Source organism: Hyla sarda, chromosome 2, assembly GCF_029499605.1.
Source record: "Hyla sarda isolate aHylSar1 chromosome 2, aHylSar1.hap1, whole genome shotgun sequence".
In the NCBI taxonomy this organism is placed as follows: Eukaryota; Metazoa; Chordata; class Amphibia; order Anura; family Hylidae; genus Hyla; species Hyla sarda.
The window spans coordinates 345,814,799-345,886,887 of NC_079190.1; the positions used below are offsets into that span (position 1 = coordinate 345,814,799).

Below are 72,089 nucleotides of genomic sequence, written 5' to 3' on the forward strand. Positions count from 1 at the left end.
GGTTATAAAATCCAGATTGTTCTGATTGGTAACCTAGCAGGACAGTAAATGCGTGCACATGATCCGGCGGGCGCAGGGATACGCACAACGCTTCTTCTCCAGAAGGCTTTTTGTTATTTTATTGAGAATACAATCCCAATGTTACGTTCTTTGCTGATGTGCTAGCCAATTCCCAAAGCGTAGACTGTGCTTACACATTTACTCTTGGAAGATGTAGGGAAGCAGCTAGTTCTAGAAGAGGAAGGAGGAGACGTGATGGATCAGCACTTGTCCGGACACAGTAGTGTCTTATGGCTCTCACCTCCTAGAGGCGAGCAGAGACCGGTCTCAGTCACACTAACAATAAATGGAAGGCTTTTTTTGTATGTGCTTCCCCTAAGATCAGTGTTTCCCAAGCAGCATGCCTCCAGCTGTTGCAAAACTACAACGCCCAGCATGCCCGGACAGCCGAAGGCTGTCCGGGCATGCTGGGTGTTGTAGTTTTGCAACAGCTGGAGGCATGCTGCTTGGAAAACACTACGTTAGATCCTAGAACCAATGACCAGCTGTCTCAAAAAATCAGGTTGTCAGCATAAATCGTGCTTATATGAGGGTGGAAGCTGCAGCTGCATGCAGTGATTGAATCTCCAATTTATATGGATACACCATAATAAAATGGGAATGGTTGGGGATATTAACTTCCTGTTTGTGGCACATTAGTATATGTGAGGGGGGAAACTTTTCAAGATGGGTGGTGACCATGGCGGCCATTTTGAAGTCGGCCATTTTGAATCCAACTTTTGTTTTTTCAATAGGAAGAAGGTCATGTGACCCGGATACTGGAAGCCTGTGCTAGCATTTCTCCCGCGGTGTTGCTACCAGTGTGTGAAGAGTGGGAGAAGAGGGTTGCATTGACAATCCAACACAATGGGCAGCACATTGAACACATTTTATAAGTGGTCAGAAACTTGTAAATAACTCATGAAAGAATAAAGTTTTGTTAAAAACAAGCAGATCATTGTTTTTCTTGCGAAATTCCCAATAAGTTTGATGTGTCACATGACCCTCTTCCTATTGAAAAAACTAAAGTTGGATTCAAAATGGCCGACTTCAAAATGGCCGCCATGGTCGCCACCCATCTCGAAAAGTTTCGCCCCTCACATATACTAATGTGCCACAAACAGGAAGTTAATATCACCAACCATTCCCATTTTATTAAGGTGTATCCATATTAATGGCCCACCCTGTACAGTGGCTTTACATTTAAAGGGGTACTCCAGTGCTTAGACAGCTTATCCCCTATCCAAAGGATGGGGGATACGATGCCTGATCGCGGGAGTCCCGCCGCTGGGGACCCCCGGGATCTTGCACGCGGCACCCCGTTTTTAATCAGTGCCCGGAGAGTGTTCGCTCCGTGTCTGATTACCACCGACCACGCGGCCGGCGGCGTGTGACGTCACGCCTCCGCCCCCGTGTGAAGTCAACCTCCGCCCCTCAATGCAAGCCTACGGGAGGGGGCGTGACAGCTATCAAGCCCCCTCCCGTAGGCTTGCATTGAGGGGCGGAGCGTAACGTCACACGCCGCCGGCCGTGTGGTCACCGGTAATCAGACCCGGAGCGAACACGCTCCGGGGGCAGATTACAAACGGGGTGCTGCGTGCAAGATCCCGGGGGTCCCCAGCGGCGGGACTCCCGCGATCAGGCATCTTATCCCCTATCCTTTGGATAGGGGATAAGATGTCTAAGCACTGGAGTACCCCTTTAAACTGGTTGCCACTGATAAGAAAAACATGACTGACTTCTTTCTGCGCAAAACAGCACCACACCCATTGACAGGCGGTGTGTGGTATTGCAGCTCAGTTCCATAATTTTTTTTTCTTGTTCAGAACCCGAGAGCCCAAATATATGAAATGCACTTCGTATATAGATAAGAGGTGTGATGCATCACGAATACGGTGCAATCTCAAACACATCAATTTAGGCTTAAGAATTCACCCTATGAAAGATCATAAAGGCCACTAATTTGTAGCTATTATAAGGCGGTAGGATATTTAGCTTAAAGGAGAAGTGTCATGGAAGAAAAAGTTTTAGATGGCGGGGGGTCCGAGCGCTGGGGCCCCCGCGATCACAGCAGCGTGTCACGACTTCCGCCCGAATCGAGCGCCGCCACGCCCCCTCTATATAGCTCTGCGGGAGAGCCATTCAGCAATCTTTGGCTCTCCCATGTGATGTCCCGGTACCGTATTGCATACCGTACAATGTATGGTGGTCCCCAAAGTCAGAGTTACTATGTTTAGGTAGGGTCCCATAGGTGGGACAGCCCCTAGTCGCCTTTTCTTTCTAGTCTTGTAATGTCTAAATGTATATATTTAACATAATGTATATAAGGATGCTTACCTTGGTATTGGTAGCGTCGTAGGACCTTTGGTCATGTGACTATGTTAATTCCTCTCTGGTATGTTGGAGTACCTTTGGAGGTCCTTGGGTCACATGTTTACCCATAACTCTTTGTACAGGAGACTGACAGTTGTTATGGACCAGTGAGCTTTAGTCCAGCCCCTGCCCATATAAGGGAGCTGTAGCCAATGATCTCTCTTGGGTTGCTGCTCTCGTGGATGCAGAACTATTAGGACGGATCTGCGCTACTTTAAAAGACAAGCTAGGCCTGAAGCCTGAAACTAAACCATGAGTTAAAATCTCAGTCCCCGCTAAAGCTAGCGTGATTACTGGACCGAATCTAAACCCCTAAATCCAGTGGATCAGCGCAACAATTACCTCCTTAAAGGAGTACTCTGGAGCAAAATATTTATTGCACATTGTAAAGCTCGCCCAAAGTTATATAATATCCTAAATTACCTCCGTTGCGCTAACTGCACGCATATACGACTTTTCGGAAAACCGGAAGTACAGCCAGTATCTCACAATTATGAATTTCGTTCCCCAGTATTCGGCCTGCCGCGGCCATCTTCGTAACGAAACGTCATCACTGTAAAGGTCCTTCCCCGCTCCCATATTTTACATATTCATATATTCCTCGTTTGCGCAGCCGTCATTGGCTGGACTGCGCAAACAACTCTGAATGCCTCCCGCCTATCACATGAAGCTGAGCGCGCCGACGCACTCAGCATTTCCCCGGGACCGAACATGTGACCACTCCTGGCCAATTATATCCCGGTTAGTTACGCTGCCGTAACTAACAGGGATATTCTTCAAACAAGTTACACATGATTTCAATGTGTAACGTTTCAAAGGGGCGGGTTTAATATAATTACTAGGGAGGGGAAAGGATGAGGTAGAGGAGGGGGTGAGAAGGACTGAAGCACGGAGGGACTGGAAGCTGGAGCAAGGCAGCATGGGGGATGACGATTTTTACGTCATCCTCCACACCACCATAACCCGGAAGAACCGGGAAATTCGCGGTGCTGCCACGGGAAAACGGCCAGACCGACTTCTGAAAGGAAGACATTGATAGAAAGGTACAGCCGCGGGGAACATTTTGGGCTAAAAGAATTGTGCACCATAGTACTCCTTTAAGCTCAATAGACTCACTAGGTCCCAACCACTTGTCAAGCTCTAATAGACTTTGTTACATGGACTGTTCCTGTTCATTATTGCATAAAATCTTCAGTAAAAGCTCGGACAAGTTTCTGCAAATCTCCGGTTGTGGACGATCAATTATTTCCTATCTCCCTATCGCTCTTGGGAAGGGTGGCGATAGGACAAGCATACAGAGAATAGCCCTCACCCTGGCGTCACGAATAGAAAGGGTTAAGCAAGCACCCTTTAGTACCCGCACAGCTAAACCCCATATACCCTACACCCCCAGGCTATCACACCCATAAAGCTATATAGAGGGGTCGGGACACGTCGCTTTGAAGGAGAGCCGGGGCCCATAGCACTCGGAACCCCGCGATCGAAAACTTATCCACTGATGACTGATCCCATTAAGGCCAAAAAATTGTGTCTGTGTGAAGCCTTACATTAGTAATGAGGGCACAGCGGTATCATTAAATTACTTAAGGGGGCACAAAGGTTTTATAAAATGAGTTAAGGGGCACGGTGGCACTCCATACTCTCCTGTTTTATCCCTGCTGTGCCCAGTGCTACCCTTCCACCCTACCTGCCACCTTTGTTTATGTCCCATTTAACCTAGCGTCAGCAGTAATACGGCACAAGTCCCCTAGATCAACTGCAGGCTATATGAGAACGTCACCTCTGCAGTAAGCAAAAAAAACAGTGTGAAGGACTAGTGTGGTGGCCCTGGACATGGTGCAGATAAAACAGGTAAGCATAGTATATCTTCTATTTTATGCCAATAACAGGCTGTAATTTATGTTTAGGATCAGCCCTATAGTCATATATGATGTCTGGTACCTTTTTTCCTTAAGAACAGCTTCCAGCATTACCATCTTTCTTCAGGTCATGCTGGGAGCTATAGTTTCCCCCACTTCCCTAGCACCCTGACTTGGCAATAGATATATTTGATTATTAGAATAGTGATGATTTTCTGTTACATGCTATACCGCTTCCATCCAGCACACCATATAGAGAATCATGCTATGTGCTGCTTTGGATGCTTTCTAAGTTATTAGGATGCTGTACATTAATATTTATGTGATGCTTTTCTGTATTGCCTGACTTAGAGGGAACAGTGGCCAGGTCCTTAGCTGCCCCGATCACTGGCTTAGAGACATTATTAACATCAACGTAGCTGAAAGTCAGAGGCAGGGTATGCCCACAGCTTTACACAGAAGATGCCTTGAGGAGTCCAAGCGGAACTTTTCCACCATGGCCTATAAGCCTGTAGTCATGTCCCTGCCCCCTAATAGATAATAATGCTCATATTCCCCCATGAGAGCACAACTTTAACTCTATAGCTACAAAAACCTGTGTGCTTGAGTCCTTGGTCTGATAATATAATAAATCCAGTAAATAAATAAATAAATAAATATATATATATATATATATATATATATATATATATATATATATATAGTCATGGCCGTACAAGAAAATGAATTATTTCTCACAGAAAAGGATTGCAGTAACACATGTTTTGCTATACACATGTTTATTCCCTTTGGGTGTATTGGAACTAAACCAGAAAAGGGAGGAAAAAAAGCAAATTGGACATAATGTCAAAAATGGGCTGGACAAAATTATTGGCACCCTTATATTTGGTTGCACACCCTTTGGAAAAAATTACTGAAATCAATCGCTTGCTATAACCATCAATAAGCTTCTTACACCTCTCAGCCGGAATGTTGGACCACTCTTCCTTTGCAAAACTGCTCCAGGTCTCTCTTATTGGAAGGCGCCTTTTCCCAACAGCAATTTTAAGATCTCTCCACAGGTGTTCAATGGGATTTAGATCTGGACTCATTGCTGGCCACTTAAGAACTCTCCAGCGCTTTGTTGTCATGCATTTCTGGGTGCTTTTTGACGTATGTTTGGGGTCATTGTCCTGCTGGAAGACCCAAGATCTCGGGCACAAACCCAGCTTTCTGACACTGGTAATGCTCAGATTTTATTATGCCTTGCACGCATTCAAGGCACCCAGGGCCAGAGGCAGCAATACAACCCTAAAGCATCATTGAACCTCCACCATATTACCTCACTGTAGGTACTGTGTTCTTTTCTCATTTAAATGACGACGGATAGTTTGTGCTGACACTGATGCTTCCTGAGCCTGCAGGACAGCTTGAATATCTTTGGAACTTGTTTGGGGCTGCTTATCCACCATCCGGACTATCCTGCGTTGACACCTTTCAACAATTTTTCTCTTCCATCCATGCCCAGGGAGATTAGCTACAGTGCCATGTGTTGCCAACTTCTTGATAATGTTGCGCACTGTGGACAAAGGCAAATCTAGATCTTTGGAGATGGACTTGTAACCTTGAGATTGTTGATATTTTTCCACAATTTTGGTTCTCATGTCCTCAGACAGTTATCTTCTCCTCTTTCTGTTGTCCATGCTTAGTGTGGCACACACAGACACACAATGCAAAGACTAAGTGAACTTCTCTCCTTTTTATCCGCTTTCAGGTGTGATTTTTATATTGCCCACACCTGTTACTTGCCCCAGGTGAGTTTAAAGGGGCATCACATGCTTGAAACAATCTTATTTTTCCACAATTTTGAAAGGGTGCCAATAATTTTGTCCAGACCATTTTTGGAGTTTGGGGCGACATTATGTCCAATTTGCTTTTTTTCCTACCTTTTTTGGTTTAGTTTCAATACACACAAAGGAAAAAAAAACAGTGTATAGCAAAACATGTGTTACTGCAATCCTTTTCTGTGAGAAATACTTCATTTTCTAGAAAAATTTCAGGGGTGCCAACACTTACAGCCATGACTGTATATATATACTCATTTGAGATGACTCAATCTTCTGTTCTGTAAATGTGCATCACATGAAAGGCCTTTGACCATTGAAGTAATTTCCAGCTAGACTATTTTAGTTTTATATGTCAGATAACTATTGATTTTCACTTCACTTACTGAATAGTCCAGTGCACTCACTGAACCGAGGCTGGATACATAAAGCAAGTGGGTTGTTCATGGTACAGTTCTGCCAATATATAGTTTATTATTTTGAACCCAGATATACAATGCATATTAGTGCTACAAATATAGAAAATACATATCTTAGTTAGACTTTAAACACCATTTTTTATTAAGTAAAATAGCCAGATTTCTCCCTGACAGCGTGATGATATCACACTTTAAATAAGTCTAGTTTATGGAAGCTTAGGTACAATGGAAGTGAGTATACAAGATCCCACGCCAGCAATTCAGAAATATCTTGATGCATCTAATCTAGTTGTATGACAAGAACATTCAATTGCACTGCGGTTGAGAAAAGACACAAGTCCATCTGGTTTCATCTACTAGCACACAATATTGATCGGTACACATTACATTAACTATATATACTGATTTACAGTAACAATGTATATTGATTTAAAAAAAAAAGAAAAAGCAAATGACAAACTGCTGGGGTGTAAAATAATAAAATACACTATATTCATCCTCCGCCACACCCTAATGCCTAATGCAGATGATGGCGCTCTCTTATTCTCTCAACCCACAGTGGGGTCAGAACATCACAAGGTGAGCTAATGTGCATGAGGGAGAAACCATTTGAGGGGAAATCTAATTTGCCAAAAATGATCTTAATGTTTTTTTTTTAGTCTTTTTTTTTTTTTTGCTTCTAGGCCTCAGTTGAGTAATTCTAAGTGTGTGGCAGCTACTCAGTAATAATACCTGAAATAGTTCTCCCCAGTCTACTGGGGAATTAGTAAGGAATTAACAAAACTTCCATATAACGGCTGTTGTATTTGTATTACCATTACAATAATTTGGGAATAGAGATCTCTCACTTTATTTGAATAGACAGTAACCCCCAAGTTATCCTTACTGATGGTCATAAACTGGCATATGAAGATAGGAGAAGCACTGACTAACTCATGTGGGCTCTGGTCTAGTGCCCACATCTAGTTGGTGAATTTACTGCTTTTAGCATGGACATGTGCAATAGTACTTTAGCCTTAAGAAAGAGTGTGGTTGGCGCTTGAAACGTGTAGGTTACTTCATAGCGTTGGTACAGCAAGTTGTCAATAAAGTAAGATTTTCCTTCTACAAGTGGTGCTGGGCATACTCTCTTAAAACTAACTTATCTGGGCATTGACTGTACCTAGTCTGTGGACACTGGATGATAAGTTACAGAAGCTGGGGAGCCAAACTTTTTTTCTTAGAGGGAAAATATTCCCTATCGTTTCCTTAGGCTTTGGGTTTCCTCTCTCTTGTATCAAGGTCAGATCCTTCTTTTGATTAAAATGACATACAGGAGAATGGATTATTATGTGCCACTGGCCTTATGAAGGGGTAGCTGACTTACCCGCCATCTTATTTGTATAAGGGTATGTTCACACTACAGAATTCCCGCGGAATTCCGCGATGTGAATTTAACATTAGTGTGAATAGTTCTCCACGAGACCCGTTCACACTGCGGAATTTCAGCGGCAGACAATTCCGCTGCTGAAATTGTTCAGCACAAAGAAAGAACATGTTCATTCTTTGCGCGGAAGTCCGCGAGTACTCCATAGCCATCAATGATGACGGCGCAGTGCCGCATGGTCCTACCGCCGCCATCGGCTGCCAGGCTGAATCTCCGCTCACGGAATTCTGCAAGCTGAGATTCCGTTCACACTCTGTAGTGTGAACAGTGGACTACTACTCTGTGCATTTAATTTGAAAAGTTGAAATAGCTGAATTACATATATCTTCTAAGAAATTTCTCAGTTATGTAAATAGGTAGTCCTAGGGGTCCATGCCTCATCCATGTGCTCTGTATTGCTGTCAACTGTGCACTGAGAGATGACTATCTCTCAATAATATGGGGAGGGAACATGCCATGAGTATGGGTTTCAGATTCTCTTATACCGAGGCCTGTGTCAGGCTGTGGGTAGTGTATTTAGAACTGATACAATATGAATACTGTATAGCATCTATGTATATAAAGTCTAAGGGTGTCTGTATATGTGGTGGTTTTACCACGAATGGGCAGGGTTTCGCCATTCAGTTTACAGTCACGGGGCTTGGACGAGTGCAGCATCTAGGGGAAAATACACTAAGACATGTATGGCACATGTCATTTTTTCCATAAAAAATATTAACATTTTGTACTTTGTAACAGTAAGAACTAAATTAGTCAAGGTTTAGCTTATAGCAGGTGCGGAGTTGCATTTCTGGTGCCCAGAAGGCCAAATGATGCACCTCTTAACAAATTTAGTAAGTTTGAACTCATCAGGCACTGAATTAGGACTGGTGTATGAATACTGGTCTTGGTAGGTTCCGCCCCAGTCTTGACAGGAATAAGATGGTTGTATATTCTACGGGAAACTAGTAAATAGCAGTTAGGAGTATACATCAGCTAATTGTTTACTTGGATGTAAATGAGCCAGCCCAACAGGAGATCAATAATAGTCTTGTAGACACAGACAAATGAGGGCATTACCTCTATTATACATCCCATTATATTTATTGTATGCATTTCCACTGCTGGTTTGTTTAGAAGGTTTTAAGTATCACCAGTCAATTGTATGTATTCTTATTAGGACTTTGCATTGTTTACTGGTGCATTTCAAGGGGATGAAGGTAAAACACAAGAGTGGTTTTTATGTGGTTACCTTTTACATTTTACAAATTGTATGTGTTTTGCTTCAAAGGTGATTTGAAAGTCAAACACATCTAGTGCATGATGTAATACACAACTTAGCCACGCCTGATAGTTATTGTAAGAAAGTAGAATGGCTCACATTACCTTCAGACTAGATGCACACAGTGCAACATAGAAGCAGAAACATAAATGTGTATTGTAAAAATGGAGCTTAGGCATGTATTTTAAATGTTTTTTTCTTTATTTGCAAGCATTTTTTTTTTTTTTAAAGCTTATTAGAAGTTTATTTTCTTGTGTCTTTTCAGCATGGTTTTGATGCCTATTTTTCATGTGTATTGGGCACCTGTTTAGTGCTCTCTTTTCAGTTGAAGCAGTAAATATGTAAAATGTCTGAAATCCTTTCAAGGAATGGACACGTTGCCTCTTTTTTACATGGCGAAAATGCACTGAATGAAATGTGTCATGTAAACAAGGGAGCACATTTCCCATTGAAATCAACAGAGCGCTTTTGGGGGCACTTTAGAGGCAAGGCTGCTGGGGCTAAATCTGTGTAATGGTCTGGGCCGAAAGCAGGTGACTCTGTTTATGGCATAGTTGCTGTACCTGGATACTGCAGTGTTCACATACCTAATGGGACATTTCTGTGATATCAGACATGATGGCCTACATTCTGGTGACAGGTTGGCAGTGCTTGCTTAATGCATTTTAACATCCCCATAGCAATAATGCATCCTGTAGGGCCCACAACCAACAAATTGGAGATGGGAAGAGGCATGGATGGACTCCATTTTTGTCAAATGCTGCCCCCTAGATCTCCACCAGAGGCAAAGTTCTCAACATCACCATAACAATCATTTGGTTCCATAGATGTATTCCATAACTGTTCTGTGAGGTAAGGTGCCATGTCTGTCAGTTGCCCCTGCCAGCTACATGAATTCAATACACTTTGGATACATACTGCTTGCAGTTTTTCATCCCCCATGGTGTGTCTCCACTCCTCTTATATAACATTTCCTTTAACTTAATCTTATCAAACACTTTGACAGGTAGGCCTCATGCTGTGCTTTTTCAGCCCTTTCTCAGTATTTGTTTCCTTATTGTACTCTACAAGTTCAGGACCTGACATCTCAGTGCATATAGTCACGGTGTACCAAGCTATGTCACTCCGAACGACATCCGAATATTTGACCCTTATAATTAATATGTTATACATATTTATATAGAAATCTTCTATGGCTTGATGTTATTACATATAGCAAATTGCGAAATTGCAAAGCTGTCACCTCTTAGATAGTTGGCTTAGGCAATGGTCTTTACATGTTGTGTGAACCCATGTTTGATATATGCACTTGGAAAGGTCCTGGTTTTATATAATAATCATTTCCATAGGCCCTCATTTATGCTGAATATGCCAAAAGAGTGCCCTTCTGGTGCATCTGGGCCAATATTCGTTGGGGGAGATTTATCAAAGGATTTAGACTGTTGTTTCCCATCTAAATTTGTGGCACAGAAAGTCGCAGTCTAAATATGTGCGACTTTTTTGCAACTTTTGCTTTAGAGGATTTTAAGAGCATGATGTATTCTAGTCTATTTTAGATGGAAAAATGCATTGGTGCTGAATTTATCAAAAGCGACTTTTCTTCAAAAAGTCTCATTGGCCGAAAGTACGCTGAAATGTCAGACCATGCTGGAGCAGGTTTATATACAGTCTAAAGCATAGATCCTGAAGTCTGTGCACAGAATTTATCAAGAGCCGTGCACCTTTTGATAAATTAGGTGCACAATAGACCAGCCTAACCCTCTGTAGGTGGGTCTATAATGATGCGAGAAATAGACAACTTTGATAAATCTCCCCCATTGTCTATTTTGTTGAAAGCAATAGTGTAGTAGACTTTGCAAAATTGCTGCAAAACTGTGGCATTTTGTTACTGTAGTGCAGTAGTTGCAGTTAAAAATAAAAGAAATTTGACCAATGAATAGATCATAATAGATAGAGTCCTTTAACTTGAGTTGTAACAATAATCTGGGCTTCTTCTCCGGGGCTTCTTCCGACGCCCCAGAAGAAGCCTTATTGGTGAAACATTGGGTGAGGGTGGTCTGGTGCACGTGTGTCACTCTGTTATTGGTAACTATTCGATTGTATTATTTGTGCATAATACTGTTCTGCTACGACTTATCTAGTCATTATACATACACCTACCTGTGATGTTTACTTGACCACTAGGTCTATTGGGGGTTAGTTATATCTACCCCTGTATATTTCTTCTGTCTTTACTAATGTCTCTCCTTGGGCTTTTGTGTAGGTGTCTGTAATCTGCTTGTTTAGTCTTACCCACGCCAACAACACAGTACCTCCAGACCACCCTTCATTTCCTGTGCCTTTGTTTCTTGGAGATGCAGTTACATCTGCAATTTATATTTGCTTTTTACTTGATTTTAAATGTATGTAATTGAAATGATATTTATATGTCAATAACATTTTGCTATTTTCACTATGGATCTGTATACGCTTTTTTCTATGTATTTTGATATAATTTTGGCGTAGGATCTACGCACTTTCTAAGGGTTTATAGTGTTTATCTATTTTGTTGAAAGCAATAGTGTAGTAGACTTTGCAAAATTGCTGCAAAACTGTGGCATTTTGTTACTGTAGTGCAGTAGTTGCAGTTAAAAATAAAATAAATCTGACCAATGAATAGACCATAATAGATAGAGTCCTTTAACTTGAGTTGTAACAATAATCTGGGCTCCTATTATAGAAGTGATTAAACTTCAAACAAAACTGATTTGTTTTCTATTGTCTTCCCAGTAGGATCACAGTCCTAAAAAGTTTGTAAGTGATTTTATCACGGATAGAAACAACCTGTAGGAACAGTTATTCAAAGAAGACCTCCCTCCGTCCAAATACATAATGCCTAAAGAAAGGAGCTTAGTTATTATCATCTAATCTAAACCTATAAATGGTAACATAGTTTCTCATATGTTGGAATCTAAAGCTCATTTTGCCGCATATTTTTAACTATTTGTTTATGGGATCATTTTTTCATTCACGACATTGTTCCCCTCTCTAACTCTGGACGGAACCAATCCACAGCACTACCTATGGACCAATCCAATAAACTGTCCCAACTATCTGGAGGATATCTTTGGACCAAACAAATGTACAGTCACTACCTATAGTTGGTGATTGATCCAACACAGCAACACATAAGCTTACTTGTACTATCTAAAGCAGTGTTTCCCAACCTTTTTCGGGTTGGGGAACATCTCGGGAATTTTTTTTCCCGCAGGGCACCCCTCAGAATTTTTTTTTACCGCGGGGTACCCCTACTGAGGTTGAAGAGCAAAACAAAAAACGTTAAAAATGCAATGCACTATATCTATTTATCAGTGGGCGTTTTATCAATGTAGTTTTAAGTGCTGCTTTATACAGCAACTCACAAATTACGTCTTCTTTAATTTGCTTTGTTGCCTTCTCTTCTCCATCTGGTCCAGGCCATCATCACGATTTATTCCACACACACTTCTTCACCATTAAACCTGCAAAACAAACCTATTAGGCTCCGCACTTTTTTTTTTGACATAGGTGACAGGGGTGTAGAAGAGTGTACAAGGGTGACAGAGGGGTGTACAGAGGGGTGTACACGGATGAAAGAGGGGTGTAGAGGAGTGCACATGGGTGACAAAGGGGTGTAGTGGAGTGTACAGAGGGGTGTAGAGGAGTGTACATGGGTGACAGAGGGGTGTAGAGGAGTGTACATGGGTGACAGAGGGGTGTAGAGGAGTGTACATGGGTGACAGAGGGGTGTAGAGGAGTGTACATGGGTGACAGAGGGGTGTAGAAAAGTGTACATGGGTGACAGATGGGTGTAGAGGAATGTACATGGGTGACAGATGGATGTACATGGGTGACAGAGGGGTATAGAGGAGTGTACATGGGTGACAGAGGGGTGTAGAGGAGTGTACATGGGTGATAGATGGGTGTACAAGGGTGACAGAGATGGGTGTAGAGGAGTGTTCATGGGTGGCAGATGGATGTACATGGGTGACAGAGGGGTATAGAGGAATGTACATGGGTGACATGGGTATAGAGAAGTGTACATGGGTGACAGAAGGGTGTAGAGGAGTGTACATGGGTGACAGAGGGGTGTAGAGGAGTGTACATGGGTGATAGATGGGTGTACATGGGTGACAGAGGGGTGTAGAGGAGTGTACAGAGGGGTGTAGGGAGGTGTACAAGGGTGACAGATGGGTGACGGGGGCATAGGGGGTGACTGAGGGATGGACAGGGGTGACAGAGAGGTGAATAGGGGGTGGACAAGGGTGACAAGGATGTGGTCAGATGGGTGGACAATGGAGGGCAAACATGAGTGACAGGGATGGACAGGGGTGACAGATGGTTGGATGGGGGGTGGACATGGATGACAGGAGGGTGGGCATGGGAGACAGGGGGTCAGAAGGGTGACAAGGAGTAACAGAGAGGGGTGGACTGGGGTGACAAAGGGACACATGGGTGAACAGGAGGGTGGACATGGGTGACAGGGTAGACTACGGGGGTAGATGGGGGGGTAAACATGAGTGACAGGGATGGACAGGGGAATGGAAAAGGCGGACATGGATGACAGGAGGGTGGGCATGGGTGAGAGGGGGGTGGACGTGGGTGACGGGGATGATAGGAGGGTGGACATGTGTGAGAGGGGGGGTGGACATGAGTGACGGGGGGTGGACATGGGTGACGGGGGAGTGGACATGGGTGACGGGGGGGGTGGACATGTGTGACAGGGGTGGACAGGGGTGACAGGAATGGACAGGGAGGGGGACAAGGCAGACATGAATGACAGGGGGGGTGGACATGAGTGATGGGGGGGTTGAGGGTGGACCTGGGTGGCGGTGGGGGGGGGGGTTTGCACATGGTTGAGAAGGGGCAACAGAGGAGTGGAGAGGGTACAGTACCTTAAGCAAGCCGGCCCGCAGAGCTTGCAGTTCCACGGCAGGCACGGGAGTCTGGCGCAGATGCAGCTCGTTCTGCCCTAGGGCACCATTTTCGTCTCACTGCGCCGCAAGGGAGAGGGGGACGCAGGGGGATGTTGTGTACGCAGTGCGCACGCAGGCTTCCCTTCCCCCATGGGCCATCAGTCATAAGCACGCAGGCCGGGAGGGGGGGGACATTTAAAAAAAAATAAATCACAGCAAAATCACGCGGCACCACAGTTGGGAATCACTAATCTAGAGTGTATAACGTAGGTAGTCATCCCCTTCTGCTTGACTGATGACCAAGAGTTATTGACCTATTACAAATATGCTCCTTGGCAGTTTCTACCTCTACAGAAAACACTGTATAGGAATCCAGTTTTGCTTATAGTAGGTTGTACACAAATTGGGCCGTATTCACACGGGCAAAAGCGCATAGATGTTGACACAGTAACTGCTATGAATTTTGTATTCAAAGCTATGCCGTTTTACCTATGAAAACCCATCTCCCTTTGATAACCGTGCAGATAAAGAAGTGACATGTCACTTTAAAATCTAAGGATAGAAACAGGGATGCTGGAATGCTTGGGGTGCTCTAAAAGAGGTTATCTTCTCTCTGGAAGGGGCTTTCAACTTATACTAAAGCAATTTGCCTACCTATACCCACTGCTCTCTTAAATTAATAAGTGATAGGGAATAAGATGTCTGTGTTCCAGAGATAATGACAGGGTCCCTGGTGTTCTTCAGTAGTAAAGGTGGTAATGTCCGCATCCTTGGTGATCTAGGGCAGTGAAGTGGTTGACTTATGATGGGGTCCATCAAATTCTACCACAGTGTCTGTTGTTTCGATGTTGAGAATTGCACTTCATGCTGCATTATTCTTCCTGTCAAATACGAATGGATCTGTGACAGAGGCAAATGGTGCTAGTTTGAACAAAGCCTTATCGCGTACAATGAATATTTTTTACATTATTATAGACGTGATTAGAATAGGGCCTAAGAAGGTGATAAATGGTACGTGGGCACTAAGGAGGCATCATATTCATATAATCATCATGGTCATGTGATCCAGGCAGGTCGTTTACTCCTCTGGCATAAGATGTGTAAGATTTCTTAAGGGGCACAAGTTGGCAAATCTCTTGCACTGTCTGTGTACCAGACTTAGAATACTACTCCAGCTACAATTTCTGGTGTGAGTTATATTAAATCTTTGGGCGTTAAATACCCTGCCCTCTATGCTAACCCCTGCCCTCTCTGCTAAACCCTGCATTGGCATACAGCCAAACTTAATAAATATCCCAATTATTTCTATTTAGGAATATAAATCACTTCAAAGAAATAGGACTGGGGAAGAAGTAAGAAGTTTGAAGGAAGATAGGAGAGGCAGTAAAGTAGTGAAAAGTAGTTATAAGAAGGAAGAGAAGGAACTGGAACGATGATCTGACCATTGGATCCCAGACTGTTAGTGATCATTCACTTTCTCTGCTTACTGTGATGAATTGCACCCAATTATTTGCAGACTACAATTCAGTTCTATACCCAGTAACTGAGCTTATAATGGAAAGACAAGGTAGGAGGGGGGGGGGGGGGCACTCCCTGTGTATATAGTGTATAGTCTGTAAGCAGGAGGGGTTGTTTGGCTGGAGTCTAAACAGTGATGTACCATAAAGATGGTGCTCAATTGTAAAAGGTATATCCAAATGCTTGCACAGTGTGAACAGAAGTTAGACAATGGCACTTACTGTCCGATTTCTTCAAGTTTCTTGCAGCATTTTCAATGGTGAACACGAGACACACAACAGGGAGACATTGCTAGGTGCAAGGGGTTTCGTACGCTGTGGCAAACAAAACAATTGTTGGGTTCCTCCTCCCCCCCACACCTAGTGATGTCTCCCTGTTGTGTGTCTCGTGTTCACCATTGAAAATGCTGCAATAAACTTGAAAAAATTGGAATGGTGAGTGCCATTGTCTAACTTCTGTTCACACTGTGCAAGAATATAATGGAGTATCACTTCATTCAAAACAAAGGAGTCAGGTGGCTGTTCCTGAAATCACAGGGGGCCTAACAGTCAGACCCCAATTAACTCCCGAACACCCCACCCCACCCCAAACCCCCCGGCGATTACACACTTTTTCTCTATTCTGTAGAATAGGGATAAGTAAATTAGAGTCAGAATACCTCTTCCACCTGTGTGATATAGTTAATATAAGATCAAGTAAAGCTCAAATAGAAGCCGATAGCATTACTCTCACAGATCTTATTGGGACAGACAACAGCTCAGCACATAAGACAGTATTCAGAATACTGAAGGAAAAGCACAGCTGGTTAATTTTTAAGTATGATCACATGGGAGCGCAGAATTTTTGTCTAAGGCATTATTAATCCACGGGGCAGGGGACAGATTTAGAGCCATTTTTGGTGTCGAATAGTCTCAAAAATGTCTCAACTTTTGCTGCTTCACCCCTAAAGTGATTTTAACTGAAACTGAAATGATTTCCTTTTACACATTTGGTTTTTCACTTTGCAATTGTTGCTGATTTATGAAGCACAACTTTTTTTTTTCTACAAAAGTTTGTCTCCCAATGGCACTCAATTACACCACAAACATACACTAGCCCAAAACCTAGATAACAAAAGTGTGTGTGGATAGAACTTTAAAACAGTCGTAAATGTTTTTTGCAACAGGTTAAAAAGTCACAGAAAAAAATGGAGAAACCGTACAAAGAGGTGTTCTGAAGTGTTGTTAAAATAAATGTGTACTAGCCCCATATTTATCACATACCATGCAACTATTTATTAAATTTGGCACACATACACATTATACAAAAATTAAAAGTGTAGAAAAATCGTTCACCTACACCTCCCTTGATAAATGTCCCCCTAGCTCTTAGTAAGTTGTAGGGGGGGAAGGGGTTGGGGGATTCTCGTTTGGCTGGATATCCATAGCCATATTACATAGCTTTTTAAGTGATCAGATACTGACTTTTAGTGACAACCTCCAATTGTAAGCTCTTTCCCTTCTCCAGAGAGTGCAAGTGAGTTTTTATGGCACAGATACAACCCAAAAAATAAATTTTTTATAGGCCAAAATGTTTGCTCATCAGTCATCATCTGCACATCTGAAAGCTTGAGAAATCTATAAACAGAAGCAGAAGAAAACATTTTGAAAACCTTACATCAAGACAAAATTTAACACATATAAAGATACATTTAATTCTATTTACTGGCCAGAAATCACCATCCTTTCTTAGTTTTTAAAGATTATAATTCAATTATAAATAAGGAATTGTGTTGATAATAGTGTTAACCTTCATGGCATTAAAACACTAAGAAACCAGTAAAACTTATTTACTTATACAAATGAGTTGAAAAGAGATTCTCTCATACTTTAGCTAGGAAAAAAGATCAGTTTTGATACTGTAGATGAGTCTATAAAGCTTTCAGGAACAACTGTTTTCATTAATGCCACATTGGAGACCAAGAGCCAAGAACTGATTTCAGAGGCGGCTCTCTAATTAGGCAAATTAGGCGACCACCTAAGGCCTCGCGTTCGAGGGCCTCACAGCCACCTAACTTGCCCCACCTCCCCCCCTTCATGAGGGGAAGAGCCGGGCTTGTAGATTCAAATCAGTCGGCTTTTCTCCTGCAGCAGCCGTAAAGCCAGTGGTGGAGCCCAGGGAGGAGAACAGCGCGGAGTCGTTACGTGCCGAAGATCTGGTCCACATGTGTACATATGGGAAGGACAGCTGATCGCTTGCAGGGACAGCTGGTGCAGTCACATGTGGTGGGGCCCATACTGTTTACATGCTTATATACATGCACACTGAAGGGAACACACGTGGTTGTCTTTGTTAAAATGACAGATAAAGTTTTACATTGTACACATCGCCACTCTACAGTGCCGCGTCCTGGACACATTTAAGTATAGGCACGTCTATAATGTAGCTCTCTGCTGTTTGACAGACTAAAGAGCAATTAGGTCCCCGCTCTGTCAATCTCTCTTCCAGCTCTCCGCATCACGCAGGCACCAACGAGAGGCAGAACATCCTTCCTCTGCGCTCCGTGTATGAGTGACGTCATCATGCGCCAGAGCACAGATCGGAGGAGAAGATAGAAGAGGCCAAACTACAGGAGTCAGGTGAGTATCTTAGTTTGTTTTTGTTTTTTATTAACTACATGGGGCTGCTGCTGTTTTTATTAACTACATGATACTGCTGCTGTTTTGAATTACTACAGAGGGCTGCTGCTGTTTTTAATTACTACATGGTGCTGCTGCTGTTTTTAATTACTACATGGGGCTGCTGCTGTTGTTTTTAATTACTACATGGGGCTGCTGCTGCTGTTTTTAATAACTACAGGGGGGCTGCTGCTATATTTAACAACTACAGGGGGCTGCTACTGTTTTTAATAACTACAGGGGACTGCTGCTGTTTTTACTACCTAATGGGGGCTGCTGCTGTTTTTACTACCTGAAGGGGGCTACCATTACTACCTAAAGGGGCTATTACTACCACTTAAAGGGGTTTCCTATTACTACCATCTAAAAGAGGGTTCCTATTACTAACACCTAAAGGGGGCTACTGTTACTACCACCTAAAAAAGGCTGCAATAACTACCTAAAGGAGGGCGACATCCCTGATGCACAAGTTCACTTTATAGGGGAGTGCATTTCTTTTTTTATTGGAGCATAATTATTTTAAATATGAAGATGCTTTTTAAATAAAAAAAAAATGGGGTACCGCCATGGGGACCAGGTTTGCGCCCAGCTACTCAAATCTATACGTGGCCCTCTGGGAACATACGGCTATCCACCCCGGGGGCCAGCTGGGCAAAAACCTGGTCCTATGGTGAAGGTTTATAGATTACATAATTTTTATTTGGCGAGGGGGGAACTTAGTCTCATCGAGTTTTTAAAGGATATTAATAAAAATTAACTTTCACGGCTCACTATAGCCAATCTTTGGCAAATTTTCTTGATTTGAACATCCAGATCGTGAACAACAAAATCATCACCAGCAGTACAAAAAAACTGACAGTAATAGCTTTATACAAACAGATAGCTGCCACTTGCCCACATGGCTGCAAAATATCCCCTGCAGCCAATTTCTTAGACTATGACGAAACTGTTCCAATGTGGATCAATATGAAAATGAGGCCCAAATCCTACAGGGGAAATTTCTCAGTAAAGGATACGAGGGGAAACACTTGACGAAAAAAAAGATGAAATCCATGAGATAGATAGGAGCACCATTCTACACAAAAAGAAGAAACACACTGAACAAAGAAAAAAATGAAATAGGTAATACTATGTTAAACATTCCTATAATTTCTAAATACATATTAATACACCACTGGGCCATATTAAAAAATGATAACATTTTGGGAGAACACATTCCACCAACTCCATCATTCGTATTTAGAAAGGCTCAGAATATTGGCAACCTTGTAGCTCCCACCATTGGGAAAAACAAAATTGCCCCAAAGGATAAACATAAAAGCCAATTCCTATCAGTTAAAAATGTTTTTTTTCCCCTGCAAACTATGTAAGGCTTGCAGGGCGACTCAGAACATGACCCCCACAATGTCTATTTCCAACTATAGTAACAACAATGAAATGAGATATAAAATAAAAAAAACATGTAAACTGTACAACATGTGGAGTTATTTACGCCATACGATGCCCATGTGACAAACTTTACATAGGCCGCACCAAAAGGGCCCTTAAAGTGCCATTGTGGGAACACATGAATAATATCAGGAAGGGCTTTGAGGGACATCACCTATCACAGCACTATAAGGAGAAACATTCCCAAGGGGACCCATTTTTTTGGCATAGAAGAAATTCATCCCCACTGGCGAGGTGGGAACCATATATCTCAAATGTGTAACACAATGATCCCGCATGGACTAAATGCAGAACTTGAAATCTTTGGTTTTTTATAACCAATGATTTCTCTAATAAAATCTACAGCAAGTTAAATAATGAAAATTTCTCCTCAATTGTGGGCTCCATTTGGAATTTTGTGGCAAAATTTATGTAATTTTGAGAATTCATGATGTAAATGAATGCTGGACAGGAATGCAGCAACTCACAGCAAACAAGGGGTTAACCTTGGAAATATTTGAGGTCTAACCTGGAAAAGAAACACGACGACAAACCCTGGAAACATATGATGTTTATTTTTTGAAAACTTAGCATGCAAAAAAAGAAAACCTAGATGAGAATGCAGGAATTCACACCACACAAGGGGTCAACGGCTTGGGAGCATATATAAGGTAACAATAAGGTCCAGATCTACATCCCCGACAAAGGAAACCTCTGTCTCAGAAACGCGTTGGATTGCTTTTTGGCCCTCAACGATCCCTGTAGTGACGTCACTGCACAGCCGGAAATAGCAGGCAAAGACTCTCAAGCCGGAGACATTGCGGTAGAGATGCCACCGGCCGGGGCGTACTCCCGCTATCCAGCAAAGCATCACCCGCTTCCCCACCTAAGTGGATACTGTAAGACTACAGGATTCTACACCAACAGAAGGTTTTATTAGCAGACTAGATTCGGATGAACATATCGGCAAGTATACTGGCACGCATGAAGTGGGACTACTGATATTAACTGTTTGTAAGCACACATCACTGTGCCTGGTATATATAATCGTCCCTACTGAGGAATTTTTTGTTTTATTACAGGCCAACCTCCCCAAATATATATTTTATAGGAAGGTTTATTGAGAATATACTTCCTTATGATAATATCAGCTAATACCTACGGAACACTTTGCTCCCTGTTTCAACATCAGGTATATATGATATATTTCTATGTCCTCCACCTTTAGGCTCCGACACCCTGCCTATTCATTATATGCCATCAGTCCCGAGCCACACCATGCACCTTATATGCCAGGTTTGCACCCCCTTCTAAATCCTATATTCTGCATAAATATTTGTATAAAATTTTTTTAGTGACCTTTATCATATCTTTCCAGCCTCAGGAAGTTATTAAGCCACGCACGCACTTTATCCTTCGCTGCCTACCTCACTATCAGCTTCAGGTATGCTATAAACATATCACACACAATACAAGTCCTATCCAGCGCTCTTTGTTTTTTATTTTATATATCACCACTTTACATGAGATACAGGGACTCACACATACAAAATAACTGCAGTTTGGGCACATAAATGCACTAGTGTTATATATATATTCTATTTATAACTACCTCAAGGAGGCTGCTTTTGCTATCTAAAATGGGCTGCTTCTACTAATACCTATAGGGGCTGCTGCTACCACTATATATGGGGGGCTTCAGTTATCTACAGGGGGACCTATCTACAGGTGGCATCTACCTACTCGGGGCACATGTGTTATGTAGGAAACAAAGTGAAGTGACATGGCTCCCTACTAATGCAACCTAACTACCTAATGTGGGGGATCTACCTACTTTTCCCCAACCCATTTATCCACCCATTCTACTGTGGGAGACACTAAGGGTGGGGGGGGGGGGGGTATTACTGTTTGGAGCACTATATGTGCTGGGAAAGTGAGCAGCCTAAAAAGCTTGTCTGGCAGGTTCTGTGGAGATGAGTTGTGGCTGTAAGAAATCGTCATGACGGTCAGATGGAGAAGAAAAAGGGAAAGTGAATGACTACAATTAGAGAAGACGTCACCTGATGTAACTGTATGTTATCACTTACATGTTCTGTTGAGCCTGTATAGAGTCGGGGCCACCACTGTCTGCATACAAAGGTTTTTATTCAGTATTAGTATAGTGGTATTATCCAGTCACTATGTGATGGTAATATGCAATCATGGTGTGGCAGTATTATTTGTCCCTTGTATAATGGTGTTATTGGTGATACTGGTCTCTGTATAGTGGTTTTATTCAGTATCAGTATGATGGTATTATCCTGTTATAAATGGTAGTGGTAATGCAGTGACAGTCTTATTTGTCCCTTGTATAGTGGTGTTATTGGTGATACTGGTCTGTGTATAGTGGTGTTATTGGCGATACTGGTCTGTGTAAAGGGGTGTTACTGGTGATACTGGTCTGTGTATAGTGGTGTTATTGGTGATATTGGTCTGTGCATAGTGGTGTTATTGGCGATACTGGTCTGTGTATAGTGTTGTTATTGGCGATATTGGTCTGTGTATAGTCATGTTATTGGTGATATTGGTCTGTGCATAGTGGTGTTATTGGCGATACTGGTCTGTGTATAGGGGTGTTACTGGTGATACTGGTCTGTGTATAGTGGTGTTATTGGCGATATTGGTCTGTGTATAGTGGTGTTATTGATGATACTGGTCTGTGTATAGTGGTGTTATTGGTGATATTGGTCTGTGCATAGTGGTGTTATTGGCGATACTGGTCTGTGTATAGTGTTGTTATTGGCGATATTGGTCTGTGTATAGTGGTGTTATTGGTGATATTGGTCTGTGTATAGTGGTGTTATTGGCAATATTGGCCTGTGTATAGTGGTGTTATTGACAATACTGGTCTGTGTATAGTAATGTTATTGGCGTTACTGGTTTGTGTATAGTGGTGTTTTTGGTGATGCCGGTCTATGTAGTTTTTTTCAATATCAGTATGGCAATATGATACAGTTACTATATGTGGTAATGGTAGTGGTTATGGTGTGTTACAATTATTTGTCTCTTGTATAGCAGTGTTATTTCTGTATAGTGTTTTTTTTATATATAATAACTGTATGATAGTATTAGACATTGCAGTAGTAATATGTCGTCCTAGTGTGGAGGTATTATTTTATGTATGTTTCTAAGCCCTAACCCTTGAGAAATTCCTGCATGCTCCACAGACTAGCGTCTATGCATACACTGTATACATTGCCATTCTCTGAAATTCATAGGCTGGGGGCAGTGGGGAACAGAGGGAGGCCTCATGATTGTGTTTAGCCTAAGGCCTCACAAAGTCTAGAGCCGCCTCTGACTGATTTATTATAGATTTGGTGTCTTTGGAAAACCAAGGGGCAGAGACCGTAACGGATTCACTTCTAAAGTCTAATATTTAGAGGAATATTTGACAAAAAACATCTGATGAAGCCAGTAGCATGGTTGGGAAAATGTCTTGAGCTGCCAAATTACTGAATGAAAAGGATGATCAGTTGGTTTGCCCAAGTCAGCTTGTATCATATTCTAAAAGGGTAAGGTTTCTCCTTGTGGAGAATGTCAAAATGGTGGGAGGAGACTTTTAGGCCATTAATGCTCTACAGGGAACTCTAGGCAGAAAGGATATGCATAGCAACTCTCTCATGCCACCTTTTTCAGGGAGCCTTCCCTTAAAGGAGTATTCCGGTGCTGGACATCTTATCTCCTATTTAAAAGATAGGAGATAAGATGTCTGATCGCGGGGTCCTGCTGATGGGGCTCCCCGTGATCTCCCGCAGCACCCGGCGTTCTAAACAAACGGGGTTAGACTTCAATGGAGGGGGCGTGGCCATGACCTCATGATCACAGCCTCCCGCTCCAAGCTGGGGCACAGGAATACACCTTTAAAGTCAGTGTTTCACTTCAACCAGAAGTCTAAAAAACTATCTTGGAATGTAACTTATACACATCTTCCATAGACTATACTATGGCATGGTGGTCAGAGAAGACCTCAAGAAGATATGTGTGCCGATAGTCAGCTGACAGGTCCCAATAGCATTCATTAAGGAATGTGGCATGCGGGACAATGGATCTGGTGCATACCAGGCAACCTATTTGCATGGTTCAGCAGTAATCAGGTCACTCCAGACGACCTTCTGCTGTGTCCGGGAGCCATTGATGTCTTTAGTTAGTCTCGTCAGGAGCACCCTTGTCGGTCTTGAGCTTGTGAAACCCAGTAAACTTAGGACACGCCACGCGGTTATTGTGGATATTTGTCTTACTTTGGATAGGGAATAAGATGTCTAGAGGCGGAGTACTCCTTTAAGGCCTTAACCCACGCACACTGTTTCACTGTTTCAACAACAAAAAAACCACCATGAATTACGTGGCGTTACGAGCCTCTGGTGCCGCATTGCTAGTCATCAGGCATAGAGCGAAGTTTGCTCCATGCATCTGATGACTGAGGTGCCACAGCAGAGATCGCGGGGGGTCCCAAGGGATAGGGGATAAGATGCCTAGGGACAGAGTACCCCTTTAAGAAAATCAATGCATTCTACAGTGTTTGTCAAAATCATAGGCTGGGCTTTTTCAATGGTTTGCATGGACAGAACTGAAGGAAGTAGTATCTAGCTGCTACGTAATGGAGCTAAATGAATTTTATGTAAACTTCACAGCTGACTTTTCAATCCAGCACTGGCAGGTGTTTGCTTTGTAAGCTGGTGCATCACAAGGGAAATTTATAGACACAGAATAAATCCGAGATGAGCTCATCCTGTTCAATCAAAAATGATAAAACACAGAATTGTGTACTTTATGAGAAGTGTGCATGAATGTGTGCAGGTACGTAAAGCGGAATAGATTGAAATCCAGTGAGAGTGAACGTTATTTAATTGCAAGTGTGTTCAAGCATTTCCTAAAAGAATACTTGTTCAAGAAGTTAATAATTTAGTAATAACATCTGTCACTGGCTCGAGAATTAGCTGCCTGTTTCCAGAGAAAAGTTAAGCCAAAAGTAAAATGTCATCTACTTACAACCAGCGATGATCATGGGTTCTAAAAACCTGAGAGTAATGTGATGAAATATAGAAGCGAACTGAAACCATGGTTTGTTCTTGATTTGCCAGCATGTAATGGAGATGTTACCATAGATATATTTGACTTCCTGCATTCACTTCTATTGGAGTTATAAAAACAACCAGAGGCGGCTCTAGACTTTTTGAGGCCTTAGGCGAAACTTAAACATGAGGCCCTCACTGACGAGATGTCACTGTGTAGTGTTGGTTGGTAGCACAGTATTGTATAAGGGACAGTATTGTGTAAAATACTGTGCAGCTGCCAAGTAACAGAGAGGGTCACTACAGCGGTTCCAGATTTACAGTTCTGCATTGTTTTTAAACCCTTTTTGCACTAAATAAAAAAACTCTCCAGTGGACTTTGGCGCCTTCGGTACAAAAAATAAAAAAAATAAAAGAAAAAAAAGGGAAATCTACATAAATCGCCTTCACTAATTACAGACGACTGAGAGGACACCCTGGTGGGTGGAAGTGTGATATAAGTACTCACCACTGTGTGTCTGGCCTCCTGGGTGCTGCAAGGTGCAGAATGGAAGAAGCAGAAACAGGAACTAAAGGGACCTCATAGTGACAGACAGGGGTGCTCCCTAAGGCTCTGCTGCCCTCCCTTATAGACACCCTCTTCCCCTTCTGTACACACTTATAGATCCCATCACTCCTCCTGTTCCCCCCTAAAGACCCATCTTCTCTTCCTGTCCCCTCCTACATACCCCTCCTCACCTGTACCCACTTATATGGAGCCCTCTTCTCTTCCTGTACCCCCTTATATGGAGCCCTCTTCCTCTCCTCCTGTAACTTCTTATATAGAGCCCTCTTCCTCTCCTCCTGTAGCTTCTTATACAGTGAGGCAAAAAAAGTATTTAGTCAGCCACCAATTGTGCAAGTTCTCCGACTTAAAAAGATGAGAGAGGCCTGTAATTTTCATCATAGGTATATCTCAACTATGAGAGACATAATGAGAAAAAAATCCAGAAAATCACATTGTCTGATTTTTAAAGATTTATTTGCAAATTATGGTGGAAAATAAGTATTGGGTCAATAACAAAAGTTCATGTCAATACTTTGTTATATACCTTTTGTTGGAAATGACAGAGGTCAAACATTTTCTGTAAGTCTTCACAAGGTTTTCACACACTGTTGCTGGTATTTTGACTCCTTCCTCCATGCAAATGTCCTCTAGAGCAGTGATGTTTTGGGGCTGTCACTGGGCAACACAGATTTTCAACTCCCTCCAAATTTTTCTATGGGGTTGAGATCTGGAGACTTGCTAGGCAACTCCAGGACCTTGAAATGCTTCTTAAGAAGCCACTCGTTCATTTGCCCGGGGATTGTTTTGGGGATCATTGTCATGCTAAAAGACGCAGTCACGTTTCATCTTCAATGCCCTTGCTGATGGAAGGAAGTTTTCACTCAAAATCTCACGGTACATGGCCCCATTCATTTTTTCCTTTACACGGATGAGTCGTCCTGGTCCCTTAGCCTAAAAACAGCCCCAAAGCATGATGTTTCCACCCCCATGCTTAACAGTAGGTATGGTTTTCTTCGGATGCAACTCAGCATTCTTTCTCCTCTAAACACGACGAGTGGAGTTTTTTCTTTTTCTACCAAAAAGTTCTTCTTTGGTTTCATCTGACCATATGACATTCTCCCAATACTCTTCTGGATCATCCAAATGCTCTCTAGCAAACTTTAGACGGGCCTCGACATGTACTGGCTTAAGTAGGGGGATACGTCTGGCACTGCATGATTTGGGGCCCTGGCGGTGTAGTGTGTTACTGATGGTAGCCTTTGTTACTTTGGTCCCAGCTCTCAGCAGGCTTGTGATCATTTTGACACCATTGGGTGAGATCTTGCGTGAAACCCCGAATCGAGGGAGATTATCAGTGGTCTTATATGTCTTCCATTTTCTAATAACTGCTCCCACAGCTGATTTCTTTACACCAAGCTGCTTTCCTATAGCAGATGCAGTTTTCCCAGCCTGGTGCAGGTCTACAGTTTTGTTTCTGGTGTCCTTTGACAGCTCTTTGGTCTTGGCCATAGTGGAATTTGGAGTGTGACTGTTTCAGGTTGTGGACACATGACTTTTATACTTATAGCAAGTTCAAACAGGTGCCATTAATACAGGTAACGACTGTAGGACAAAGGAGAAGAAGAAGAAGTTACAGGTCTGTGAGAGCCAGAAATCTTGCTTGTTTGTAGGTGACCAAATACTTATTTTGCATAATTTGCAAATAAATTCTTTAAAAATCAGACAATGTGATTTTATGGATTTTTTTTCTCATTATGTTTCTCATAGTTGAGGTATACCTATGATGAAAATGACAGGCCTCTCTCATCTTTTTAAGTGAAAGAACTTGCACAATTGATGGCTGATTAAATACTTTTTTGCCCCACTGTATAGAGCCCTCTTCTTTTCCTCCTGTACCCCCTTATAAAGAGCCATCTTCCTTTCCTAATTTACACCCTTATGTAGAGCCCTCTTCTCCTACTGTACCCCGTTATATAAAGCCCTCCTGTCCTCCTGTGCCCCCTTATATACAGCCCTCTTCCCCTCCTTTTTTACCCCCTTATATAGAGCCCTCTTCTCCTCCTGTACCCCTTATATAAGGTCCTTTACCTCTCTTCCTGTACTCCCTTATATACAGCCCTCTTCCCCTCCTCCTGCACCCCTTATATAAAACCCTTTTCTCCTCCTGTAACCTTATATACAGCCCTCTTTTTCAAACCAAACTCTATTGTTCTTGGATAAACTGGCACTAGAGCCTTCTGGCTGCAGTTTGCCTCTCCCCACCCCAGAGGAAACATGGACATTTGGCTGTGGTAAATGTTCATGGGTATAGGGAGATTGGGAGAGATAACTATCAGGCAATTGATTGTTTGGCCAGCAGTTATTGAAAGTGTATGGCCATTTTTAATGTGACAGCTGATAACCACCTTACCAGATGGACCAGTAATTGGAGACCCCCCATTGTTAACATAAGTGCGAGTTTCAGAGATAAGACCAATACCTGTGATGCAGACATGCCATAAATGTCTTAGATCAAAAATCCCTTTAATGCTAGCAGCAGATCATGTTGTTAATGCAGATAAAGTGGTCGATAAGTGACTTCCTTTGAGTAATCCTTACCAGTTACTTATGTTTAAAATTTTTGCTTTTAAAATTGGTTGTAAAAGTTCAATTTGCACTGGAACATCAACACTATGGGGGAGATTTATTAAATCTGTGCAGAGGAAAAGTTGCCCAATTTCCCATAGCAACCAGTCATATTGCTTATTTTATTTCTCAGAGGCTCTTTAAAAATGAAAGAAACAATCTAATTTGTTGCTATGGGCAACTGGGCAACTTTGTCTCTGCACAGGTTTTGATAAATCTCGCCCTATGTATTGACACATACAAAAATCTTTCAGGGTGGATATGTGATGTCAATCCACTCATATATTGGATGCTGACAACACATTTTATATATACTGTAAATATATATATATATATATATATATATATATATATATATATATATATATATGGTTCATAAGTCTGAAAAAGGAACCATACGGTCATTCTTGACTCTCTGCATTCCTTAATAAACTATGTGCTACCTATAAAAATTTTTACTATCTTAAGTATCTGAACGTCCATTTTTTTTACGCTTCTTCTTTGCTTGTTTAGATTGGCTAACGTGTGTATGCACAAACCCACCAATATCTTATGAAGAAGTGGACAGAGGAGTGGTAAAAGTGAAGATTATTTAATAAGTACAACTCACATATACTAATAAAACTAATAACGTATATGCAAAAAGAAAATAGCTACACCCTCTAAAACGTAGCTTTTATTTCTTTATTAAAATCATACCCTTTGGTCTGAAAAGAATGACTTCCGCTGGAGAAAGCGACAGCCTGTTTCATGGATTCCTTTCTTCTTCTGGTTCTTTCCCGACTGGCGGGCATGTTTTCGATGCAGAAATAAAAGCTATGTTTTAAAGGGGGTGAGTGCCAATGCTATTTTCTTTTTGCATATACGTTATTGGTATGTCTTACTACAATTTTTTCATGCTTGTGCTGCGTTCCAAGGAAAAAGTATTCCAAATGCATGGGGCTAATATAAAAAAAATTGGCTGTACTATTAAATTTTATGCCGTAGTGCCACCTGTATAGTTTTTCTGTGCCTACTGAGGAGACTGAGCTTTAGTAGAGGACCGGGATATCTTGGATATCAACTTAATGCATGTTGCCATTGATATGCCTTATGTTACTGCTGCCTATATCTCAGGTGAAACAATAGTGTTAATGCTGTCTCAATGGCCTAATGGGATTAATGCCCTTCTGTAATTTCACTGGTGGCCCAATGGATTTTTGTTTTGCCTGTGATGTTTGTGCAGGTTTTCTGGGCTTTATGCTGCCTGAAATGTTCCTGTTTATTCAGTGTTATTATTTTTCATTCTTTGGTTTTCTTTTACTCTCTACTTTTTGACTTGTGCTCCCCGCAGGAGTTCTGTGCTGTGACCATCACCTTTTGTGACCAGCTTCCTGTAATAACTCAAAATCCTCAGCTGGATTTCAAGAATTAAGAATTCGGCGGCTTGCATTGCTTTTTATTGAGCCAGACAGGTTTTTAATCTGAGGTGGCAAAAAAAAACAAAGCCTAAATGATGTTACATCTAGTAGACCAGGGCATAAGGACTCTTGGGTAAGTATGAAAAAGTGAAAAGTTCAACATGAATTGTACTTAGTTTACCAGTGCACAAATGTAATTTATTATTATATTATTTTTATTATTGTCTCTAGTTGTTCTAGTGGATAGAAGGTTGATATAAAATATGACCGACCTTATATAAATCTTATATGAGTAAGGCTCTGTCCACATTTGTAGTTGAGACTCCATTAAGAGAAAAAAAGATCCTGCAATACCAACATGCAGCACTAAAATGACATACACCATGACCTGAAGGTCCCCATTATGTTCATTTTCTTGTTCCTATGAACAGGAAGATGTAAGCCATGGTAATATTGCATGCAGAGGTGTAGCTTGTAGTTTCTGGGCCCCGATGCAAAATCTGCAACAGAGCTCCATGTGCCAATTAAAATTCTGCTCTCTTAGGGCAAATGTGTTTTGGAGCCCCCTTAGGCACCAGGACCCCAGTGCGACTGCTACCTTTGCCTCTGATTACATGGACAGCAGAGAGCCCCTGTGCTAGAACAATATTAGAGCTTCTTTCTAGTAATAAAGTGCTCATCATGCAATATATTATTACTCATGGTTCTTCTGCAAATCCCTCATAGGTGCAAAATGTATTTATGATTAATAATTGGTAATTATAAGAGTTACCTACAGAATTGGGGAGTAACAGCTGGTAAGTGTAGGCACGACAACTGGGAACCCCAGCAATCAAAAGTATTGAGGTCAGTTGCCTCCCAGGTGAATAGAGAGAGGCAATGCGCACGCTCGACTGCCCTACTATTCATTATCTATGGAAGTGCTGAACTTGTCTGTGGTCTGAAATCTCATAGTAACATAATGAAATGATGAGGAAGCATGGGCGGTGCCACTTCATACACTTATGAGTATTGACCTCCATTCTCATGATTGATGGGGGACCCCCAGCACTCAGCTAGTCATCTCTTATCCTGTGGATAGCGGATAATGTTTAATCTTAGGATACCCCTATAAATGCCAGGCAGTAGGGAGCACTGTTTTCCATCCTTCTGTTGGTGGTAGGCTCAATGACTACAGGGACAGGTTCCGCAGGCTACCTATGTGGTATATCCAAGTGCTGGTCATTATAGTGCAGTTCATAGAACTCCTTACCCTGCACAGGTTCCCAAAAAAACCCCCACCATTTATAATTCCCATATCCTTCTAGTTGGTAGATGTGTGTGTAATCTCCCTTATTTATGCATGATGCTGGTTTATTCATGTTAAGGTAAGCTATTTTCATTTTCTTCACTGCTCCTATCATGGTCCCAATACACTGCCCCTGCATTTGAGTACAATAGGTTTTGCAACATTAACAATATTGCTAGGCATTTATAAAAATAACTTACTTGTCTTGGCTATCAAATTATGAAACACTTACAGAGTTAATAATCACATTAATATTGAATTACAATAATATTTTTCACACATGATGTTGCTATTTTTAGCACACAGAGGAAAATTATCTTTACAATGTTTCATTTTCATTACTCTCCAGAGTATTATTCCATTCATGTAAATATGGTATTAAGGTGCAGCTGGGGAATTGTTGAACAAATGACAGAATGACTCATATGGGGTGAGTCTAGTGCACATTTTTTAAAGGGATAGTGGTCTTATTTTTACTGTTAACATTAAACTGAATGTTAAGTTGGTTATTACATAAAAACAGAGCGATTTTAAATAAATAGAGCCAACTGAAATGTATCATAATTCATGTATTCTAATATAATTTGGGGTCTGGAGAGTAGCTATATAAATTTTAAACAATTGTGTGTGTGTGTGTGTGTGTATATTGTAAGGATTGTACCCTGGGGATGGCTCTGGGATCGTCCTTGCAACAGCCACAGGACACGTTTCTTCACAATAAACCGGCAAACAGTCCTTGCCAGCTTTATTAGACAGGTTGCAGGATAAATAAGAAACATAAGACAGGAACAAACCAAAATCCTAGACCGTCCACTTCACTGTTGTGAGTGTCACTGACAGCCCTGGCTGTGTGCTCCTCGCAAGGACCCCTGCCTCCCCCCCCCCCCCAAAGCCACCTATCTGTCTTCTGGGGAGAGCCCAGACTACACTGTCTGACTTTTAAACACACTTCCCCTTTCTGCTACCTCATTAATTAGGCTACAGGTTGTTTCTCCAGACTTAGCTAGGGAAATATACCCTTCCCTTGCCACAGTGTCACATATCCCCCCCCCCCCCCCCCTGCTCAGACCACCGGGAAGGAGCACTTGTATTCAAATGGTAGAGTCCAACTGCCTTTCCTTTTCTTTGAAAAACTTTGTCCAACAGGTTTTGAGGCATTTGGCTTACTACTTCAGCAGATTTTATATGCACCACTTCAGTGGCGCACCCTTCTTTCATTTGCACTTTCACCAGCCACCAAGCACAAGTCTTTTGGTCACCTTTAACAAATTCCTTGTAGAAGGCTCTATTCATGTCACACTTTCCAATGCCAGTTTCTTCACTTTGGTCTGTGTAGTGCTCTGGATACTAGATGCGGACAAGGCAAATGCTCCAGGCCTTTGTCTTCTTCCGTCATCGGTACGGCGATCGCCCGAACTTTGCTGGTGGCCAACCAAGCCTGTATCACCCATTTACAGGACTTCTGCAGTTCTCTCTGGTTTAGCTTCTGCCTCAGAACTTCTCTGCCTCAGCATTTTCACCATCTAATGTCCATATCTCTGCAGCTTCGGAGGACCTTTCATACGGTTTCACCTCAGTCTCAGCTTCAGAGGACTTCTCATATGGCTTCCTCTCATGGTCTACAGTTTATTGAGTCCATTGCTCAGACTCTGCCGCTTTAAGAGAAAGCATCTCAGTCTCCAGTAGCTTTAAATGTTTCTGCTGCTCACTCTTGAGCTTAGCAGAGTTCACCTTCTCACTTTCCAGCAATTCTGTCAAGTTTTTGACAGTATCCTCCAGGAACAGCAGTTGTTCTCTCATCTGCTCATTGTCTTTATTCAGCTGCACCATTTTGGATACTTTCTGCTCATAGACTTTTAGCTGAGCCTCTTGTTCAGAGAGCTGCGTTCCCAGTGAATCCAAGGTAGCTGCGTGAGACTTAAGGTTCTTTTTGTTCAGCATCTCCAGGCTCTGCACTTAAGGAGCCATTACTACTTTCTCCAGCTCTTCCATGGCTACCAACCTAGCCTTGTGATCACTTTGTAGAGCCAGATATGCCTCACACAGGACATTCACTTCTTGCTTGAATGAGACCTGCTTGGCCAGACTCTCCAATTCTCTCTCCTTGCTGGTCACAAGATCCTGGGAGCCGGACAGTTCATCCTGCAGAGCCGCAAACTCGTTTTTCTACAGCTGAAGCTTTGCTTCCTGCTCTTTCAAGCCAGGTTGTTCCAACTCTTTTTCTCCTTTAGGGGTTGTCGTCCCCTTTTCAAGGATCTTGGCCCCTTGGGCCCCAGGGTAGTCCCCGGACAGTCTCTCTGGACTTTTTCTCTGCTCTCCGGCTGACTTCTCTTTCACTTCACCACCATCTCGCCGCTCACTCGCAGAAACGTCAAGAGCTCTTGGGTCTGCAACAACAACATCTGGTCCAGTGGTTCGACCTTCCTGGTCATGATCCATCTCAGGTCCAGACATCACATCTCCTTCACTCAGGACTCTGTCAAAGAAAGTAAGCACAGCACCCAGCTCCACATGTACTCTCTTCAGTACTACTGTATTATCCACAGACATCTCTGTAGCTTCTTTTCCGGTCACCTCTTCCAGATGACCGCGCAATTCTAGCCCCACCTTGGGCTCATCTTCAGCTGGCGTATGGAACCCATGTTCCTGTACCTGATCCGTTTCTGGTTTTACTGAAGATTCTGTTTCAGACTACCATGGAAAACTTTTTCTTTTTTTTTAACTCAACTGGTGCCAGAAAGTTAAACAGATTTGTAAATCACTTCTATTAAAAAATCTTAATCCTTCCAGTACTTTTTAGGGGTTGTATACTAAAGAGAAATCCAAAAAAGAAATGCATTTCCTGTGATGTCCTGACCACAGTGCTCTCTGCTGACCTCTGCTGTCCATTTTAGGAACTGGAGAAAATCCCCATAGCAAACATGTGCTTTTCTGGACAGTTCCCAAAATGGACAACAGAGGTCAGCAGAGAGCACTGTGGTCAGGACCTCACAGGATATGCATTTCTTTTTGGATTTCTCTTTAGTATACAGCCCCTAAAAAGTACTGGAAGGATTAAGATTTTTTAATAGAAGTGATTTACAGATCTGTTTAACTTTCTGGCACCAGTTGATTTTTAAAAAATTATTTTCCACGGTAGTACCCCTTTGAGTCTCAGGATCCTCCTGGACTTGACTCACAGTCTGTTCTTCAGCTCCCCTAGTAGTCTGACAGACCCCTATCTGACATATATCTAGTGACTGCTGACACTCCCTATCCTCAGCCTTTGTTGAGTAACGCTCAGCTAGTATGTGGTGCAAGTCAAGTGTTGTGAGCCTATCAGGTGTACCTGCTCTAGTCACATGACAGTCTTCCCATAACTGCTGAAAAAATAGAAAATCCGTCCCCAGTACTACATCATACTCCAAGGAGGGCTCTATTGCAACCTTGTGACTCACAGTACCATAGGGGGTAGAAAAACAGACATTAACAGTTTTACAACCCCAAATAACTGCTTGTATACACTTTGACAGGGCCCGGCTTCACCAGACGTATTATGCCCCAAGGCTCTAGCAAAGCAATCATCTTTTTACCATCTACTACCAGCTCACACAGGTTTTCTTTTGTCCCATCAGAGTTGGCAGCAGTACACATTACTTCAGAACACACAAGCATGAATTTTTGACAAAAAACATTATCACACTGCATAGACTCAAAATTTACAGGATAGTTCACACAGTCAAGTAGTGACACACCACCCACCATTACCTCAGGAACCTTTGTGTGCAATTTCTCTGGCACACTCTCCCTATTTCACATCTGCCAAAAATATGGGTCTCTGCAAAAATAAGTCTCTGCCCAGTATAATCTCTATCTGAAGCTCAGCACACACCTCCAGCTTATGGCTTACTGTCCCATAACATGTTTCAAAGTCAATTAGAACAGTCTTACCAGGCTCTGGTCGGGTCTTCAAAAAGGGTATTATGTCCGGCATGACTCTGGATACAGCCTGGCGACAGTCCAAATCCATGAACAGTGGGATTCCACCCACCAGTAACTCACAGATCCTCACATCCATCTTGGCGACAACCGGTTTCTTTCCATGTTGGTTGCTCCTAGCAATGGCATTTCGACGTCTACCATCTCTGCAAAACAAACAACACGACTTACTGCTGTTGTGCAGGTTGCCTTTAAGGCCAACAAAAGGCGGCCTGGATTGTGGGGAATGATCCTCACCCTGCACTTGGTCATTCCCAGTAAGAGCCATCCCGATTTGGCCTTCCAGCAATAATACGGCCATAGTGTCAGTCTGCATCGCAACATAATTAATACCGGCTCTTCACCAATGCTACGAGCCTTGGTGACACATTTCGCCCATCCACCATGATACCTTTCACCTTCTCACATACCCCCCCTTTGTTCAAGCCTGAGGGGGTGAACACTTGTACAACAGTGGACTCATGGTAGGGCATCAGCATTGCCTAGCAAATGACCTGCTTTGTGTTCAACCCTAAACTTGAAGTTCTGTAATGACAGAAACCACCTAGTGACCCTGGCATTCTTGTCCTTGGCTTGACACATCCACTTAAGGGGGGAATGATCCATGACGAGATGACATTTCCTGTCCAACAGATAATAGTGGAGAGACTCGAGTCCCCACTTAATGGCCAGGCCCTCTCCATTATACTATACCTGGTCTTGGCCGGGGTCAGTTTTCGGCTGAGAAAGACAACGGGATGCTCTTCTCCATTGACTTCCTGGGAGAGTACAGCACCGAGACCAACCTCAGAGGCATCGGCCTGTACCACAAATTCCCTTTTGAAGTCAGGTGTCACCAACACCAGAGACCACATAGGGCTGACTTCAAAGCGGAAAATGCATGCTCTACCTGTTCGTTCCAACGCACCATGACATGACTTGCGTCGCTTCAGGAGGTTTGTTAAGAACGCGGCCACCGTCGCAAAATGGGGGATAAACCTCATATAGTAAACCCCCATTCCTAAGAACAACCTCACCTCTCGGGTAGTGACAGGTCGGGGCCAATTCCGAATGGCATCTATTTTGTCTACCTGGGGTTTGACAACGCCACATCCAATGACATACCCCAGATATTTGGTCTCTTCCAACCGTATGGCACACTTGTTGGGGTTAGCAGTTAACACGGCCTTCCTAAGGGAGTCTACCACTGCCTGTACTTTTGGAAGGGGACTCTCCCAGTCTGTACTGTGTTTAGTGTTGCTCGCGAATATTCGCAATTCGAATATTATTCGCGAATATCGCATATTCGCGAATTTCGCGAATATAGCGCTATATATTCGTAATTACGAATATTCGTTTTTTTTATTTATTTTTTTTATTCACAGTACACATCACAGTGATCACCCCTCTCTGCTTCCAGCTTGTGTGGTGTAAAGAAGGTTGTAATACTACTGTGTGAGACTGGCGCGCAAAAATTCGCATATGCGAAAATTAGCACATGCTAATTTTCGCATATGCAGATTTTCGCGTATGTTATTTTTGTATATGCTAATTTTCACTTATGTTAATTTTCGCATATGCGTATTTTCGCATATGCGAAAATAAAACGCAAATATAACGAATATGCGAATATTCGCGAATATATGACGAATATTCGTCCACATATTCGCGAATATTCGCGAATTCGAATATGGCCTATGCCGCTCAACACTAACTGTGTTTGATGATATCATCCAGATAAGCTGAAGCATACCGACAATGTGGCCGAAGTACAATATCCATTAGCCTTTGAAACGTAGTGGGAGTGCCATGTAAACCAAAGGGTAATACCTTGTACTGGAAAAAACCTTCTGGTGTGATAAAGGCTGTTATCTCTTTGGCAGCCTCCATCAAGGGCACCTGCCAGTACCCTTTGGTGAGGTCCAAAACAGAAAATTACAGAGCCTGTCCTAACCTTTCAATAAGCTCATCAACTTGGGGCATAGGGTATTCATCAAACTTGGACACCTCATTAAGTTTGCAGAAGTCGTTACAGAACCGCAACGTACTATCTGGCTTGGGTATTAAGACTATCGGACTGGCCCACTCACTCTTTGATTCCTCAATGACATCCAGTTTTAACATCTGCTGTACTTCTTCCGAGATGGCTTGCATACAGGGACAGCCGGAGTGCATAGTTCATGTCCATTGGTTCCTACCGCTGGGAACAATTAGCCCTAACATGTCCCGGTTCGTGACAGTCCCAACATTGCACGGGGGCAGGGCTTTCCAGGTGCCTGGGCTGAGGTGGGGACTTCCTGGGTTTTACCACCCCCTCCTGCAGTTTTACGGTGGCCCTGAACCTCTCTATGAGGTCAACCATACCCAGTGCGTTGCTAGGGGACGCCTGGCCAATCCAGCTCTGGAAGGTGTAAGGCAGATCCCTCCAGAACATATCGGCCAGGAGACGGTCCAGCGTGGCAGTGGGACTCAGGACCTCCGGCTGTAGCTACTTCTGCAGCCGCTGCAACAAGTCATAATATTGCGACCAGACAGGATGAGCCGGCGTATATGCGTCGTCGCTGCAGCTTGTAGTGCCATTATGTGCTGTAACAGCAGCTGGTTGGTCCCCTGCTGGAGCTTGTTGGTCTCTCGCTGTTGCTGGGTGGACCCCAGCTGTTGCAAGTTGGCCTCCATGAGTGCTTTTATAGCCACCTCCATTTTGGTAACACTGCAGACTCCTGATCAGTGCAGACACTGGAGAAACGCACCCGCCGGACTGACAGTCACTTGTCGGTAGGTTCGTTGTCCCTAGCAACAACTCCAGAGGCTCTCCCAGGCTTGGCTCCTGGTAACAACGTACTGCAATTCAACCGCTGTCCTCACTGCGGTGCCCACATCCATTTGAGGTAATCCCCCTCAGCTGGTTAAACAGGTTGCCTTTAAGGCCAACAGAAGGCGGCCTGGATTGTGGGGAGTGACCCCCCACCCTGCACTTGGTAATTCCCGGTAAGAGCCATCCCGGATTGGCCTTCCAGCCATACTACGGCCATAGTGTCAGTCTGATTCGCAGCACAGACACTGAATAAATACCGGCTCTTACTTCACCAAAGCCAGGAGCCTTAGTGACACATATCGCCCATCCACTACGATACCGTTCACCTTCTCACAATATATATTGTATACTCTGTATTTTCCACAGCAGCGTGCACCCGTGTATTAGGTAGTTGTACTGGCTATTTTTCTTTTTGCTTGTTTGTACAACTCAGGGGGAATGGCACCCTCTTTAGCCATGCGCCCCTCCCCTTTTTCACAGGAGGTGTTTTAAATTGATAATGGATCCAGCATGTCACCCAGTCAGAGGCTATATGCTCAAGAGAGGTGAGTGGTTAGGAGTGTTAGGCTCAGAATTTGTATTAGGGTCCCATCCTAAATGAGGCCACCTCCGCATGGTGGATGGGGGGATACGTTTTGATCAAAAAGTGCGTTAAGAGCCTCAATTTTTTGACCAAGTGTGCTGCTGCAATCTTCTTTTTTTTGTATACTCTGTATTTGCCACAGCAGCGTGCACCCGTGTATTAGGTAGTTGTGCTGGCTATTTTTCTTTTTGCTTGTTGGAAAACTCAGGGGCAATGGCACCCTCTTTAGCCGTGCACCCCTCGCCTTTTTCACAGGAGGTGTCTTAAATTGATAATGGATCCAGCATGTCACCCAGTCAGAGGCTATATGCCCAAGAGAGGTCAGTGGTTATGAGTGTTAAGCTCAGAATTTGTATTAGGGTCCCATCCTAAATGAGGCCACCTCCACGTGGCGGATGGGGGGACACGTTTTGATCAAAAAGTGCGCTAAGAGCCTCCATTTTTCGACCAAGTGTGCTGCTGCAATCTTCTTTTGTATACTCTATATATATATATATATATATATATATATATATATATATATATTGGTATATAAAAATATATAATTTTTTCCTTTTTGTTATTTTGAGGCATTGTGACTTGATTGGAATAATACATAAATTTTGGTGCACTACTGTGGTAGATGTAGACAGTAACTTATGCCTAACCCTCAAACTGATATTAAAATCGAGACATTAGCCAGTATATCCTTATATGAAGGACATACCTGAGCCCGCACACGCCAAGGTTTCTAAAGTGGCACGGGACCTAACATTAAATCTACCTGTGCCGTATGGGCAATACCAGGGGCCAGTAGGCAATTTCAGCAGCATTAGCGGCAATAACAGCCAGGGCCGGACTGGGGCTAAAAACCAGCCCTGGAAAAATTTGCATACCAGCCGCACAGAATTGTGTCTCTGTGGCAGCTGCTGGCTGCAGGGAAGAGACAGGGCAGCCTGGCATTTGATTTGCACAGGGAGTGCTTCCCATGATTTATATTGCAGGAGGGTATAAGGACTAGGGGGGAGATATATCAAAACCTGTCTAGAGGAAAAGTTACTGTTATGCCCATAGCAACTAATCAGATCGCTTCTTTCATTTTGCAGAAGCCTTGTTAAAAATTAAAGAGGGGACCTGATTGGTTTCTATGGGCAACTTTTCCTCTGGACAGGCTTTGATAAATCTCCCCCCTAGGTCTCCAAACTGTGGACTGTTAGCTGTTTCAACTACGGTCTGGGCATGCTGGGAGTTATAGTTTTACTGGGAGTTTTAGTTTAGCAACAGCTGGAGAGCCACAGTTTGGAAACCATTGATATAGGGAGAGATGTGTCACCCCCCAGCTTGGACCCGCCCCGAGGACTAATTGCTGGGGTTCCAGGGGCATTTTCAAACTAAGATTACTCTGAATGACCGAGTGTCTCAGTGTAATTCATAGTGTACTGGGATGCTGATGCCTCCACCAGTTTTATGATACTGCTGTTTGGGCAGCATAAAACTGATAGCAGGTTCCCCATCCATAAAGCTCTATGGGAGAGCCGAAGATTGCCGAATGGCTCTACCATAGAACTATATTGAGAGGGCGTGGCGACCTCCGTTGTTTCCGCTACAGCACAGAGGCTCCATACAGGAGATCGCGAGAGATTTGTCCTTTAACTGTAGTTTAATATAAAAAAAAATTGTTAAATAAAAATAATAAACAACTTAAACGGCAAAAAAAAATAAAGAGAGAGAAACAAAATGCCCCTCCCTTACAAAATAGTAACAGCAGGTCTTCTCTCCCCAGAACCCATTCACCACCCCACATACCAGGTCCCCCATCTCCAGCCTCCACATAACAGGTTCCCCCTCTCCACCAGCACCCCCTCCCCACTTCACAGGACCCCCCCCTTTCCAGCCTCCACATCACAGGTCCCCCCTCTCCACCAGTAACCCCCCCCACATCACAGGACCCCCCTCTCCAGCCTCCACATAATAGGTCCCCCCTCTCCACCAGCACACACACATACACCCCCACATCACAGGACCCCCCTCTCCAGCCTCCACAGAAGAGGTCCCCCTTCTCCACCAACACACACACACATCACAGGTCTCCCCTCTCCAGCAATCCCCCACCCACATCACATCACAGGTTCCCTCATTGCAGCAAGCCCCCTCCCTCATCACAGGTCTCCCTTTTTCCTGAGCGTTAACGGGACGGGGAGTAGAGCTGCGGGGGACGGGAAGTAGAGCTGCGGGGGGCGGGGGACGGGGAGTAGAGCTGCGGGGGACGGGGAGTAGAGCTGCGGGGGGCGGGGGACGGGGAGTAGAGCTGCGGGCATGGGGCGCTCGCGGGGACGCACACTGATGACAGCGCCATCGGGCATCGGGATCCCGATAGCGCTGTGGATCAACAGTAAATGTATATGAGCCAGCCGTATGAGCTGCGTACATGTGTGAACTTCTGTCAGGCCACAGAGGCCATGAGAGCTCCGTGCAGCTTCAGCTATCACAGGGAGAGGAGATCCTCTCCCTGTGATAGCCAAACTGACACTGCTGTGCGCATCGATGCGTGACGTTTAAATATGTCACGTGACAAAAGTGAGCCAATAGGATGTGATGGAGGCGGACCATCTCATTCTATGGCAAATCTCATTCTACGGCAATGCACCGGCCCTGATCACAGCCAGCTCCCAGTCACTCCAGTGTGGCTATGCACACATACAGTGAGAGGAGGGAGGAAAGCTATGAGCCCCACCCAAGTAGGCTGATATGTTGCCAGCCTCTGTTGTAGGATGCCATTGTGGCACTTGTAGTCTGCTGCAGGCATCCCCCATTGTATGCATTTTATGCTGGGGATCGCCCTTAGCAACAGACCACAAGGGCAGGATCTGCTCCCCCAGTATATATGCACAACTGCATTTGGGGATGAGCATTTCCGGCCATTTGAAACCATCTTGATTGGAGTCACCTGTGGTAAATTCAGTTTATTAGACATGATTTGGAAAGACACATCTCTGTCTATACAAGTTCTCACAGCTGACAATGCATATCAGGGCAAAAGCCAAGCCATGAGATAGAAATAACTCCCTGTAGATCTGGAAGAGGGTACAAAGTATTTCTGCTGCAATGAAAGTTCCAGGAGCACAGTAACCTCCATAATTTTTTAATAATAGAAATTTGGAACAACCAGGACTCGTCCTAGAGAAAGTAAAAGAAAGCAAGTAATAGGGGAAGAAGGGCCTTGGTAAGAGAGATGACCAGGAACCTAATGTTCACTGTGACTGAGCTCCGAAGAACCTGTGTGCAGACGGTGGAAACTTCTAGAAGGTCAACTGTGTATCAGTCTCTCACATTGTGCTGGGCAAATTTTGTCTCACACTTTGTTAAAACGTTGCTTTAGCTCATTGTGGTCTGTGGGCATTCATTTTACACAGCACCCTTAGGGTTCAATTGGGCTAAGGAATGGACTTTGTGTAGGCCATTGCAACACCTTGATTTATTTCTTTTTCAGTGGCTTTTAGGTGAGATTCTTCAGCCCGACACACCTCTATCGGCAAGATTTTGGTTCCTGTCGCCCAGTAAAAACTCTTTTTTCAGAAATGTTTTGAGGAACATGATGAAAATTTATTGTGTTGATTTAGTTTCCAAATTATCCAGATCTTAGTCTGATCTGCTGCTAAAATCTGATATTGAATATCACCGGACACATGGATCGTGACAGATCAGAGCTGCTCTGGCAAGTTTAGGACCTACACAATATTAGGAAGTTGGTATAAATGTTAGGGTATGTTCACACTGAGGAATAGATGAGGAATTCTCGCTTAAAAATTCCGCCACGGAATTCCCGTGCAGAATACAGGAGGAAACTGTTTTTGTTTTTTTGCTGGATGACAACTACCAATTAGAATTTTCTTTTTTGACGCGCAAAACAGCGTGGTGCTGAAAAAAAAATTCATTGATTTCAATGGGACAAAGACGTGGATTCTGCATTAAGAAAGAATTCACACTGAGGAGCGGAAATACATTAAAGGGGTACTGCGGTGGAAAATCAACTGGTGCCTGGAAGTTAAACAGATTTGTAAATTATATCTATTAAAAAATCTTAATGCTTCCAGTACTTATTAGCTGCTGAATACTACAGAGGAAATTGTTTTCTTTTTGGAACACAAAGCTCTCTGATGACATCACAAGCACAGTGCTCTCTGCTGACATCTCTGTCCATTTTAAGAACTGTCCAGAGTAGGAGAAAATCCCCATACTAAACATAAGCTGCTCTGGACAGTTCCTAAAATGGACAGAGATGTCAGCAGAGAGCACTGTGCTCGTGATGTCAGCAGAGAGCACTGTGTTCCAAAAAGAAAATCATTTCCTCTGTGGTATTCAGCAGCTAATAAGTACTGGAAGGATTAGGATTTTTTTTTTTTAAGTTTTCAACCGGAGTACTCCTTTAAACTCTATTAGGTTTTTCACTGCTGACTGAATTGAAGAGGAATAAGTGAGCAGAATTACTCGAGGAAATTCCTCTCCAATTCCTCAGTGTGAACATACCCTTATGGTGGATCAGTTATGATTGTAGTCAGATAGTCAGACTAAATTCAACAGAACCTGCTGGTTTTGGCCTGATAATCCATTAACTAATGTGGATAGGGGCTTCCAGACACCCCCCAATGGCAAATATGTGCAAGCACATTTTGGATTCCAATATGCCCCACCTTTTGTACCCACAGGTGATAATCTGGTGCCAAAGAGATCTGGCAGTGGTTTATCCCCATTGAAATAAACACTGTTGAGAATACATACATATTGGGGGGTCAGGAGAAATAGCTGTTGGTTCAATGTGAATTTGGTTGACTGTCATTCCTTATGGCCTAGTCTCCAAAGGTTGTAACCAGAATCAAGATAAGAAAAGGGTAAAGTGGAACATTCCTAAAAGCTAGTAGTCTGTTTTATACTTTGTAACAAAAATAGGGGAATTACTAAGATTTACTGAAACAGTTGGAGACGTCCAAAATGAATCTCAGTTGGTACAACCATAATGTCTAGTACTGCATAGAAATACTCACATAGTGCAGTAGTGTCTCCACAGTTCTGTACCTCACCCTTTAAAGGGGTATTCCAGGAAAAAAAATTTTTTTTATATATCAACTGGCTCCAGAAAGTTAAACAGATTTGTAAATTACTTCTATTAAAAAACCTTAATCCTTTCAGTACTTATGAGCCTCTGAAGTTAAGGTTGTTCTTTTCTGTCTAAGTGCTCTCTGATGACACATGTCTCGGGAACCGCCCAGTTTAGAAGAGGTTTGCTATGGGGATTTGCTTCTAAACTGTGTGGTTTCCGAGACACGTGTCATCAGAGAGCACTTAGACAGAAAAGAACAACCTTAACTTCAGAAGCTCATAAGTACTGAAAGGATTGAGATTTCTCTAATAGAAGTAATTTACCAATCTGTTTAACTTTCTGGAGCCAGTTGATATATATATATATATATATATATATATATATATATATATAAAAAGTTTTTTCCTGGATAATCCCTTTAATATACACAAAGTATGTGAACCTGGACCCCATAACTCAATTGAGTTACATGACAGAAACTTCCCATTAGATACTAATCAGAGCATTTGGCTGAAATTGTGCCAGATGTGTGAATGAAAGTTTGAAGACATCAAAAACTTATTGAAAATCCCTCTAGAGACTAATTCATACATTTATTCTGCAGCTTATCTGGAAAAAGTCACATTTGTGAAAAGTTTTTATTCCATTCCTTTGCTATTACAGAACTCAATCGGCATTTGCCTCCAGTGGTGGCTGATTGCACATGAATGCATAATGTATAATGAGGAGAATGTGGAGCCCTAGAGCTCCATTCAAATCACAGGAGGTGCATCTGTTTTATACAGCATTAATCCTTTTCTTACACGAATATTTTTATTTTACCTTATGTCCCAGTGTTACGCTCCCCACTCATCGTTCTTCTCTATCCTCTTTAGGTCCTCTACACTTTTGCTCCCAGATGTGCTTACCTTCCGTGCTAGTTCTTCTGCAGCCTAGACATTTGTTGTATATTGTTTTGTGACAAAGAAAGCTTGTGCTCCAAAAGCTTACAAATACAGTCATCCCTTAGCTTATAATGGCCTCAACATACAATAGTTTCAACATACAATACTTTTCTGGACCATTGTAACTTGAAACCAGACTCAACATACAATGCTACGGACAGTCCAGATCTGTGAAATGTGTCAATACCCGGAAGAACTGGCCAATCAGAATGGACATTTTACTGGTAAAACCCCTGTATTACTGAAGTACATGCACTGACTGGCTAGTAGCGCCCCCTACAGTACAGGGAGGTACTACATGTTCTGTACTCTTTACCTGTGCCAGGGTTAGCTGCTCCTTTGGACACCAGGTGAGGGCGGCTCCATGTTACTTTTTTAGGACATTGTGTATTCTGTACAAAACCCTGAAGAAGCTCCTGTCCTCTACATAGACCAGCATTTCCCAACCAGGGTGCCTCCAGCTGTTGCAAAACTATAACTCCCAGCATGCCCAGACAGCCGAAAGCTGTCCGTGCATGTTGGGAGTTGTAGTTTTGCAACAGCTGGAGACACCCTGGTTGGGAAACACTGACAGACAGTGATTTACAGCTTTTCTATGTAAGGATTTGCTTTATCTGTATTAGTTATCTACTTATTTTTCTTTAATCCTCACCTTTTCCTATTTTTAGATGACATTTTGGTGGCTTCAGAACCAATTACCAGGTTTCCACAGAGTTATGAGGGGAGATTTATCAAAACCTGTCCAGAAGAAAAGTTGCCCAGTTGCCCATAGCAACCAATCCACTCGCTTCTTTCATTTTTAATAAGGCCTCTGCAAAATGAAAGAATCTGATTGGTTGCTATGGGCAACTGGGTAAATTTTCCTTTGCACAGGTTTTGATAAATCTCCCCCATGGTCTCAACATACAATGGTCGTCCTGTAACCAATGAATATTGTAACTTGAGGGACCACTGTATAACATTGTAGGAACATTAAAAGTATCCCTCCTGTTATACTTTTTTTGTGTGTTTTCTTTTGTACCGAACATAATGTAACATCACATTCAATTCCTGGTTGCTATTTTAGGACAGCACCAACTCCTAACACACTTTCCAAGTACATGGCACAGCCTGCGTACGTAGCATAGTTTCCGATATTTTACACTTTTTTTTTTCCAGCACTTCGTTAGCACTGGACCCATGGGTAGTTCTGCTTCTGAGAGGTATGGCGTGATTTAGACATCAGTATGTTGTTCATAATGTAATAAATGGTACATGGTACATTTTCATTAAATATATAATACACTATTATTATTATTATTATTATTTAGCTCTAAATGCTAAAATTACAGAAGTAGACTGAAACTAATGTAATAAAACAGACATGTAACATGCATTGTTGAAAAAGTCTTGCCTGTGTTCTTTAAAGGGGTTCTCCGGTGCTTACACATCCTATCCCTTATCCAAAGGATAGGGGATAAGATGCCTGATCGCGGGAGTCCCGCAGCTGGGGACCCCCGGGATCATGCACGCAGCACCCCGTTTGTAATCAGTCCCCGGAGCATTTTCGCTCCAGACTGAAAACGGGCGACTACAGGGCCAGCGGCGTGTGACTTCACGCCTCCGCCCCCTTGTGACGTCACGCTCCGCCCCTCAATGCAAGCCTATGGGAGGGGGTGTGATAGCTATCACGCCCCCTCCCGTAGGCTTGCATTGAGGGGCGGAGTGTCAATGAGGTTCAATGATGTTTTGGGTTGTTTTGCTGCCTCTGGCACTGGGTGCCTTGAATGTGGGCAAGGCATCATGAAATCTGAGGATTACCAATGGATTTTGGGTTGCACTGTACAGCCCAGTGTCAAAAAGCTGGGTTTGCGTCCGAGATCTTGGGTCTTCCAGCAGGACAATGACCCTAAACATGTGTCAATAAGAACCCAGAAATGGATGGCAACAAAGCGCTGGAGAGTTCTGAAGTGGCCAGAAATGAGTCCAGATCTAAATCCCATTGAACACCTGTGGAGAGATCTGAAAATTGCTGTTGGAAAAAGTCGCCCTTCCAATAAGAGACCTAGAGCAGTTTGTAAAGGAAGAGTGGTCCAACATTCCGGCTGAGAGGTGTAAAAAGCTTATTAATGGTTACAGGAAGTGACTGATTTCAGTTATTTTTTCCAAAGGGTGTGCAACCAAATATTACGTTAAAGGTGCCAATAATTTTGTCCAGCCCATTTTAGGAGGTTGGTATGACATGATGTCCAATTTGCTTTTTTTCCTCCCTTTTTTGGTTTAGGTCCGATACACACAAAGGGAATAAACATGTGTTACTGCAACCTTTTTCTGTGAGTAATACTTCATTTTTTTGAAAAATTTCAGGGATGCCAACATTTACGGCCATGACTGTATGTGAATTTTTTTTTTTTTTAAGGGGAGAGCAGTTAATTTACGTTTTTTTTTTACTTTACTCTTTTTATATAGCACTCGAGCATTGCACCCGACCCATGTCTGTAGTACAGATTCTTTAGTAATACAGACAGACACTAGGGTGCAAATGCTCTGCACACACCCCCATGTGTATAGCAGTGTGTATGTAGTACAGTAGTAGTATGTGCAGAGCATTGCACAATATTGTCTGTACTACAGACACTAGGGTGCAATGCTCTGCACATACACCCATGTGTATAGCAGTGTGTGTGTGTTGTACATACACTGCTATACACATGGGGGTATGTGCAGAGAATTTGCACCCTAGTGTCTGCAGAAGACACTAGGGTGCAATGCTCTGCACGTACCTCCCTTGTGTATAGAAGTGTGTGTAGTACGCACTATATACTAATACTGGCCACACCAAGCTTACAATTGCAGACTGTAATGACAGAGACATACGCCACCCGTCTGTCACTTTCTCCTTTCATACTGGGAATACCCGCAGCCCAGCTGACAGCCGCCCCCAGAAAGCCCCCTGTCACCGGGTCACTTACTCAGCTGTCCACTGCCGCTGGGGTTACTGATGCCCGCTAGTGTCCAGAATTGGAGAAGTAGTCCCGGAGCCGGGGCAGCTCCCTGCCGGTCTCCAGCAGCTCGGTGTGCAGCTCCTGAGCTGTGAGCAGCAGCTGATCCCGCAGCAACAGCGCTGCAACCGCGTCCGGTGGCATCCTCCCAGGCTATGGGACTGGGGTCAGGTACTGTTAACTTAAAGAGGCTGTGGCGGTGTGGGATTTGCAGGACCTTCAGACCCAGCGCCCTAACGCCCGCACCGCCTGCGGCAGCCTCATGACTGCCAGTCCCTTTGCAACGAATCGGCCGATTATTCTATAACGGGATTTGTGACGAACCCGAATTTGTGACGAATTTCATAAAAAATTGGATTCGCAACAAATGCGAATATTGTCGCAATTCTATCACGTGAATCGCTTCATTAAACTCCATTTACTGCGGTCCAGGCTCCAGGGCATTTAAAATGGTGGATCCACATGTCAGTACATGGGGCAAGAAACACTGTGAAGGCGGGAAGGCAAGGCGGGAAGAGAAGTAGGCGGGATGACCCTGAATCACATGCAGGATGCAGCCTATCAGCAGCCAGTCACCCCTGTGATGTCACAGCCCTATATATTCGGCAGCCATTTTGCGGCTCTTCATTTCATTTATTACACTGCAAAGAGATAGGATGGACATCGCTGTGTGAGTTACACAGAAAAGCTTTTTGCAGCAGCATTTCACCTCTTAGTCACTTCAGCCTTCTGTATGACACAGAGTACAGTGTTTTTGCACAGAAATTAATTCTTACTGCAGCGATTAACCCCTCAGTCACTGTGAACAGCATTGTATTACAGAGAGGGGTAGAGAGCTGTGTGTTTCCTCAGCTGCAGAAACATTTTCAAAGGAGGGAGAAATTATTTTTTAGGGCAAATCTGTGTCTTTGTTCCACAACAACTGGTCTGCTTGTTATACTAGTCTGTAGACGGTATAATCCATACCCAGCAGTCCATTCCTAATAGTATTTGAGAGAGAGTCTTTTTGCAATTTTGGGTTTAGTACACCAGCATTGCACCAGCATTGTTGTGTACTGCTGGTGCTGTGGACATTTTTCTTTTTTGCGTACTGTAGCGCATTTTTCTGCCCTCATAAGTGCATACCACATACCTGCATCTAAGTGGTATACTATTTTGTACCTGCTAATCTTTCAAGGACCTACATACTGTGAAAGGACAGCCAAAAGTAATCACTGGCTGGTGTTTTACTCAAATAATTTTTGAAGTGTACAGGAGCACATTTTTCTGCCCTCATAAGTGCATACCACATACCTACATCTAAGTGGTGTACTAGTTTGTACCGGTTAATCCTTCTAGGGCCTACATACTGTGAAAGGACAGCCAAAAGTGATCACCGGCTGGTGTTTTACTCCAATACGTATTTTAAGCATACTGTAGCACATTTTTCTGCCCTCATAAATGCATACCACATACGTACATCTAAGTAGTATACTATTTTGTACCTGTTAATCTGTCAAGGGCCTAGATACTGTGAAAGTCCAGGCAAAAGTAATCACTGGCTGGTGTTTTACTAAAATACATTTTTTAAGCGTACTGTAGCACATTTTTCTGCCCTCATAAGTGCATACCACATACCTACATCTAAATAGTGTACTATTTTGTACCTGTTAATCTGTCAAGGGCCTATATATTGTGAAAGGACAGCCAATAGTACACACCTGCTGCTGTTCTATACAAATACTGTTTTAAGCATAGTGAAGCGTATTGTACTCCCTTCATATACGTAATAAGTATGTCAGACAGAGTAGTGCCAGGACGTGCACAGTAGAGTGGAAGATGCCTAATTTCATCAGGAGCAGGAAGAGGTTGCAGCAAAGTAGGGGCGTGTGGCAGCCGGAGTCACAGCGAGAGGTCTGAGCTCCCGGTGTCAGCAGCAGTCGTGTCTCAACCAGCAACCCAGCAGCCGTGATTGATCGGTTCACTCGGTCATTCACTTCCTCCCAAGTGACATCCGACACCCCCAGTCAACAGTTGGTGGGTTCCTCAGACTCCCCCCTCAGTTGGCATGGCCCTCATTCTGCTGCTGCCAACTCCAGGCTCTGTCATTGTGCTGTTCTATTGTCTCCTCATGCTAATGCTACCACCTCCAGGCTCTGTCATTGTGCTACTCTATGGTCTCCTCATGCTGATGCTACCAACTCCAGGCTCTGTCATTGTGCCGCCATATGGTCTCCTCATGCTGATGCTGCCACTTTCAAGCTCTCTAATTGTGCTTCTCTATGGTCTCCTCATGCTGATGCTGCCACCTCTAGGCTCTCTCGTTGTGCTGCTCAATGGTCTCCTCATGCTGATACTACCACCTCCATGCTCTGTCATTGTGCCACCATATGGTCTCCTCATGCTGATGCTACAACCTCCAGACACTGTCATTGTGCTGCCATATGGTCTCCTCATGTTAGTGCTGCCACCTCCAGGCTCTCTCATTGTGCTGCCATGAATACTGCAAAACATAATTAAGGTGCTGGTCCCCAGTTTCAGAAATTCCTCTGCATTAGGGTCACTTTAAGGACTGATGCACCTGCTGCCACCTCCAGGCTGTCTCATTCAGCCACTATATGGTATCTTCATGCTTCAGCCAACTCCAGGCTGTGCAAATCAGGCACTATATGGTATCCTCATGCTGCCACAAACTCCAGGCTGTGCCATTCAGCAAAAAACAGGAAAAAATCTGCTTACCTCTCGATGTAGATTGTAACTGCCAACGTTATTTCCAGAGCAGAAAATATTGCTGGGGCCATACCCAGGTCAGAGTATTTGTACCTGGGGGGCAGTAGAAACAAAGTACATAGAAGCAATGGTTCAATCAGAAATAATCCAGTTGTATTTTCCACTGTTTTTTCAAATGAATTCGATGCTGTTAAAAGTATTATCTTGGAGAATTTGCCTATTCTCAAACAGGACCCTTGTCTGGAGGAAATTCTGAGATCAGGTTGCAGGTGTGTGGCCAAGAGGAACGTTACCATTGGCAACAGGATCTCACCAAGTTTCTTCAGACAGGATAAACTAAAGGCTAATACTGCCTGGTTGAGATATTCTGGGAGCACACCATGTGAAAAGACACAATGCCCTAAGTGCCTTCTCATGATTAAAACCCAACAAATAGAGTCATTCACAAACAATTTAGTCTCTCCTATTAAAACTTACATTTCGTGCGAGACGGACCACATTGTATACTGTATTTCTTGTTTGGAATGTAAGAAGCAGTACATAGGTTCAACAGAACGTTAATTGAAACAGAGAATTTCTGAGCATATTACAGGTGCATGTGTGGAGTGCACTGTTCACACACGTGCATTGTCAGGAGCATCACAGCATTTTCGGGGCATGCATGAAGGTAACATTACTCATATGAAAGTAAAACCAATAGAGCGCGTCACCAAACCGCTACAAGGAGGGGATAGAACACGCAAATTGTGTACCAAAGAAATATATTGGATCATGAAGATGGCCACACAGGCACCAGAAGGTCTCAACCAGAGGTCTGATGTCATGTTATTTTATTAATTATGATCTGCGAAGTGGCCTTGTTACATCTCGAGTACATTTGTATTATATTGTACAGATGAGGGTTTTTTTTTCTTTGTAATCTTACTTTTTTTTTTAAATGAATTTTTAATTTATTATTTTTTGTATTTTTTTTTTTTTTTGCCCCTTATCCACATGTGATATTGGCCAGGTGTGAATTAGGAGCTATACTGCCCCCCCCTTTTTTTTTCTTTTTTTGCCCCTTATCTGCTTGTGATATTGACCAAGTGTGAATTAGGAGCTATACTGCCCCCTTTCCCCCCCCCCCTTTTTTTTTTTTTTATTTATATTTTTTATAATTTTTTTTTTTGCCCCTTATCCGATTGTGATATTGACCAAGTGTGAATTAGGAGCTATACTGCCCCCTCTTTTCCCCCTCTTTTTTTAATTTATTTTAATTTTTAATTTTTATTTTTTTTCCCCCTTATCCACTTGTGATATTGACCAAGTGTGAATTAGGAGCTATACTGCCCCCTTCCCCCCCTTTTTTTGCCCCTTATCTGCTTGTGATATTAACTAGGTGTGAATTAGGAGCCATACTTCTCGTTACATTGACCAGGTGGGAATTTAGGAGTGTTGGCCCAGGAACAATGCAGGAAGTGATGTGCACAAGAGGGAGGAGTTCTATATCCATTTGTATATTTATTCGGCATAAGATATTTGTCTGAAGCAGACCTTGAAAAAGGCTACACAGCTGAAACACGTCGGTCCATGTTTTTAGCTTGATTTGTTACCCTGATGCTTTTAATGAAGATGAAATAAAGCTTGTGTTTTTATACACATTGATGTGTCTGGAAGTGCTGAGGGATTCCTGCTCCAAGTGAGCAAACCATTTTTCCATGTGCTATTCAGCCACTATATGGTCTCCTCATGCTTCAGCCACCTCCAGGCTGTGCCATTCAGCCACTATATGGTCTCCCCATGCTGCCACAAACTCCAGGCAGTTATTCAGCCACTATATGGTCTCCTCATAATGATGCCACCACCAGGCTCTGTCATTGTGCTGCCATTTGACATGTGACTCCATTTGACATGTGACTGTTAGATATGGTCCTTTGTACCCACACGCCTGGACCTGGGACACTAAAACATGGGAGTGTTAGCTAAAAATTCCATTTCAAAATCTTAAATTTCAATTTCAAAATCTTAAATTTCAATTTCAAAATCTTAAATTTCAATGATCTCCTCATGCTTCTGCCAACTCCAGGCTGTGCCATTCAGCAACTATATGGTCTCTTCATGCTGCCACAAACTCCAGGCTGTGCCATTCAGCCACTATATGGTCTCCTCATGCTTCAGCCACCTCCAGGCTGTGCCATTCAGCCACTATATGGTATACTCATGATTCAGCCACCTCCAGGCTGTATCATTGAGTCAATATATGGCTTGCTGACGCTGCTGGGCTTGGGCCTAAAAATGTTTATGGTAGCATTAGTTACCATAAATATTCGATTTAAATTTCAAAATTCATCTTTTAATCTTAGTGATTGTGAAGCCCTAGTGTCTACTCATGCTGCTGCCAACTCCAGGCTGTGCCATTCAGACACTATATGGTCTCCCCATGCTGCCACAAACTCCAGGCAGTCATTCAGCCACAATATGGTCTCCTCATACTGATGCCACCTCCAGGCTGTCTCATTCAGCCACTATATGGTCTCTTCTCCTGCTTCAGCCAACTCCAGGCTGTGTCATTCAGCCACTATATGGTCTCCTCATACTGATGCCACCTCCAGGCTCTGTCATTGTGCTGCCATGTGACATGTGACTCCTTGTTATATTTGGTCCTTTGTACCCACACACCGGGGCCTGGGACACTAAAACTTGGGAGTTAAAATTTCAGTTTCAAAATCCTCCATTTCAATTTCAAAATCTTAAAACTTACATTTAAAAATCTTAAATTTCAATGGTCTCCTCATGCTTCAGCCAACTCCAGGCTGTGCCATTCAGCCACTATATGGTCTCCTCATGCTTCAGCCACCTCAAGGCTGTGCCATTCTGCCACTATATAGTCTCCTCATGCTTCAGCTACCTCTAGGCTGTGCCATTCAGCCACTATAGGGTCTCCTCATGATTCAGCCACCTCCACGCTGTGTCATTCAGCCACTATATCAGGGATAGGCAACCTTTTGGTAGTGTGGTGTAAAAAAAAATGTTGAAGTCACTTGGTGTGCCGGAAATATGGGTGTGGCTTTATTATGGGTTAGGCTTACTGTGGGTGGGTTTTGTGGGTTTTGTGGGGATGTGGCTTGTCACAAGTTAAGTGTTTTTTTTTTTCTGAATGTTTCCAATATATTGTCTCTAATGTAAGGAACTTACAGTGAGGACAATACAAAGAGAGGGGATTGCCCACAACAGCCAAAAGTATTTGTTTAGCATGAATAAGCATTTTAATTCATACCCCATCATAAAAAAAAAACAGAATCACTGCCCTATATAATACAGACCCCAGAATCAGACCCCACCATTATATAGACCCCAGAATCAGACCCCAGTATCACCTCCCTGCATAATACAGACCCCAGTATCACCACCATGCATAATACAGACCCCAGTATCACCACCCTTCATAATACAGACCTCAGTATACCGCCCTTCATAATACAGACCTCAGTATACTGCCCTGCATAATAAAGACCCCAGTATCACCGCCATTCATAATACAGACCCTAGTATAACCGCCCTTCATAATACCGACCCTAGTTTCACCGCCCTGCATAATACAGACCCCAGTATCACCGCCCTTCATAATACAGACCCCAGTATATCGCCCTGCATAATACAGACCCTAGTATCACCACCCTGCATAATAAAGACCCCAGTATCCCCGCCCTGAATAATACAGACCCCAAAATCACTGTCATTCATAATACAGACCCTAGTATCACCGCCGTTCATAATACACACCCTAGTATCTCCGCCCTGCATAATACAGACCCCAGTATCACCGCCCTGCATAACACAGACCCCAGTATCACTGCCCTGCATAATACAGACCCCAGTATCACCGTCATGCATAATACAGATCCCAGTATCACCGCTCTTCATAATACAGACCCCAGAATAACTGCCCTGCATAATACAGACCTTATCATAATACAGACCCCAGAATCAAACCTCTCCATAATACAGACGCCAGAATCACCACTCACCATAATACAGACCCCAGAATCAGTCCTCACCATAATACAGACCTCAGAATCACCACCCATCATAACACAGACCTCAGAATCAGTCCCCACCATAATAAAGACTTGAGAATCAGACTTCACCATAATACCGACCCCACCATCAGACTCCACCATAATACAGACCCACAATTAGACTCCACCATAATACAGACCCCAGAATCACCACCCACCATAAAACAGACCTGAGAATCAGACTCCACCATAATACAGACCCCAGAATCACCACCCACAATACAGACCCCAGAATCAGTCCACATCATAATACAGACCCCAGAATCAGTCCCCACCATAATACAGACCCCAGAATCACCACCCACTATAATACAGACCCCAGAATCAACACCCACCATAATACAGACCCCAGAATCACCACCCACCATAATACAGACACCAGAATCAGACCCCACCATAATACAGACCCCAGAATCAGATCCCACCATAATACAGACCCCAGATTTACCACCCACCATAATACAGACCTGAGAATCAGACTCCACCATAATACAGACCCCAGAATCACCACCCACAATACAGACCCCAGAATCAGTCCACATCATAATACAGACCTCAGAATCAGTCCCCACCATAATAAAGACCTGAGAATCAGACTTCACCATAATACCGACCCCACAATCAGACTCCACCATAATACAGACCCCACAATCAGACTCCACCATAATACAGACCCCAGAATCACCACCCACCATAATACAGACCTGAGAATCAGACTCCACCATAATACAGACCCCAGAATCACCACCCACAATACAGACCCCAGAATCAGTCCACATCATAATACAGACCCCAGAATCAGTCCCCACCATAATACAGACCCCAGAATCACCACCCACTATAATACAGACCCCAGAATCAATACCCACCATAATACAGACCCCAGAATCACCACCCACCATGACCCCAGAATCAGACCCCACCATAATACAGACCCCAGAATCAGACCCCACCATAATACAGACCCTAGAATCAGACCCCACCATAATACAGACCCCAGAATCAAACCTCACCATAATACAGACCCCAGAATCAGACCCCACCATAATACAGACCCCAAAATCAGATGCCACCATAATACAGACCCAAGAATCAGACCCCAGTATCACTGCCCCGCATAATACAGACCCCAGAATCAGACCCCAGTATCACTGCCCCGCATAATATAAACCCTAGAATCAGACCCCAGAATCACTGCCACGCATAATCTGTAGATGACTGTTATTGGGATCTGTAGATGACACACTTAAGGGGGAATCTCTGGATGACACATTTATGGGTGATCTTAAGATGATACACCTTTGTGGGATATGCAAATCACACACTGTTATGGGGGTTCCTTAGATAACACACTTAAGGGGATCTGTGAATGAAACATTTATGGGGGATCTGTGAATGACACACTTATGGGGGATCTGTGAATGACACACTTATGGGGGAGCTGTGAATGAACACTGTTATGGGGGAGCTGTGAAAGACACACTTATGGGGGAGCTGTGAATGACACACTTATGGGGGAGCTGTGAATGAACACTGTTATGGGGAGCTGTGAATGACACACTTATGGGGGAGCTGTGAATGAAACACTTATGAGGGAGCTTTGAATGACACCCTTATGGGGGATCTGTGAATGAACACTGTTATGGGGAGCTGTGAATGACACACTTATGGGGGAGCTGTGACTGACACACTTATGGGGGAGCTGTGAATGACACACTTATGGGGGAACTGTGAATGACACACTTATGGGGAGCTGTGAATGACACACTTATGGGGCATCTGTGAATGAACACTGTTATGGGGAGCTGTGAATGAACACTGTTATAGGGAGCAGTGAATGACACACTTATGGGGGAGCTATGAATGACACACTTATGGGGGAGCTGTGAATTACACACTTATTGGGGAGCTGTGAATTGCACACTTATGGGGGAGCTGTGAATGACACACTTATAGGGAAGCTGTGAATGACACGCTTATGGGGGAGCTGTGAATGACACACTTACAGGGGAGCTGTGAATGACACACTTATGGGGGAGCTGTGAATGAGCACTGTTATGGGGGAGCTGTGAATGACACACTTATGGGGATCTGTGAATGAACACTGTTATGGGGAGCTGTGAATGAACACTGTTATGGGGAGCTGTGAATGACACACTTATGGGGGAGCTGTAAATGACACACTTATAGGGAGCTGTGAATGACACACTTATGGGGGAACTGTGAATTAACACTGTTATGGGGGATTTTGTAGATAACACAGTTATGGGGATATATAGACTGACAGAGACCAGAACCTGTCTCTGTTGCAGGAAAGCTGCTGTGAGAGCCAGGAGCTGAGCTAAGTGTTTTCCACAGAAACATACCCTGAGCTTCTTCAGACACCTCACTGAGGCTGGTACAGAGCTCAGAGCGATCCCCCTCCCCCCTTCATGCTGCCGACAGACAGTGGAGCATGGCAGCTGAAAGGTGACAGGGGAGGAAAAGAGAGAAAACTCTTTCTCTCTTAAGTTGTTCCCAGCGCAGCACAGCAATAACCGGGCAGGGAGAGGGAGGGGAGGGATACATCTTGGCCGGATCTTTTAGCAGCCGCTTAAAGTGACAGTGTCCCGGGACTACCTGCAGGTCGGCACTCGCTTGCGTGCCACTCAAATGGACCCTTCGTGCCTTGAGAGGCACGTGTGCCAGGGGTTGCCGACCCTGCACTATATGGTCGCCTCATACTGATGCCACCTCCAGGCTCTGTCATTGTGCTGCTGTGCGGCAGTGATTCTAAAAGCGATGCCTGTAATCTGCATGTTATTCTGAATAACAGTATTATTTCACTAACCCAGCACACTCCATATGCGTGTTAGAACAAAGCAAAGCATTCTGTACCCCTATTGAGGCTCTCTGTAGGCCAGAAATAGTCGTTTTTAATATAGACTCGCCGCGAATAAATCAGCCGAATCAAATTTTTCAAAAGTTCGCTCATCTCTACTATTCATCACTTTTGAAGTTTTTTTTACCAGATTGGCTGTTCTAACCAGTGACATAGTATGATAGCCTCTATGTCTCTTTTGGATTGTACACATTCCCCTGTGACAGGCACAGCTCAGCATATCTTTCTAGTCTACCTATCTTGTATTCTTGTGGCAGTACCCTTAAAGGTCACATTACATAGGATTTTTCATGATCTGTATCAATAAGATCCTGTGTTATAGCCACATGGTAGAGCGTGTACAAACGTTGCTATCAGGGGATAAAAGTAAGCCTATTCTTTATGCTAAGCTGGAACAACTTTTCTTCAATGATCCCTCTCAGTGGTTTTGAACACTGAAAGGATCACATTCCAGGTCCCATGGCACCTTTATTACAAAGGAGTCACTGGGCCAGTCAGGTGTTTCCTTTCGGCAATGCCAGTTAGTTGAAAGGGACAAAAAAGGAAAGCCAACTACTTGCATATAATGCCCCAATGGTAATACCAAAGGCTGTTTAGAGTGCTGTGCTACTTGTGTGTGTTTATTTTGACATTTTATATTTAGTTTAATGCAATATCTATATTAGGACATACAGGAAATCAGGCAGAATAGAAGACATCTGTCCTAACCAAGGAATACAAGCATTTTACAATAAATACATATATAATATACAGAGGTGAGGAACGGGTGGAGGAGGAAGACATAGCGATGGGATAGACATGAAAATGTGCAAATGTCAGCACAAGAAGCATGTACAGTAGAATGCTATAACATATCACATCTATTAAAAAACAATTCATAGATTGTCATCTTACTCGAATGTATAAGAAACACAGTGGCCCAGAACCTCAAAACCTATACTTTCGGACAGATTTAATATGTGTTACAGTCGTTTTTTCCTCAATCTTGAATCTACATTGACAATTCTGCTAAAAAAAATTGAAAAGGTGGTATGTTCTTGTTTTTTTCATTTGTCTCAATACATTTACTATGAGTTTCCGTAGAGATTCTGATGCATCTGGTTTACACTTAGCTGACCAACTTCAAAGTAGTCAGTTATTACTAGTTTTATTAGTGATGCTATTGGCATAACATTGCTCAAAATGGTGCTACACAGTCAGAACTCCAGACTGATACTGAATTTAACAGGATGAAAACCCAAAACTCTAATAAGGCTGGGTTCACACCACATTTTTAGCAATACGGGACCGTATACCACTGGGGGGGAGCGAAGACCCCCCCAGTGGCCCCCGTATCCCAGTTGGCCCCGCCCCATATGTAGTGCATTTCAATGAGCCGACCAGAGTCAAACGCTGACTCTGGTTGGCAAATTTTTGCCCTGTAAAAGGTTCTTTAACCGAACATAAAACCGTGGTATACTTTTGGGGGCTCCCGTTTCTACGCAGTGCACTTTTTGGTAGAAATGACACATTATCTTTATTCTGTAGGTCCATACGGTTGCAAGGATACCCAGTTTATAAAGGTTTTATTTTAATACTTAAAAAACTAAAAAACTACATGCACCAAAATTAGTATGTTTAAAATTGGCCTCTCCTGACCCCTATAACTATTTTATTTTTCCGTGTATGGGGCGGTATGAGGGCTTATTTTTTGAGCCGTGGTCTGTAGTTTTTATCGGTACTGTTTTTGTTTTGATGGGACTTTTTGATCCCTTTTTATTAATATTTTTATGGTATATGAAGTGACCAAAAATGCGCAATTTTGGACTTTGGTATTTTTTTTACGTGTACGCCATCGAGCATGTGGTTTAGCTAACCTAGTATTTTAATAGTTTGGACATTTAGGCACGCATTGGTACCACATATGATATTTTTATTCTTTATAAAATTATTTTATTTAAATAATGGGAAAAGGGGGGTAATTTAAACTTTTAATAGGGAAGGGGTCAATGAACTTTTATTTAAAAAAAATGTACACTTTTTTTCTGATTGCATACACTGATCAGTGTTATGCCACTGCAAAGCACTGATCAGTCTAACCGATGATCTGCTGCTCTAGCTTGCTGCGCAGGCATGGGACAGTAGATCACCGATCGGACAACGGAGAGGCTGGTGAGGACCCTCCTGTTGTCCGGTTAGCTTATCGGGAAATCACGATTTTGGGATGTAGGGCGTAAGCAAGCATATGTCCTGCGTCCCCAAGAGGTTAAAAAAAATCTCTAACTTTTTAAACAAAATTTGTATGTTTAAAATCACTCTATTTTTTCTACACTTATTATATTCCCGTAGGGGACTATTTACAGCAATCCTTAGATTGTAGGGCTCAGGGAAGGAGGTGGAAAAAAGCATCCTTACCTTCCTCTCTTTCTCAGCATATCTCTATAATAGAGCCCCACTCCCTCCATGTTCGCAGTCATTTCAGCTCACCAACTTTTAATTTACATAGTGGGTGAAAAACGACTTAAATTGTGCCCCACATTCTGTAAATAATGTAATTCCACATCAGACTAAAATAGTAAAATATTTTCCCTCACTACCTAGATCTAGACTAGTGCCTCTTCTCCTTCTTACTCCTAATCCACAGTGAGATGTGTCATTCTTTGGATGCAGCAGTGTCACAAAACAGCAGAATTTATTAAAAAAAGGACCTGTTTGTAAAAAACAAGATAGTGGTGTATATAGACAGGCAAGGGGGACTGATCACATATACGTTTATACTATTGTGATCAACCCCCCTGTTCCAGAGGTATAGGGCTTGTTAGCCAACCTGACAATCTAGAGTCAGATGGGCGGGAAGGCATTATTCAGTAAGCGGCATGTCTATGCGCTGTACTAGGATGGGGCATACTGCATATAGGCTGGGGCATGTATTCAGCTGCACACTGGCTGGAGTTAATATATGCCCTGACCATTAAGTATGCACACTTCCCCCTGTCCTAGTACACCGCACACGCCCCTGTAACACTCACATTTCAGAAGACAGGAACACCGGTGAATGTGGATCCGCTGGACCTGTGTGGCAAATGACTCGGATCGTACCAGGGAGCAGAGTCTAAGGTGCCGCAGGTTTTCACCAGAGCCCCGCCGCAAAGCAGGATGGACTTGCTGTGGCAGGCAGCACCCAGGTCGCTACCCCTGGCATGGCTCAACCACACAGGCGCCTGGGGAATTCGAGGCACAGGAGGAATAAGGCAGCTCGTGGTCAGGATAGCAGAAGGTCAGGGCAGGCACAGTAGCGTAGTCAGGAACGTAGCAAATGGTCAGTAGGCAGGCAGCAAAGGAGCAAGGTCAGGTCACAGAGCAAAGGGTATAATGCACGGCAAGACAAACACAGGAATGCTTTCTCTCAGGCTCAGGCAACAAAGATCCAGCAGGGAAGAATGGGAGGTGGAGGAATTTATCAATGAGCCACAGGTGTTACTTTACTAATGGGCGCACTGGCCCTTTAAATCTTAAAGCTCCGGCACGCGCATGCCCTAGGGGATTGGGACACAAGCGCCGGAGCAGAGAGGCAGAGGCGGGGGCAAGAGAAGCACCAGGAGAAGTGCCGGCAGCAGCAGGTAACGGGACCATATGCTCACAGCCAGCGTGTGCAGCCGGAGCGCATAACATGTATAATGCTGTCCCACCATCTGATGAAGAAGCTAGAGTGTCAGATGTGCTAATAAGCCCTATATTCCTGAAACAGGGGGGAAGAGGATGATCACCATGGAATAAACAGGTGTGATGGGATAAGCCCACCCTTCATCTGTCTAATGATGCCACTGTGTGTTTTTTTTTGTTTTTTTACAAAGAGACCACAGGTGCTCTTTATAGGGAATGCTCTTTTTATTTATTTATTTATTTATTTTTTTACTGATTAGCTCTTTCTTTCTTTGCCTTTTTTTTTTTTTTACATCATTATGGGGGCAGCTTTTTAACAGCTTTAGAGAAAGTCCCATGGTCATAGGCAACAATAGTTCAATCTGTCTCATTGAAATAAATAGGAAAGGTTTTTAGGTCCGGTCACAAAACCGGATACGGGACAGTAATGAGCCAACCGGAGTCACTGTTTGACTCTGGTCGGCTCATTAAAGTGAATGGATTTCAGCACCGGTTCGGCTGGGGTACCGTAGGCTGCAATCATGGTGTGAATGCAGCCTTACTGACACCAGTATATTTGTACATTTTTTTCTTCAGGAGAACCTCTTTAACCCATGATGACCTGGCGAATTTTGATTTGTACAAAGCTGATATGGGGAGGCTCACCGCCGAAGAACTATTGATCTACCGAGCAGAACCAACACTAACACCTATACCCAAAATGTGTCCAAAACTAGTAAAGGAAAACAAAAGAGTTAAGTGGTGCTCAAGGTAAAAAAAATGGATAAAGGATGGATAATGGATATAAATGTATTTATTAAAATAAGGTGTGGTGGGCAAGACACAGGACCCTTGAGGCTCACACCACCACACCAAATAAGTACAATGTGGTTATAAAATTTACACAAAATATAAGGACTGAATATGGCATAAAAACAATTAGAATAAAATACACTAAACTGAATTGCAATAACATAGTGCCACCTGTAAAGGAAATAAGGAAGTAAAAAAGTCTGTATAATATGGGTAAAAAGTCAGTACAAATATTAGCCTCCCGGAGAATTCACTATAGCATCCGATAGTCCAGAAGTATTAGCAAATGATAAGGCATATGAAATATATGAGATCTCCAAGTTGTGGATAATTATATCAGTTCATGTAGGAACTTGCAATCTCAATAAATCCAATGTTAAAGTCTGATGTGTTGAACAACTGTTCCAATGAACTTATATAATCAGTGGCAAGTGTTCTGCAGAATGAACAAAATTACATTTAGTAATTACAGATTACTAAACACTGCAAATGCCTTTGCCTCTATGCCCTTTCTATGACCAGTGTCCTAGCAAGAACATTGAAACACTGATCAGATATGGCCCAGTTTAATGGCCACATTTAATGTAGAGAATAACGTGACATGAGGAAGAGTCGATAAGAGTGCCAACTTAAGCGTACCTGTCAGATCCCACAAAAAAAAAGAATTAATATGTTACTCAGTACCTTTTCCTGACCATGTACACCTAATTTTAATGGCTCTATTACCTATATTTATTATAAAAATACCACTTTTCATTAGCTTACTGCATTAGAAATCACCTCATGGGAAGGGGGCGTGTCCCTCCCTTGTTTTGCTGGGAGGTGATTGGTGTGTCTGCTCATGCAGCCTTGCCTATGAGTCATCTCTTGTCCATGACTCATGGACAGGCTGCTGCAGGACTGGTTAGTGTCCCACTATGTATTGAGACCCCTAGTGGTGGGATTTTCAGGGGCCCTTTTCTTTTTTAAATTTTCAAATTTTTTAACCCCTTAAGGACCGAGGGTTTTTCCGTTTTTGCATTTTTTTTCCTCCTTGCCTTTAAAAAATCATAACTCTTTCAATTTTGCACCTAAAAATCCATATTATGGCTTATTTTTTGCACCACCAATTCTACTTTGTAATGGCATCAGTCATTTTGCCCAAAAATCTACGGCGAAACGGAAAAAGAATCATTGTGAGACAAAATTGAAAAACAAACAAACGCTGTTTTGTAATTTTGGGGGCTTCCGTTTCTACGTAGTACATATTTCAGTAAAAATTACACCTTATCTTTATTCTGTAGGTCCATACGATTAAAAAGATACCCCCGCGTTATAGATCGGGAGCGGACACATGACGTTCTAGTACGTCATGTGTCCTTAAGGAGTTAAAACAACCATATTACAAAAGGTCCTTAATTTTCATCAGTAACAACATATAAAACATTTTGGGATCTGGCATTGCCCATTTAATATAATAAAACTTTCTGATTGGAAGTCAGAGTTCACATTGTAAAATGGTCAAATGTTACAATAAACAGTAATAAAGGAAGACAATTGTTAGGATTCGGCAGGCTGGATGTGGATCCTCTGTGTCAGCGAGGGATTGGCGTGGACCGTGTCGGTGGACCGGTTCTAGGTTGCTACTAGTATTCACCAGAGCCCGCCGCAAAGCGGGATGGTCTTGCTGCGGCTGTAGCAACCAGGTCGTATCCACCGGCAACGGCTCAACCTCGCTGACTGCTGAGAAGGCATGGGACAGAAGGAATAGGCAGAGGCAAGGTCAGACGTAGCAGAAGGTCGGGGCAGACGGCAAGATTCGTAGTCAATAGCAATAGCAAGAGGTCAGGAACACTGGTAAGGCAAACACTATAAATGCTTTCTCTGGCACAAGGCAACAAGATCCAGCAAGGAAGTGAAGGGGAAGTGAGGTTAAATAGACAGGGAGCAGGTGGAGGCTAATTAGACTGATTGGGCCAGACACCAATCATTGGTGCACTGGCCCTTTAAATCTTAGAAAGCTGGCGCGCGCGCCCTAAGGAGCGGAGCCGCGCGCGCCAGGACGAGACAGCCGGGGACCGGGACAGGTGAGTGACTTGGGATGCGATTCGCGAGCAGGCGCGTCCCGCTATGCGAATCACATCCCCACCGGCAGTGTCAGTGCAGCGCTCCCAGTCAGCGGGTCTGACTGGGGCGCTGCAGAGAGAGGAACGCCGCGAGCGCTCCGGGGAGGAGCAGGGACCCAGAGCGCTCGGCGTAACAGTACCCCCCCCCTTAGGTCTCCCCCTCTTTTTGTCCGGACGTCGCTCCACATGGGACGAGGACATTGGGAGCGATTGTAGAGTCTCCTTCTGGAGGACAATGAAGTCCTGGGTATGCTCATCAACGGCAGGCAGTTCAGAAGGAGTGGGAATTGGGAGGGGGGGCAGAGAGTGAAGCTTGGCACGGGGCAGAGTGATACCAGGACAGGGGCTATGAGGAGGCACGGCATAGTCCTGATAGGCCTTGGGGAGACCAGGTATAGGAGGAGACATAGGGGTTTGACTGGCAGGACTGAGAGCAGACGTGAGGCATTTTTTGTGGCAAGAAGCACCCCAGTTCTTGATTTCCCCGGTGGTCCAGTCAAGGGTAGGAGAGTGGCGTTGGAGCCATGGCAGACCGAGGAGGACTTCAGAGGTGCAGTTGGGCAAAACTAAAAGTTAAATTTTTTCGTGATGCAGTCCAATGCTCATGAGCAGGGGTTCTGTGCGGTAACGCACAGTGCAGTCCAATTTCACTCCGTTGACCGAGGAAATGTAGAGCGGCTTGGCGAGACGGGTCACAGGGATGTTGAACTTATTAACAAAAGAGGCCAAAATGAAATTTCCCGCAGAACCAGAGTACAAGAAGGCCACAGCTGAGAAGGAGGAGTGGGCAGAAGGAGAAATCCGTACGGGCACAGTGAGACGTGGAGAAGCAGACTTCAGACCAAGAGATGCCACTCCCACGTGAGCTGGGTGCGTGCGTGCGTTTCCCAGATGTGGAGGACGAATAGGGCAATCCACCAAGAAATGTTCGGTACTAGCGCTGTACAGACATATATTTTTATCTCTGCGGCGAGTCCTCTCTTCATGGGTCAGGCGAGACCGATCCACTTGCATAGCCTCCTCGGTGGGAGGCACAGGGGTAGATTGCAAAGGATACTGTGAGAGAGGTGCCCAGAGATCAAGGTCTTTTTCCTGGCGGAGCTCCTGGTGTCTTTCAGAGAAACGCATGTCAATGCGGGTGGCCAAATGGATAAGTTCATACAGGTTGGCAGGAATTTCTCCTGCGGCCAGCACATCTTTGATGTTACTGGATAGGCCTTTTTTAAAGGTTGCGCAGAGGGCCTCGTTATTCCAAGACAATTTGGAGGCGAGAGTACGAAATTGGATGGCGTACTCGCCTACTGAAGAATTACCCTGGACCAGGTTCAGCAGGGCAGTCTCGGCAGAAGAAGCTCGGGCTGGTTCTTCGAAGACACTTAGAATCTCAGCGAAAAAGGACTGTACGGAGGCAGTGACAGGATCATTGCGGTCCCAGAGCGGTGTGGCCCATGACAGGGCCTTCCCAGACAGGAGACTGACCACGAAAGCCACCTTCGACCGTTCTGTAGAAAATTGGTCCGACAACATCTCCAAATGTAGGGAACATTGTGACAGGAAACCACGGCAAAGTCTAGAGTCCCCATCAAATTTGTCCGGCAGGGACAAGCGGAGGCCAGGAGCGGGCACTCGCTGCGGAGGAGATGCAGGAGCTGGCAGAGGAGATGGTTGCTGCAGTAGCTGTGGCAGAAGTTGCTGTAGCATGGCGGTCAACTGCGACAGCTGCTGTCCTTGTTGGGCGAACTGTTGTCCAAGTTGCTCTATCTTTTGGGATTGCTGGGCGACCACCGTGGTAAGGTCAGCGACAACTGGCAGTGGGACCTCAGCGGGATCCATGGACGGATCTACTGTTAGGATTCGGCAGGCTGGATGTGGATCCTCTGTGTCAGCGAGGGATTGGCGTGGACTGTGTCGGTGGACCGGTTCTAGGTTGCTACTGGTATTCACCAGAGCCCGCCGCAAAGCGGGATGGTCTTGCTGCGGCGGTAGCAACCAGGTCGTATCCACCGGCAACGGCTCAACCTCGCTGACTGCTGAGAAGGCGTGGGACAGAAGGACTAGGCAGAGGCAAGGTCAGACGTAGCAGAAGGTCGGGGCAGGCGGCAAGGTTCGTGGTCAATAGCAATAGCAAGAGGTCAGGAACACTGGTAAGGCAAACACTATAAATGCTTTCTCTGGCACAAGGCAACAAGATCCGGCAAGGAGGTGAAGGGGAAGTGAGGTTAAATAGACAGGGAACAGGTGGAGGCTAATTAGACTGATTGGGCCAGGCACCAATCATTGGTGCACTGGCCCTTTAAATCTTAGAGAGCTGGCGCGCGCGCCCTAAGGAGCGGAGCCGCGCGCGCCAGGACGAGACAGCAGGGGATCGGGACAGGTGAGTGACTTGGGATGCGATTCGTGAGCGGGCGCGTCCCGCTATGCGAATCGCATCCCCGCTGGCAGTGTCAGTGCAGCGCTCCCGGTCAGCGGGTCTGACCGGGGCGCTGCAGAGAGAGGAACGCCGCGAGCGCTCCGGGGAGGAGCAGGGACCCGGAGCGCTCGGCGTAACAACAATTCTACATGGCATCGTCACTGAGCTCATTCTAATGTAATAAAATAAAACTATCTACCCTTTACCCTGGGCAGACACAGGCTTATTTCTATTACCATACACAAAGACAATCAACAAAGACATATTTTTTCATCCCAGTCTTATTGATTTCTGCCAAAACTTACATAATGATAAGTTAAAACAAGGGTCTGCAGAGAATTGTTCTCATTTGCTTCTCTGCAGAAATCTCAATGTGTACAGTCAGCTGTATTAGCCTTCCCTTACAGATGAGCAGCGGCAATGAGATAACTGCAGATGTTTCTACTTGGCTTAGTTTTAGCTCAAACTTGAATACACTAGCCCAAACTGCTTTTATATAGATATATGAACTTTATAATTGTCAAAAAAAAAAAAAATTGAAAAAAAAAAAACGCCATTTTGTAACTTTTGGGGGCTTACGTTTCTACACAGTACATTTTTCGGTAAAAGTGACACCTCTGTATTCTATACGTCCATATGATTAAAATGATATCCTACTTATATCGGTTTGATTTTGTCCTACTTCTGGAAAAAAATCATAACTACATGCAAGAAAATTTATACGTTTAAAATTGTCATTTTCTGACCCCTATAACTTTTTTATTTTTCCATGTATGGGGCGGTATGAGGGCTAATTTTTTGCACCATGATCTGAAGTTTTTAGCGGTACCATTTTTGCAGTGATCGATTGATCGCGATTGATTGCTTTTTATTCAATTTATCACGATATAAACAGTGACCTAAAATGCACTATTTTGGACTTTGGAATATTTTTGCCCGTACGCCATTGACCGTGCGGTTTAATTAATATATTTTTATAATTCGGACATTTTCACACGCGGCGATACCACATATGTTTATATTTATTTTTATTTACAGAGTTTTTTTTTTATGGGAAAAGGGGGGTGATTCAAACTTTTAATAGGGGAGGGGTTAAATGATCTTTATTCAAAAATGTTTTCCCTTTTTTCCCATAGGGACCTATAACACTGCACACACTGATCTTTTACATTGATCACTGGTTTCTCATAGGAAACCATTGATCGATGATTCTGCTGCTTGACTGCTCATGCCTGGATCTCAGGCACTGAGCAGTCATTCGGCGATCGGACACCAGGAGGCAAGGTAGGAGACCCTCCTCGTGTCCTGCAGCGGTTCAGAACGCCGCAATTTCGCCACGCCGATCCCGCACAGCTCCCTGAGTTAATCCACATGGTTTCACTTTCACTTTAGACTTTCATTTTTGAACGCCGCGTCTAAAGGGTTAACATCGCGCGGCACAGCGATCAATGCCGCGCGCTATTAGCCACGGGTCCCGGCCATTGTTAGAGGCCGGGCCCGACCACGCCGTGGCCCCGCGTTATAGATCGGGAGCGGACTCATGACGTATGCGTATGTCATGGGTCCTTAACCCCTTAAGGACTGAGCCCTTTTTCACCTTAAGGACTCAGCCATTTTTTGCAAATCTGACCACTGTCACTTTAAACATTAATAACTCTGTGATGCTTTTAATTATCATTCTGATTCCGAGATTGTTTTTTCGTGACATATTCTACTTTAACATAGTGGTAAAATTTTGTGGTAACTTGCTTCCTTTCTTGGTGAAAATCCCAAAATTTGATGAAAAATTTGAAAATTTTGCATTTTTCTAACTTTGAAGCTCTCTGCTTGTAAGGAAAATGGATATTCCAAATAATTTTTTTTAATTCACATATACAATATGTCCACTTTATGTTTGCATCATAAAATTGATGAGTTTTTACTTTTGGAAGACACCAGAGGGCTTCAAAGTTCAGCAGCAATTTTCCAATTTTTCACAAAATTTTGAAACTCGCTTTTTTTCAGGGACCAGTTCAGGTTTGAAGTGGATTTGAAGTGTCTTCATATTAGAAATACCCCATAAATGACCCCATTATAAAAACTGCACCCCCCAAAGTATTCAAAATGACATACAGTAAGCGTTTTAACCCTTTAGGGGTTTCACAGGAATAGCAGCAAAGTGAAGGAGAAAATTCACAATCTTCATTTTTTATACTCGCATGTTCTTGTAGACCCAATTTTTGAATTTTTGCAAGGGGTAAAAAGGAGAAAATTTTTACTTGTATTTGAAACCCAATTTCTCTCGAGTAAGCACATACCTCATATGTCTATGTTAATTGTTCGGCGGGCGCAGTAGAGGGCTCAGAAGGGAAGGAGCGTCAAATGGTTTTTGGGGGGCATGTCACCTTTAGGAAGCCCCTATGGTGCCAGAACAGCAAAAAAACCCACATGGCATACCATTTTGGAAACTAGACCCCTCGGGGAACGTAACAAGGGGTAATGTGAACCTTAATACCCCATAGGTGATTTACGACTTTTGCATATGTAAAAAAAAATAAAAACATTTTTACCTAAAATGCTTGGTTTCCCAAAAGTTTTACATTTTTAAAAAGGGTAATAGCAGAAAATACACCCCAAAATTTGAAGCCCAATTTCTCCCGATTCAGAAAACACCCCATATGGGGGTGAAAAGTGCTCTGCTGGTGCACTATAGGTCTCAGAAGAGAAGGAGTCACATTTGGCTTTTTTGAAGGAAATTTTGCTCTGTGGGCATGCCGCATTTAGGAAGCCCCTATGATGCCAGAACAGCAAAAAAACCCACATGGCATACCATTTTGGAAACTAGACCCCTCGGGGAACGTAACAAGGGGTAAAGTGAACCTTAATACCCCACAGGTGTTTCACGACTTTTGCATATGTAAAAAATAAAAATAAATTTTTTTTTACCTAAAATGCTTGGTTTCCCAAAAAAAATTACATTTTTACAAAGGGTTAAAGCAGAAAATACCCCCCAAAATTTGAAGCCCAATTTCTCCCGATTCAGAAAACACCCCATATGGGGGTGAAAAGTGCTCTCCTGGCGCACTACAGGTCTCAGAAGAGAAGGCGTCACATTTGGCTTTTTGAAAGCAAATTTTGCTCTGGGGGCATGCCGCATTTAGGAAGCCCCTATGGTGCCAGGACCGCAAAAAAAAACACATGGCATACTATTTTGGAAACTAGAGCCCTCGGGGAAGTGAACCTTAATACCCCACAGGCGTTTCACGACTATTGCATATGTAAAAAAAAATAAAAATTTTTTACCTAAAATGCTTCTTTTCCCAAAAATTTTACATTTTTAAAAAGGGTAAAAGCAGAAAATACCCCCCAAAATTTGTAACACAATTTCTCCTGAGTACGGCGATACCCCATATGTGACCCTAAACTGTTGCCTTGAAATACGACAGGGCTCCAAAGTGAGAGCGCCATGCGCATTTGAGGCCTAAATTAGGGATTGCATAGGGGTGGACATAGGGGAATTCTACGCCAGTGATTCCCAAACAGGGTGCCTCCAGCTGTTGTAAAACTCCCAGCATGCCTGGACAGTCAGTGGCTGTCTGGCAATACTGGGAGTAGTTGTTTTGCAACAGCTGTAGGCTCCGTTTTGGAAACTGTGGAGTACCAGATGTTTTTCATTTTTATTGGGGAGGGGAGGGGGGTTGTGTAGGGGTATGTGTATATGTAGTGTTTTTTACTTTTTATTTTATTTTTTTGTGGTAGTGTAGTGTAGTGTTTTTAGGGTACAGTCACACGGGCGGGGGTTCACAGTAGCTTCTCGCTGGAAGTTTGAGCTGTTGCAGAAAATTTGCCGCAGCTCAAACTTGCAGCCCGATACTTACTGTAAGCCTCCGCCCATGTGAGTGTACCCTGTACATTCACATTGGGGGGGGGGGGGGGGGGGGGTGGGGGGGTGGACATCCAGCTGTTGCAAAACTACAACTCCCAGCATGCGCTGACAGACTGTACATGCTGAGAGTTTTAGTTTTGCAACAGCTGTAGGCACACTGGTTATGTATCACTGAGTTTGTGACCTTACTCAGTGTTTCAAAACCAGTGTGACTCCAGCATGTACGGTGCATGGTGTAAGGTGACTGCTGGGAGTTGTAGTTTGCAACAGCTGGAGGCACACCGGTCGTGAAACACTGGGTTAGGTAAAAAAAACAACTCTGAGTTTCACAACCAGTGTGCCTTCAGCTGTTGCAAAACTACAACTCTCAGCAGTCACCGACAGCCAACAGGCATGCTGGGAGTTGTAGTTATGCAACCAGCAGATGAACCACTACAACTCCCAGCATGCACTTTAGCTGTTTGTGCAAGCTGGGAGTTGGTTATACAACAGCTGAAGGTACACTTTTCCATAGAAAAAATGTGCCTCCAGCTGTTGCAAAACCATAAGTCCCAGCATGCCCATAAGAGAATGCTGGGAGTTGTGGTGGTCTGCCTCCTGCTGTTGCATAACTACAGCTCCCAGCATGCCCTTTTTGTATGCTGGGAGCTGTTGCTAAGCAACAGCAGGAGGCTGTAACTCGCCTCCTGCTGCTGCTCCATCGCAGGACTGTCCCTCGCCGTCGCCGTCGCTCCTGGGGCCCCGATCCCAACATGGACGCCGGGGATCGGGGTCCCCAACACCTGGGGTCGTCTTCCCGCACCCGCTCACGTCCTCCGGAAGAGGGACGGAGCGGGTGCGGAAGTGACACGCGCAGCAGGCGCCCTGATTGGTCGGCCGGTAATCCGGCCGAAGAATCAGGGCGATCGTGAGGTGGAACCAGTGCCACCTCACCCCTGCAGGCTCAGCCAGTAATTCCGGGTCCCCGGGTAACTGGAGACCCGATTGACGCGGAATCGCCGCAGATCGCTGGACTGAATTGTCCAGCGATCTGCGGCCATCGCCGACATGGGGGGGCATAATGACCCCCCTGGGCGATATGCCGGGATGCCTGCTGAACGATTTCAGCAGGCATCCGGCTCCGGTCCCCAACCGGCTAGCGGTGGGGACCGAAATTCCCACGGGCGTATAGATACGCCCTGCGTCCTTAAGGTCTCGGAATGCAGGGCGTATCCATATGCCCTGCGTCCTTAAGAGGTTAAGAGGTTAAAGTGGTACTCCTGTGGAAAACTTTTTTTTTTTTATCAACTGGTGCCAGAAAGTTAAACAGATTTGTAAATTACTTCTATTAAAAAATCTTAATCCTTCCAGTACTTATTTTCTGTTTGGAACACAGTGCTCTCTGCTGACATCACGAGCACAGTGCTCTCTGCTGACATCTCTGTCCATTTTAGGAACTGTCAAGTGCAGCATATGTTTTCTATGGGGATTTTCTCCAACTCTGGACAGTTCTTAAAATGGACAGAGATGTCAGCAGAGAGCACTGTGCTCTTGATGTCAGCAAAGAGCTCTGTGTTCCAAAAAGAAAGTAATTTCCTTTGCAGTATTCAGCAGCTAATAAGTACTGGAAGGATTAAGATTTTTTAATAGAAGTAATTTATATATCTGTTTAACTTTCTGGCACCAGTTGATTAAAAAAAAAAAAAAAGTTTTCCACCGGAGTACCCCTGTAAAATTAGGTAAATATAACCTCAGAAGATGAACAACAACTGATTTTAACATTTAATAATATAAAGCCAAATTGGAAAAGCCATGTGTGAAAAACAAAGTACAAAGTAATGGTTTTCTGTATAACGTTATCAGCCTCTGAGATTGTTCTGGAAGAAGTTTGGCCCACTCTTCTTTACAATGTTGCTTCAGTTATCTGAGGTTTGTGGGCATTTGTTAATGTAACTCCAGAGATGGCTCAGCCAAGCCTAAGACTAACGCAAGACTACAGGTTGAATCTATAGATTTTGTGGAAGTCCCATGCAAGTCTATGGGATTTCTGCCAAATCTGTAGATTGAACGCCGCAGTCTCATGCAAGTCTCGGGTTCACACATAACTCCTGCCACCTTAGCCATTACTAAAGTTTTAAAGGGGTACTCTAGTGGAAAATAACTCTTTAAAAATCAACTGGTGCCAGAAAGTTAAACAGATTTGTAACTTATGTGAATAAAAGTAGAAAAACAGTCCTCTAGGTATATAAATACTAAGGATATGACCAGTGTGTGAATAAAAATTAGATTTTAATTAGATGCACATACACAGGTATACCGACAGGGCCATTGCCGGAAAATACCCAAAGGAGTGAAATACAATGAATGAAAATTAATAATAAAATGATGATAATATAGACCTCTTGGTAATAGCCACCTGCAACTAAATAAAGCGCAATGCGCAAGATAATGCAATATCAGCACATATTAATTAAATGTCTCAAGGTGTATAGATGTTAAAATGAAGATCAGTTGCCACAAATGCTATGTCCCCTTTGATCACAAGTGTCCGCTGTAAGTTAGAAAAATTTTCCTCTATAATGCATAAAGTTCCACTGTGAAATGTACAATAATATGGACCAGTGCACTGCACCATCACCACCC

General features: G+C 43.6%; 1 long non-coding RNA gene across 1 annotated transcript; it reads left to right on the forward strand.

Moving 5' to 3' along the window:
• The first annotated feature begins 20,818 nt into the window (after window positions 1–20,818).
• LOC130357948 (uncharacterized) lies at window positions 20,819–44,474 on the forward strand. The gene is made up of 4 exons (XR_008889330.1): window positions 20,819–20,929; window positions 21,116–21,181; window positions 29,294–29,493; window positions 43,956–44,474. It is a non-coding gene; the product is annotated as an uncharacterized LOC130357948 (long non-coding RNA).
• The last annotated feature ends 27,615 nt before the right edge of the window (window positions 44,475–72,089 follow it).